The 64,765-nt window shown below is 38.7% G+C and overlaps 1 protein-coding gene across 5 annotated transcripts; it reads right to left on the bottom strand.

Moving 5' to 3' along the window:
- Positions 1 to 4,913: 4,913 nt before the first annotated feature.
- On the bottom strand, positions 4,914 to 61,004 carry FBXL4 (F-box and leucine rich repeat protein 4). Of its 5 annotated transcripts, none has more exons than XM_031610727.2 (9): positions 60,929 to 61,004; positions 55,051 to 55,299; positions 53,678 to 54,267; positions 44,984 to 45,329; positions 37,972 to 38,216; positions 31,516 to 31,729; positions 19,909 to 19,980; positions 18,456 to 18,768; positions 4,914 to 9,804 (listed from the first exon to the last, which is right to left on the bottom strand). In XM_031610727.2, exons 3-9 carry the CDS (start codon positions 54,184 to 54,186, stop codon positions 9,641 to 9,643), a joined length of 1,863 nt encoding a protein of 620 aa, XP_031466587.1. In that variant the 5' UTR covers positions 54,187 to 54,267; positions 55,051 to 55,299; positions 60,929 to 61,004; the 3' UTR covers positions 4,914 to 9,640. The 5 variants fall into 5 exon arrangements, with proteins under 5 accessions (XP_031466587.1, XP_089992099.1, XP_089992097.1 ...); XM_090135973.1 differs by having other exon boundaries at positions 55,051 to 55,222; positions 60,929 to 60,954; XM_090135971.1 differs by lacking the exon at positions 60,929 to 61,004 and adding an exon at positions 60,810 to 60,872.
- Positions 61,005 to 64,765: the final 3,761 nt, after the last annotated feature.

The raw sequence follows: 64,765 nt of genomic DNA, 5'->3' as shown, positions 1-64,765 counted from the left end.
ACCTAGATCACAAACTGCCTCAGGCAGTGAAACATTAACTTTGTGCAGTGCGCCAAGTCCTATATGCTTTAATAGAGCTACAGTAATCTAAATATTAAGCAGTAATACGCTTTAGAAAGAAAAACTCACAGATTTGTCTCCTAAAACATTCGGGATTAACATTTCAAAATGAACAGTGAAAAATATGTTCAAACTGTTCTTATGTCATATCTTATGATTTATTTCAGTTTTTTTTTTTAAATGAGTGCACAGAAGACCAATGAGTGTATATATAGTTTTGTTTTATTTATTAATTTTTTATGTACACTTGGTATTCTGCAACACAGTCAAAGGGATACAAATTAAGTTTTCAGAGCAAGATAAACATTGTACACATTTTAACACGGTTGTCATCTCCGAATTAGCAGACACTGACAACTCGGTAAGGACATTAATTCCAACTTCTTTATACTGGCAGTAACAGAAGAAAACTACAACACACTTAATAGTGTTGATAATAAGCTCCGGGGTATCCACAGCTTCTCTGGGCAGCCTGTGCCAGTGCCTCACTGTCATGTTAGTAAAGAATTTCTTCCTAATGTTTAACCTAATTCTCTCTCCTTTTAATTTAAAATCATTCCCCCTTGTCCTATCACTGTGTAAAAAGTCAGCCCCCTCCTGCTTATAAGCTCACTTCAACTACTGGAAGGATGCAGTGAGCTCTCCCTGGAGCTCTCTCTTCTCCAAGCTAAAAAGCCCAGCTCCCTTGGCCTTTCTTCATACAAAAGGTGCTCCAGCCCTCTGATCATCCTCGTGCCCTTCTCTGGACCCACTCCAACAGCTCCACATTTTTCTTGTGCTGAGGGTCCTGGGCCTGGATGCAGCACTCTAGATGGGGCCTCACGAGGCAGAGTAGAGGTCTAACTTCCCTATTCTGTGCACACACATGTAAAACCCTTTTGTCGTGTGAAACTTCACACCACAAACAAACACCAAGTGGTATCTGCCACAGGTATCCAACCAAGGAGGAGGCAACGCAGACCTGAGCTGTGCCTGCACATGCACAGAGATCTCTGGGTTTATGTGGAGAAGGTGTAGCAGTCAAATCTGAGCAATACACTGGTAACATACCTTCAGTTTACTACTGGTCAAGAAGATTACTCAGGGGGAAAAAAAGATCATTTTGAAATGTAGTCAATGTAGTCAAGTAAAAAAAAAAAAAAAAACCTCAGAGGGAAATATTCGATACAAATATATAGAACACCAAGGTAAACACTGCTAGAGTGCTAAGAGGAGCTCAAAGCGAAAGATGGGTGAGTGCTGAATGCATATGACTTCTGAAATGACAGCACAGAGAGTAAACGTGATATCTAAGATTGCACATACAGACACAGCTCTCAGAATATCCTAGGACTGCAACTGCAAAACACATAGATATTAGCTTTGTGGACTTTTGTGCAGCTCAACATCAGGAAACAGCCATGAAAAGCACATCCATGAACTGCTGCCACCATTTTCTGCTTCTGGTTTTGCTAAACAGTCTTCAGCATGCCTTAAATATATACTTCCAGCTTTTCTAGACTGAACTTCCTAAGGTCTGTTGAGAAGCAGACACTAACTAGGAAAGTTATTGAAGCCAAGTAGGACTCATCTATGTCCTCATATGTTCACAGCAGTTATGAGGGCTTGAACTACCGCTATGAGGTGAAAATAAACAGCCTTGGTTTGGATAGCTTTTGGACAAATTAGTGAGAGGATGCATCTAAAAATTACAGAGTTCTAAAACAAAATCAGAAGTAGCTGTCCTCATGTATGCTAATTCAAATCAAGACATTTGCCCAATCAACACACTCCTGTCTGATCCTTGTTTGTTATTTTCTCACCGTGGTTTATTGCCTGCTTCCTTCTGGTTTTAGCACTCAATTTGAGAGGCTAAAAAGTTTTAAACATTCAAATAGCAGAAAATAAAAGGCTTTCCTGTTTTAGCCAAGTTGTTTTGTAGGAAGCCATCAGCTGCAACAGAACACAGAAAGCCATGTATTTTGGTGGAAGCAAGAGAAGCTATGGGACTGATAGGGAACATCGCAGGATGAACAGCCTCTTCCTCCAAGTCCACCCACACCAGGAAGGCTGTGCAGTTCAGGAATCTAGTTTCCAACAGAAGTCAAATGTGGCTTACAGACTGCAGCTTCTCCAGATGCCATTTCAAGACTGATCTCCTGATTTGAGCTGCCCTGTGCAGAGGCATAGCCATGACGAGCAAAGAGATCCTGTGATACCAATCTCTTAACTTCAGCCCCTATTCTAAACATTTAAGAGTAGATGACACAAACATCCCCCACCTACAGAAAACATGCTCAAAGATCATTACCCTTTTTCTCCTTCTTGATTTATTAAAAAAAAAGGGCATAACTTGCTTGTGGTGCTGCATGCAGAGCAGAATCACTTACAGTTACTGTCCAGAACTGTTTCCTCGGTTGCTGGTCCTCTGTATAAATTAGTCCCTTTAAAATGTAACACAGGTTGCTGGTCCTCTGTATAAATTAGTCCCTTTAAAATGTAACACAGTAGCCGTTTGTTGTTAAACTCCCATTGTTACAGCAGAAAATTAAGAAAAATATTAAGTTTTGCTCCTATGTTCTCCACATGACCAGAAGGGGTGGATCCAGGGTGAAGCCAGGCTGGCTCATAAAAGGGCCAGCCACTGAAGGGAGAGCATCTTATAGATGTAGGCTGCTTCCTGCAAAGGAGAGCTGTATAGCCTGAGCGCCCCCTCACTTTTCGGGTGAGTTTAACTCTTCTTTCTGTATATGACTATTGGCCTGCCTGTGAATACTTTGCCTGGTATCACCAAGAATGTGTCAGAAGCAATTTCACTTTTTTATGAGCAGATCATTGGTTGTGACAAGGTAGGAGAGAGAGAAATCCTTTTAAAATGAATTCAGGCTTTATGTTTGCAGGTCTGAAAATGGCTCTCCTTCTGACAGTGCACACACACACACATACAGTGTGAGCAGAAAAACATCCCAGGCCATCGATGCACCTCACTTGTGCATCTGGTCAGCTTTAACACACCCTACATCCTTTGCAAGCCCAGTGAGAAGATGAATGCCAAAAGCCACAAGATGCTGAAGAGCTGTAATGGTTTTATGTTCACTAGGAAGAACTAGAATGAGATCATCAAATCAATTCTATTAAGATGGCTCAAGGGACAGCTGGTAATTAGGACTTGTCTATAAGTGAAAGTTAAATCAGAAAGTGCAAGTGTGTTCCCTTATGAACACACTAACTCCTGATGATTTTATGGTAGCTATTCCAAAATAGCTGCAAGCATGGTCCAGCCATTGGTTTCCAAATCACAAATAGCCTCTTCTTGCAAAGTGAGAGTGCAGAAGTCTATGGCATTGCCATGAGCAAAGTAAATTTAAGCAGAGCAATGTTCAGTCAAGAACCCATCTCTCAACGGTTAGCAGAAGACAATACTGACAGTAAAACTAGCCAAGAGCTGTTCACAATCGTATAATGGTAAATAAATGCACAAAGGATGGTGAATTTACCACATTAGATTCATTATCTCCCTAGAGCTTCCTCCCTTCCATTTGCTTATTTTCTCAACTTACTTGATATGACACTGTTCCGCACAACATCCTGGTTGCCAAATTGGAGAAAAATGGGTTTGAGGGATGGATCACTTGCTGGATAAGGATCACTGGCTGGATGGTTGCACTCAGAGAGTTGTGGTCAATGGCTCAGTGTCCAAGTGGAGACCAGTGACAAGTGGTGTTCCTTGGGAATCAGTGCTAGGACTAGTGCTATTAAACTAAGGAGAAGGATTTGGGAGTGTCAGTTGACAAAAGACTCAACATGAGCCACCAATGCACTCCTGCAGCTCAGAAGGCCAACTGTATCCTGGGCTGCATCAAAAGAACTGTAACCAGCTGGTGGAGGGAGGTGATTCTGCCCCTCTGCTCTCATGAGGCTCCACCTGGAGTACTGTGCCCAGTTCTGGGGCTGCCAGAAGGACACTGAGCTGCTGGAGTAGGTCCAGAGGAGGGCCATGAAAATGATCAGAGGGTTGGAGCATCTCCCCTACGGGGACAGGCTGAGAGAGCTGGGGCTCTTCAGCCTGGAGAAGGCTCCGGGGAGACCTACAGGAAAACTGGGGAGGGACTTCTCATACGGACATGTAGCGACAGGGAAGGAGAAATGGCTTTAAACTGAAAGAGGACAGATTTAGACTAGATATTAGGAAGAAGATCTTTATTGTGAAGGTGGTGAGAGACTGGAACACATGGCCCAGAAAGGTTGTGGATGCCCCCTCCTTGGAGGTGTTCAAAGCCAGGCTGGATGGGGCTTTGAGCAACCTGGTCTAGAGGGAGGTGTCCCTGCCTTAGCAGGGGGTTGGAACTACATGATCTTAAAAGTCCCTTCCAACCCAAACCATTCTATGATTTGGTATTTCTTCAGTAGCCAAGAAAAGAAACTTCAAACAGTTGTGTTTTGGTGTTTGTTGGGTTTGCTGGCTTAATAGATCCGTTTGTTTCTAGAGAAGGGGAACAAAACATGGAAGAGAAAAAACTTCATTCCTCACAAAGGATCCTCTACAATTTAAGGTGTCTGTCATAACAGATATTCTTAAATCAAAACAACATAGAGTCCCACAATTCAAACTAAAATAACAGTACTTTATCCATTAACTAAACAGACAAATGCCACTACTGTCTGTTATTACTGAATCTTCCTAAGAAGAGCCACCTTTTGTCAAAGTCCTTCTTTAAAGATCATGAGGCCCTTAACAAACAAGACTCATGCCTTGATGCTTCCTGATGTCAACTATCACATCTTGTCTTACGCACAGTAAGATTTAATTAAAGAGTCCTTTCATTATCAAGTCAGAAACTATTATCAAGTCTGGAGTCACAGAAATCACCATCTCAGTGAAAGACAAACACTTTTATTTTGGAAAAATGTTGACTGTGGCTAACACAGCATGTACAGATGCATTAAACCAGGAATCTTTAGCCTAGCAATATCAAAAGCTACAACATATGGAATCATTGCAAAAGAGTAATAATGAACATGGAAATCAATGCATAAAGCCACTCTCAAGCTCCATAGAAGAAAATGCTACATTTTATCTAGTTTTTGTAAATTAGCAGTCCTGCAGATTTCACGTGTGAAACATATCCCATAAGATGCAATAAGCACACACAGTATAAATTAGGACTAAACACACAATTTTGCAAGTGCACAGTGGGTAACATTTCTGATGACAGGAGAGCACTTAAAGTAGTCATAGTCTTAATTACAGCAATATGAAAGATTATAAAAATAACTGCAATATATTAATTATGTTTTCCAGTTAATCTCATGCATTTACAGAACTATACATGTAGCCAGATAGGTAGGTAGATGATGTTTTAAAATAGAGAAAGGGGATGCATTTCAATTTAAGAAACAGACACCCTGGACACTGGCAAGGGACTCAAGAATAGAAGCAGTTCCTAGCATTATAAAGACAAGACTTTTCAAGTCAGCTTTTCTCCTTAATTTGCTTCCTTCTGGATAGATTTTCGAAAGTTGTGACATTTGGGGATGGATGTTGTTCTAGTTTTGATTTTTTATTTTTATTTATTTATTTTTTTTGCTATTCCAAGGCTGGTAGTACAATGCTGAAAGGAATTAACCTCAAGTTAGTATTCTAAAGCAAAGTATCTAACCTGAGCTAAATCACAGCTTCCAGAGCCTCCTCAGGGAGGCCCCAGGAAACGATTCATTTGACTTTCCTCAAACTTCTGAGGAGGAGATTAATAGCTCTCTAGAGGTGCCCAGATTCCTCACTTAAACCAGACGTCTAACTTTCAGAGAAAAAGCACTCACTGTGTTCCACTCACTATGTACCATGATTACTGGACAGCTTATATCTGGAAAGGATGACATAAGAGCTCTAACAATTGGGCAAGAAATACAAGAGCTTCCCCTGTTTTGTTGGGGTTCTTTCGGTCTCAAAATTTGGATCTCTAAGTACATAGGGATTAAAAGTTCCAAGTTGCTGTGAAAAGTTGCTCTTCTACACAAGTCCTGCACACTAATGTACTCAATCAAGTGCATCATTTAAACATAAGCAACTTCATCCATGTCCAGAAAGCTATTTAGTCTACCAAAACAATTCATGATTATGAATACAAGTACACCACTGAATTAGGAACATCAAAATTTGGGAAGATGTTTTAAATGGTAAAATTCCCATAGACATTAAACATGACCAGAATGAATGACTTATCTCCCTGTATGACAGCTCATGCCAACTTCATTCATACACTACAGCAAATCCCCCTTTAATTTAAGAACAGGAGAACTTCACAGCCTGTCACTTTTTTTTTTTTTAAAGGCATTTTAGCAATGCATTTTTTAACATTCATTGCCAAAACACCTTTTACAGTGATTAGGAAAGATAGACAACATCAAAAGACAAAGATAAAAAAAGTGGAGTACTCTTAAAAGCAGAATTTAGATAATGTGACCGAGGGATGGTTGACCGTTGGAAAAGACCAGTCAGTTCCAGAACAATTGGCATCATTCACTTTGGATTAAATGAAACTAAAACAAATTTCCCTCTATATGACCACTTCACATGGAGAGAGACCACAGTAGTTATCGGACTTTGCATTCACACTCTACCATACTTTGTAATATCTCTCACCTGTAGACAAACAAAAGGCACTTTGGCAAAGCAACACAGGAAATCCAGCACACCTGTACTGCCCAGGCCCCAGGCTTTTCCTGTTGCACAGATGGAGAGAAACACAGTCCTCTCCATCAGCTGTAGAACAACATTTTAAAACACAGCTGCTAGAAAACACCTTCTGCTGTTATGTGTACTTCGCTACAGTAATTCTTGCATGAAAAATGTTGAGATTTATACGTAAGTGTATATATAAATGTACATATGTGTGTACATATATACACACCAAAGTATAAAACAGCTACAAAATACAGCAACTTACGTTTGCTTTATTGTGACATAAGGAAGGTCTAAAAGTATCTCATTTTCTTATCTTGGAAATATCAGAAATATGAAGTCCAGTCTTTCCTCGCTTTGCTGGAAGACATCTTGGAGGTATAAAGCCATAGCTAAAAGATTTTTACCCACTGACTGAAGGTTAAAGTGTACAATTATAGATGAAAGTCTTTCCCAATTATTTCTCAGCTATTTGCATTAATTACATTAGCAACAGCCAAGTTTTAAATAACCCAAATAAAGACTAGATTTCAATTTATCTTTCAAGTTAAATTAGAGAACTTCTGATAAAACCAGCTTCAAACAGAAGGCACAACAGAAAAAAAAAATCCCTTAGTATGAACAACTAAATGTCAATTTAAACCTCCTTTATACCACCTAAAAAGCAATAGAGAATGAAATCCTTCACACATACATGATTACAAAAACACTTATTTGATTCACTGATGCTACAGCAATGACTCCATACTATTTAGTTTACCAGTTTAAAGGCACAATGGATATCACTTCATCCGTATCCCATCCTATTTACAGTGGAAAACAAGATCTCTTAAGAAAAAAAAAACAAAAAAGATAAACACAGATGCACCCTGAGAAGTGAAATTTTTCAACAAAAACATTTAAAAAAAAATACTGTTCTTTCTAAAGTCCCATTATCCAAGCCTGTATTCTTCTACAGATAGGACAATAACCTTCAGTATTAAATTACAATGAAAAATATTACTTAGAGATAAAAAATATATATATTAAAAGTTCCCAGAAAAGTAAATCAACCTAAACCTGATTGAAAGAAATGAGGTTTCACATAGAATCATGTGAAAGTTGACGTCTGTCAGTGGGGAAAACAAAACCTGAATTTAAAGTTCTCTGACAATGTCCAGGTTACTAAAAACAAACAAACAAACAAAAAAGTGGAATGGATATGGCTGGAAATCCCATAGTGCCATCTGTGCAGAGGAAAAAAAAATAAAACAAGAAGCCAACTGTGCACTGCCCTTCTTTGGATCTGGAATTCCCAAAAGATTCTGTAACACTAGAAAAATCAAAAGAATGAGGTCTTTTTATAAAAATCAGATACGGGTTTCTAGTTGTTTTGTGACACAGTTTGAAAAGTATTGGCACCTGCACAAGAGTTCAGAGTGTTCATTCAGGAGTTGCAGAGATTGTCAAATCTTTAACAATTCGTAGCAGTCCTCTACCACTGGATGGTTTTTTACTGCGTGAAATGAAGTATTCTTTGCCAGTGGTCTTCAGTGCAATAATGTATTTCTGCCAGATGAGTATTTTCCCTCTTCTTCCAGTAGGTAGTAAGTGCCATCGCAGCAGTAACAGTGGAGCCAATATCAAATGACAAGCTGCATTTCATGATCCGTATTCATCAGTAATAGCTAAGTAGGTAAAAAACCCCCTCAATTCTTGATGTACACAGCAACATATTCTAGCAGAGGTATTAAAGAAAAAAAGAGAAAAGCTTCATCCAAAGAAGTGCAAAAGGAAGAAACCCTGTAAATAGTTCATCAACAGTTTTCCTTCTTCAACATTTCAACAGTGCTGAAGAGAGAGAGTACAACACTACTTAGAGCTCTCACCTCTGGGAAAGAAGAAAACAAAAAAAAACCAATCCAATACCTTAGACTACAAAATCACCAAAACACATTGCTCTCCTTCCAAAACGACTGTATTTTCATTGCTGTTTTACTACTTTACTACTTGTTCTTACTACTTGACAGATTTTATTCCTGTGCAAGGGACATTTGCTAATGCATTAACTTAAGTACTAGATTTTACATACTGTGCAAGATAATTAGATGTATACAAACCAGCCATCTTGACTGTGTAAAGAAAATTGGTCTGGAATTTTCTATACATTAGTTATGGACACTGTGTACAGCTCAAACTTTATATCCAACACCAAGAAGCAGCTGGCAATTTTCTCTTTCATTTCTGCTACGAGTTCAGGTGGAAGGTTCTTGAATTTATCTGTTGTGTCATTTAGGCTGGACTGTAAAACATCACTACATCTATTTCAGATGGAGGAAGGGATCAAAATCTATCAGATGCAGTTCATTGCCACAAAAAAAAAAAAAAAAAGAAAACCTATCTTTCCAATCTATTCTTAATGAAGCTCGAACAGTTTTTAAAACAACTAATTGTAGACCTGATCATAAGATGTTATGCTGCAGACCAAATTAAAATGCTACCATAAGTGTGCATGTAGATCTGTACACATTTATATACACATACACACATATACACATAAATAAAAAAGGAAGCACCCTTTTTTTTTTCTTACTGGTAAATACTCAACATTTTCATTTATCTAGATATTAACATGTTTGCTGGGTATAACACCCTATAAAGGGACACGTAAGATGTTTTTCATTTTCTTGCCATTAAAGCCATACATATGGCTAGTATTTAAAAACATGCAGTGCCACCAATTAACAGAGTAAAACAATTATTAGGTACAATATCAGCTCTAGGAAATGCATAATATATTTAAATTTAAAATGTATTTTACCCATTTGTGCAAATAATTAATATAATCCACTATTTCATAGGAACTCTTCATAAAAAAAATCAGCACAAATTCACAGGAAATAACTGTCAAAGGAATTCCATAGCAGCATATGTAGTGAGTCACTGGGTGAAACTCTTCTTTATGAACACATTAGGAAAGTTGGCATTCAGTTCTAGGACAACTCTGTTATCAATCTGTGAACAGAAGGACACATCGAGTAAAGAAAGATCTTTACAAGACTCCAACAGTTTTCTTAAAGATGCTGGGCTTACCATCCTCGTTCCTGTTTGAAAACAAAAAAGAAAGAAAAAATGCAAAGTTAAAAAAGAATAGTTGTTTGTTTTAGAGCTGCTAATATTGCGTGAAAAGAATGCTAATAATGCAATGTTTATTTACATTATTTCGATTAGATTTCAAATGAAAAACTTCTCAGTGGCAGTCTTTGTATAATTTTTGCCTTTAAAAAGCCTGTTGCATTTTCCTAACTCAGCTATTCAACTAGATCGTTTGCTTCTTAGAAGAAACTTTACAACTTCAAGAGAAATTTCTAAATACAGAGGCTGACCAAAGTATCCAAAGCCACAAGACCCAGTGACTAGATCCTGTGCTTTGGCTAGAAGGAAAATACTACGCTACACTCATGTTCTTACGACTTTTCTGCTGGCTGCAATGCCTGGCACGACACACACTGCTACAAGCTCTTCCAATTCCAAATACATCAGCAAGGCTTCTAGGACTCTAGAGTGGCTATAGGTATTACACCCATATCAGTTCTCTAAAGACTACTACAGACCTGGCAGACAGGTCACAGGACAGAGAGGAGACCCACACCTTACTGCAGGCATGTCCAACCCAAGGCCTGTGGGCTGTATGTTGCCTGGCACAGCTCAAACTGCAGCCCAGATGCATACCCAGATTGTTTAGCAACAACAAAACACTGCTGTCTGACCAACACTATCTGAGCTGACCAGGGCACAGGAAGGGCGCAGTGCAGTGCTGGCTCAAATTATGGCAAATAATTTTATGCATTTTGACACATTGGCTATGCACAGTCCTGTGAACAGCAAAAAAAAGGCAGCAGTGCTTTCTGTATTGATAAAGGAATTTGAGAACAAGCTTCAAGATTGCCAAAAAAAAAAATCATCAATTTTTTGGTATATTTGCAACTCCACCTTTAGTCTACATAAGTACAGTACTCAAGAATTTTAAATTTGAACACACAGAGTTGCAATCAGATATTTGACTCAAAGGAAAATTGATCATGTCTCTACTAGACTTTTATAAGACCTATCTTATCTGAGAAAGATACCCCTTGCTTCACAATCACGTCTTATTCACATCATCACTTTTTGGCAGTACATGTATTTGTGAACAACTGCTGTCAAGGATGAAGCACGAGAAGTGTAAAATTTCACCAAAAATCTCTGATGAACACCTTGAAAACTCACTGAGGATTGCAGCACTTTCATCAAACCAGAATGATGCATTTGCGTCACAAAAACAAACTCAAATAACCCATTAGTTGTGTCCTTGTTGCTTTTTTACATTTTAATAAAATATATTAAAAATAAAAAAAACTTTGTTGCCTATTACATTAACCACACCAAGCATTTTATTGGAGCCAGTGGTGCAATGGATAACACAGCTGGCTATGGATAAGAAGACTGTAGGTTCAACTCCTGCCTAGTTTGTTCAATTTTCCCCAGCACAAGAAGGATGCAGAGCTGTTGGAGCAGGCTAAGAAGATGATCAGAAGGCTGGAGCATCTTTCTTATGAAGAGGGAGTTGGGCTTGTTTAGCTCAGAAAGGAGAAGGCTCTGGAGAGACTTAATAGTAGCCTTCCAGTACTTAAAGGGAGGTTATAAGCAGGACTTTTTAAACTAATAGTGATAGGACAAAGGGGATCTAAACTAAAAGAGGAGAAATTTAGGTTTGATGCTGGGAAGTAATTCTTTACTCAGAGGATAGTGAGGTGATGGAACAGGTTTCTCAGAGAAGTTGAGGATGCCCCACCACTGAAAGGATCGTTCAAGGTCAGGTTGAACGGAACTCCAGGCAGTCTTATCTGGTGGTTGACAACCCTGCCCATGGCTGGGAGTTGGAACTAGATGATGTTTAATGTCCCTTCCAACCTAAGCCATTCTATTATTGTATGACATGCAGCCCAAGACAATTCTTCTTCATTTAATGCAGCTCAGGCAAGCCTACAGGTTGGACACACACTCCTTACTGGAGCAGCTGGTAGCCAGGCAAGTTATTCCAGAAAGTAAACCAAGCATGGATGTCTACAGTGTGACACACTGCTCAGTTTCTACTGACTCTAAAGAGCTTATGCATCCAGCAGGCCTGTAAATATCTGCTGGCAGACATCTATTGGTAAAGCACTGACATTCCACTTTTTCTAAATCATTCATAACTTGATGGAATTCTTTCTTCCTCTTGCTTTATCATCTGGTTACTAAGTATCACAGGATCATTTTGCAAATCTTCAGTCTTAAGTTCCTCAGCTTTAGATTTTTCTTTCTTAGCTGCTTATGCATTATCAGCAAGTTCTGGTATGGCATTATTCACTCCTTTGCCTGTATTACTCATTAACAGATGAGACAGCACCTATCACATTATGGCTCCTTGGTGACCACAGCAATGACTTAATTTCATCGTGCAAAGGGACAGTGTATTCTTATCCTCTACTTTCTTTCTCTTAAACCCCTTCTCCTAGGCAGAAAACAGCTTGTTACAGAAACACAACAGCCTTGGTAAAAACTTCTGAAAATCCAATACTACTCAGATTGTATCAGTGTTTATCTTCACCACAAACTCCAAGAAGTTCTAGGTTTGAAAGACCTAGCAGATGAAAGATCTCACAGAGATGGAGCTCTCCTTCACAATATCTTAACACTCTTCATGTCCAGTTGCACGTTTTAGCCCTTCATTTCTGTAGCACTGAGGCCAATTCAAGCGACAAATCATACCAACAGCTTTGCACGTGAGCTCGTTTAGAACTGCTGCATAAGTATTAGTGCTAACAATTTATTACTGCTCAACATATTAATTTGTTCAAAAGCTTCCTGTATCAGCATTCCAGTTTAAGACAGCTTTGCAGGCTATTCTGGAGAGATTGGGTCTAAAGTTGCAGCCTACTTGAACCCCCTTGCAGCAAGCACTAACGAGATGTTTTCCTGCAACAGCCTTCTCACTTCTGAGTGGCCAGACCACACATTGTTTTTCTACCAGTCTCAGTAATTCTCCTGTAAACTTCTTCCAACATACCTGAAATACCATTTTAGCACTGCCTTTAGCCAGTACCTCATTAATGGCCCATTTCTGCCATACTGTGATGCTGTTTCACCTTCTTATTTTCCTCCTTTGAACAGGACTCATTTCAGAAAGATGACTGTTTCTAGTAGTCTCTTCTAGCTCTCTGTTTAAGCATGGGGGTCTCTAAATGTGGTTTCTACTTATTCTGTGGTAGAATCTTGAATTAGTTACTTAGGAACATTACTCTGTCTCTGTTATCGTGTCATCAAATTTTACCTCACCTACAGGTAGGTAATTAAGGTGTATCATTATTGTGACTTTTAACTCTCTTACCATCATATAATCACTGTCACCACAGTGGTCAGGTGATTGACATAGCAGTCCTATTGGCACACACATAAATTCTGTGATATTCTTGAGTTATTTACTTCCCTTAATCATAATTGTACCAGAGTACCATTTGTCCTATCAGAAGGATCTGCTCTAATGTTTCAGCTGAAACTCCAGGAAAAAAATTACACTATCATTCTTCCACCAAGCCTAAAATTGCTACTGCATTAGCATCTTCATTTAAAACTAGTTTTGTTTGACCATCTCAGCTTTTAAGATAAAAACCCAAACCTTTCTACAAAGTACTATATATAGATGCCTAGCCATTTTGTGTGTAGGAGGGTCCTCTTCATTTCTTCCTATCTGAACTTTGACAGCTGACCTATGGCTTAATTTAAGACTTTTAATGGATTTAGAACCAAATAGGTCATCCAAGCACAAGCTTTACTCCACCTCTTACTTTCTTCATCCCCAGACTTAAAATTTTACATTAGGAAAAACCTTCTCCAAAGCTAAAAAGGCTGGCCAGTGTTTGGTCATTCACACCAGGGAATAAGCAAACATCCACAGACTTACTCTATGTTATACAAGGCCGAATTAATGAGACGCATTTCTCAAAAGCACATTCAAGAGCATTTCAGAAGTATAATATAGCATATTTTTTCTTGCCTTTCAAAAACTGACAACATATGCTAGTTAGCTACATTGCACGTATTCCTACAGTTTGGAGGCTTCTGGACCTTTGCTATTTTACTACAATTTTTCCTACATTGCCCATTTCTTTGAGTAAATTCATAACCAGTGTACTAACATCTGCCTTTTTTTTCCTCAGTTTATAGTCCTGAAAAAAAAAAACTGATATCCTTTTCATAAAAGGCACTTTGAGTAATGATTTATATGCAAGAACAGTTATGTTTATTAGCTGTAAATGATTTCACTTACATGCATGATACATCCAAATCCTCAAATTCTAGAGCAGTTGAGCGTATGATGACTACAGAAGTACCACATCTGGAAAACTGCCAGTCACAACTTTTGGGGCAAAAGGTACTGATACACAAATGACAATTAATAATATTTTTTTTTTTTTTTTTTTTTTAAAGTGCCTTCAGTAATTTCATTTAAAAATACACTTAAATGAAACTTTCAAAAGGGTGCACAAGAACTATTCTCCCAATCACTCTCACTTTTCCTTTTCTTCCCTAATCAACCGGATTAGCCTTTTATTCTTTACATTTTACTCGACTTACAGCACTCTAATTGTAAGTTTAAATGTGGTGCACATTTATATGTTTGAATTGACTAGCTATGTGTTGATGCCCTCAAGAGAAAGCTGAAGATTTTGACAGCTGGCAAGGGGGCTGTTGGTTTTGCTGTTACTCAGAAATGTGTAGGACATGCTGGTATGCAGATAGTAGTATACAAATTCTGCAGTAACAAGGGTGCCTACTTTTTATTACTCTTTGTGCAAGACAGTGAAAGTTAAGACTTTTGGGAAATGAGGTTAATATGACTTATTGTTCATCCTTGATAGCAACTGGCACTCACAGCAACACAACTAAGCAGCTGATATGGCATACATTTGAAGCTATAGGCACTACCAATTCAGGTGGTCACCTGTCTTGACATGAGGTTTACGTTACAAGTTTTGTAACACTGGACATTGTACTGCAACACTATAAAAACATCAGATAATCATAGCTGGATCACTCTACATTCCTTAGGTGAACAAAAAGTAGGGGAAATAATTCTTGTATATTCCACCCTGTATATTAGTGGAAAAGATGCAGGCAGAGAACTAGAAGATACTTGTAAATAGGCAGCTCAGTACGTAATGGGTAGAAGAAATATCAGAACTAGAAAAACTCAAGAATTTTCTTATGTACTTAGTGACACACTTACATCATACTTCTTCCAAATTGTATTATAAATACAGCAGATATGAAACCAAACCAAACCAGAACTTTACTCTCTTAAGTTTGCTTTATACACAATTTAAACAAAGCTACCCATCAAACAATGCTTTATGTGGGCCAATAATTTTACGCAGCCCTTGGAAACTGGCAATTTTCATCTTCTTTCATGGCACTGAATCAAGAAGAAGGGAATTACCAAACAATAACAGGGACACCAAGAAAAGGATAGATGGGCAGCAAGCTGGAGAACCACCGTGGCATCCAGGGTACATATAACTTCTTTTTTTTTTTAATACTTAAATGAAGAACAGTTCAACAAAATTTCTTTCAGAGGCTTAGATTTTCTTCAGTTCTGAAAAGAGTGGGAGTATAAATATTCTGTAACCGAACCAAGAATTTTTCCCTGCCACGTTTGTATGTTCTACCAGTTGAACAGAGAAACAAGCAAAGTATTGTCCACACTGGTGATTATGCTGCAAGGCAAGACATTTTGGTCTCTACTTAGGTAAGTTCCTGTATACAGCAAAACAGAATCAAGCTTTTATGCAGTATAGTTGAGACAAAGTAAGTTCCCTTGCTGCATGCACTGCTAACCCAGCAGCAATACTTGTATGCCCTTAACATATGCATGTATAAGCCAGCCATTTCTTTACTTCGAAAATGACAAAGGATGCAGTAAGAGAATCTCCCTTTCATTCATATCATAGAGAAGACCCAGTGTTCAAAGTTAATCTTGCAAAGCCAAGAACTGACCTCAAGCCTCTAATAGCTTCAGACCTGTTGTCATTCTTCTTTAAAAGGAAAAAATCATATTAAGAATTTACACAGTTTATAGTGATAGGATGGTCCTACATCAGCAGCCAGAAGTCAGAGCACGTAATGAGATTTATAATTTTCTCAGTATTCTTGTGATGTAAGAGACAAGGGCTTGGGTTCATAAAACAGATTTCTGAATTTATATTTGAACATCTGGCAATTCTACCTCTGGATGACCTCAGCAAGGTTGTGATTCTGCTGGACAACTCCTTCTCAGAACCACAGACTGTAATGTAATGGCTCCCATATTCAAAAGACAACACGAAGAGTTTTCTTACTAGTACCAAAAATAGCTGGGTCACTTCTTCACATACATTGTGAAGAATGTACTGACTGTTTATAGTAGAGAAAAAAAAAGTTGCATTCTGCTAAGTATTCCTCTGAAGAAAGCAAGCAAATTATGGAAGTAAACACCGACATTTTTGGTAACAACTTGTGGATAATTCAACTGAATATCCTCTAGAGAGCACCCTGCTGAACACAATATGCAGTTTTATCAGGAAAGGTTGACTACAAACCCACTTGACTCAGTAATACTGGTAGGCACCTAGGGAATGGAAGAGAATTCCTCTCCACGTTCACACATTTTTCAACAAAAACATCAATGAGATGTTAAACTGAATTCAAATATGGCTTCAATTGTTAAAGGAGAAGTGTGGCAAAAACCCTTCAGTGCTGGCAGAGAGGCAGCAGAACTAGCAGACTTATCTGCAGGCTTAACACAACCGAGCTATTCATTCTGCAGCCTTTGGTACAGTGAAAAGGTCAGACTGATTTGTGGGCAGACACAATGCCATTGTAATAGCATGTATGTGGGTGGTCAGAAGAACATACATGTTTATGAAAGACTGCATTCACTATGCCTTTTGGAAACTTTTCATGTCTGAACTGTGAAATGTATATCCCTGCTAGTCTAGCTACAAAACATATTCCCTTAATCACAGGCAAAAGCATATATTACCACCTGAAAACTTATGCATTAATCCAGATTAATATGTACTAAGTGGACTTAAGTTTTCATCTGTTCATTCTCCTTCCATGTTGGAGAGAAGGTAGCTTTCTCATTTATAGATAAGTAAAACTATTTCATGATTAAAGAGCATTTACTATCTAAATTGTGGTGACAACTTGCAGCCACGTGGCAAATTTTTGTAATGAGAAATACTGATAAGCCTTAAGTTTGCTTGTAACATTCTTAGAATAAAAGGCACTCTGGAGCACCACTCTCAACCTAAACGTATTACTTTCTCAAAAAATTATTAAATACTGAAAATAAGCAATGCAGCTACTTTCTTCTCTTTAATAATTTAAATCTTCATTTTTCAATCAACCCTGTGAAAATAAGTTAAGATGAGGATGAAGAAAGTTTCCCTACATCAATGTCACAGATGTCCCTACCATCATTGTCACAGATTGTTCCTTTTAAAGATAATCCCACATTCTGCCACAGAAAGAATAAAACTACAATTCCTAAAGTCCTTACTCAAGAGTTCAACATGTTGTCATGGTTTTATGTTTTTTGGTTTTCAGTATTCCACATCAAAACATCATGTACTGGAATTAAAGTGTTAATGCTCCAATTCCAGTACCTATCCCTATACATTACAGAAGTCATGGGATCTGACCCTTCCGGGTGGGGCAGTCTCTTACTGCTTGCCAGTGGGTGCTGGAGGCTGCTTTCCTAGCTTTTCCAAGCTTTTCAGGTTTGACTCGGTCTCAGGAGCTCTCTCTCCTATCTTATTTGATTTATTAGTCTCAATTTCAATTAGATTGTATTATATTGTGTTATCTTGCATTCCAATATCATAGTTAGTAAAATAAGTTTTCCTCCATACATTGCTGCCGCTGTTTTTTTTCCTCCCTTCCTTCCCATTTTGTGAGGCCGGAGGAGTGGGGGGACAGGGGCCTACTGCCCTGTCATGGGCATAGATTGATCTAGTTAACTCCGTGACACATGTATTTAATTTGGATTTCCCAAACTATTTTTAGCTATAGACACCACAGAGAATTAGAAATCTAAGGTTTGATGCATTCTTTGCACCTCATCATTTCTTTCCCACCTCAGTGGTAATTCATTTAAAGTTTTTTTCTTAATAACATTTTTCTCTTTAAAGAGACAAATTCAATTCCTGTTAAAAGTGACAAAGATTGTTAATACTGCTCGGTGTACCTATACTGTGCAAAAGCAGAAACCCATTTATTAATCAGGAATTCCCACTATCAATATACTTTGTCACACTTCATAGAAACTAAAAAACAAAAGCAGAAACAAGAAGAAGAGACTGGATCTTCTGAGAGCAAAATCAAAAGACGTCCATTAAATATACTGATTATCATGAAACTAAAAGTTACTGGAACAAATCCACACAATTCTTAGCTTAACATATGCAAGTAAACAATCAAATTACACAATTAGTAGAATCCAAAGGATTTAGGTGTCAGAAAACCACTGCAGTTACTACTTCTCTCATTTTTTTCACAAGCTAAGCCATATTTTTTATATAAATATATATAAATACGTTTAAGGCAGCAGTTTGACCACATGGATTCCTTTTATAACTTGTGGGCTTCTGAGAACGGTAAAACATATACCACTATTCCAACATTTTCTTACCCAATATATCTAGCTGCCGTAAATGAGTACAGTTAGCTGCGAGCTCTTCAATGTCTGTGTCACACACAGACCTGTTGGCCGTAAGAAAGAGCTTTTGCAGGTTCGGGAGTTTACGTGCAAGGTTTGTGAAACATCCCGTACTGCTCTGTAACGTGGGGCACCAGCCGAGATCAAGTTCTTCCAAAAGCTGGCAGCCTGAAGCCAACTCTGCTATTCCATTTTCAGTTATGTTTTTACATCTCCACAGATCCAGACTGCGAAGCTTTTTGCATTTTGCTCCCATCATGCTTGCTATAAGATCATAGTCTTCAATCTGCAAGGAAAATAAACACTTTGTCATGTACACCGCCCTTCTAGACGCACATAGGTGTTTCAAGATTTACTTGCTAACATATCCACAAATCCATCCTAAGCATCTGTCACTTCTAAAGAGCTCTGAAAATTACTCACTGTACACTGAGGTCTACTCCTACATGAGACAAAAATAAAGTTCCTATTTACTCCCAGACATACCGTGCTTTTATATTCACTTGACACTGAGGATCAGTGAAAATGCAGTTAGAAGTTCATTTTCTTTGAAAACTCCCTCCTTCAAGAGATTATTAAAATTGTATTTATGACAATAGCAACTGTAAGTGTATGTGCATTAAAGAGGGCACCTATTTCCATTCTAGGTTGATCATCTGCTATACTTCCTTATGGAAGCAGACAAGCCAAAGGGACTCAAAGTACCCCAACTCCACAGGTAGAAGGAATGAAATCCACTATCAAAAAATCATAGGAAGACTAGAGTTGTTGGAAAAACACCACAGTGCCTTCCTCCTCTGTCCATGAGTCAAAGTGGGAAAGGCTGAGTCAATTCTGCTTTGTTACTTGCTTCTGAAATTGCAGGGAAGTTTACCTGATGTGTTACCAGATGTGTTTATCACCAGAGACAGCAAGTTAAGTCCCAGTGCATGCAACCCTGATATGCATATTCAATAAAGTTTAGATGAGCTCTGTGCAGGGATTCCAAGCTCCGTACTTTCTTTAATTCAATGTGTGTGCCCAGGAAGTCTACATGACTCAAACAGCTTCTGTTGAAAACATTCTCGTGTTTATGACTGTAGTGTCACACACAAGTGTTGGCTTGCTATGAATTATGACTTGGTCTGAATTTCCAAAAAAAAAGTCTTAATTATTTGCTTTGTTGACTATGCACATAGGAAATGTCCCAAAATTTAGGAAGAGGATGAAGAACAATGGGAAAAAAAAAAGTGCAAGCTAGATTTAAGCCTATGAAACTGGTATACAATCTTTAAAAAGATGACTAAGTTACATCTAGCTTGAATCTTTCGGAAGTTTGATCTCATCTAACATCAACCCAGCATTTAACGCGCCTTTGTGAAACACGGATCCAGGTCAAGTTTAGAAGTACAGGTGTGCACACCTACACAGCACTTCAGCTACTCACCATGACACAGCTGCCCAGGCTGAGGTGTTGAAGCTCTGAGCAGAAGTTCAGGATACTGAGCAGGGCTGTTTGCTGCCACCAGGGAATGCATCAGAAGGAAATATGGAACGTGAAACAAAGAGAAGAGGTCAATTAAGCATTAAAGGCTGTCACTGCATTTCCTGAAACACAGCTCAAAACTCTGTTACAGACACAACAAATGCCACTTAATGAGTCCCCAGGTAATCTGCCGATTGATTGGCTTAAAGAAACAGTAATCATTACAAACCTTTACACAAGTCACTTCGGATGTGGTTTTGAATTGCCCTGAAGATACCTATCCACTCATGACCTATCAGCTCATTTCCCCCAGGAAAGCTGCTGAAGAATAAGTGTGGCAAGTTCAAACAACAGGCAAGGCCAGACCAAAATCACAGAGGGCTGGTGACACACCAGCAGAACAGCAGAGCTCTGACATTCTCTCATCGGCCACAGCCTGATGGAACTGCCAATAGAGCAGCGCAGCATTGGGACCGAGCTGGTGACTTTAATGTCAAAGGAGTCTCCGTGCTGACAGGGATGCTGACAACCATTGAGCACCTGTCACTACCAGCATGCGGGCTGAAACAGATATAATGTGTACTTTACAGTCATGTTTCTGCCATTTATCACAGCCATTCTTTTCAGAAAGTACCGCACATTACTAAGCCTGAAATTATACTGGAACACAGATGTATCTTACAAAATGCTAAGTACATAGCTATTCTTTCTACGACAAGAGAAACTTCACGGTTTTTTATCTGCATTTCTAAGATAGAGGAAAGACTCCTCTGCATTGTTTGTAGCCATATTCTGTTTTGTGGTTTGAAATATACACAAGTGCAGAGAAGGACACAGCCTGGGATTCAAAACAAATATCTGTGCACCATACTTGAAACATTTACCACTTAGTTTTTTGTAAGCTTGAAAACTACAGTAAGTTCCATAAGATATCAATAACTAAAGTCAGTGTATGTATATAGGATACATAACAGTGTCTCCCAAACACACACTCAAAAAAAAGCAGTAAACAAAGGACAAAATCAACTGCTAACATGCACAATTCCTACAGGAATACCAGTAAACAATTTGTAGACATGTGAACTATAAAAGATATCTATCTATATATGCTAATTTAAAGTAGCTTGTTTTCACAAACTTTATGGTAAAATGCTTTACTGAGTTTTTCAGTCATTATATTCCAATGAAACTCAGCAGGAACATTATCTTTTTTCATGGCACTGTGAAGAACTACGTGATCTCTTGCACTGAAACACTGGCAGATGCAGAACAGAGAAAGTGGGTAGAGTATTCATGGAGACCATTCCAGACATCTAATTTAGGCATCTCAAGGGAGCAATTAGAAACACCCAACAGTTAACATGGATAGAACTTCAGCTGCCAGCTTGGCCTTCTGAGATTTGATTTCCCAAAAGCAGCCTGAAGGCTGAGGATACAAACAAGCCTTCCTCACAAACATCTTTGCAAAGGTCTTACAAAGCCACAGTCTGCTTGCTCAACTGACTTTCATTTATGTTTTTAAAGAGAAGGGTAAACTAGGGAATTAAACATAAAAGCATTAAAAAGTCATTATAAAAGAGGTAACACTTAGGAGCACTTTAAAGCTAGTAAATGTGTAAATATCCAATATGTTTAAACTAAAGTACTTATTAAGTAAGCGCTTTATTTGTAGCATTAAAACTGAATAAACGAGCAACTCTAATAGAGTGAGACATCCTTTATTCTTTACCTCCCTGAAAGCTCTGTGCTTTAGAACCTACTCAGACTTCCAAAATAAATAAATAAATCCTCACATCTCTCTATAAATCTTAAATATCAAAGCTAAATGCATCAGTCTCTTAACAGCCAATGCTAAGCAGGTTTCCTTCAGGTGACTCTACAGTAAAACTGAATAACTCAATGTATTTGACCACGGTTTTTTCTGCAATAGTTTCTAAAGTGAAATTTAAACAATGGCCTGAAAGGACAGAAAGCAGCAATACTTTTCCTTAATTGACATAATTCAGAAGCGTATAGATACTCTGAGCAGACTGTAGGATGTAAGATCTATTCCATAATGACACTCCTTCAGGGAAGAGTGAAATAGGTAAGGAGATCAATATTCATAGTGATCTTGATCACAAAAGTAAGCTAATGTGAACAGGAATTTGGTGACTCTCTCAGAATACTTTAGTCCAAGGGAGTCCTTCCTGTACTATATGCACTGAGTCCATATTTTCAGAGGTCTTTTCACAACTTGTAATAGCTAAAGTATTACTTTAAAGAACAATTTAAAACAAAACAAAAAAAAAAAAGAGAGAGAAAAAAAACAACAGGAAGAAGATAAGCACCAGAAACGTGAGTAATAAAAAAGCATCAGGGTAGAACACCACAGCATACCATCACACAGCCTACCAAATCTAGCCCAAGAGTAAACAATAAGTTACTCAACAGTAGCTATACTCAGCGTAGGTTAATTCCTCTTCTGGAGTGCACACATGCCTCAACACAAGAAAGCAGGCTTTCTTCAGAAGTTGCGCCTGTTCTTCAGTAACTGGAGGCTGTTTCTGCATATGTCAAGAGGAAAAAAAGAAAGAAAAGAAAAACAAAAAACAACCACCTTTCTTTGAATATGCCTACTTGAGCCTCAGTCAATTGCAAATACAGGTGGTAAAGGACATCAAAATAGCAGGGAAGAATGGCAGCTCACAGAATCCATATGCACTGCACATAAAGAACTACCATTGTAATAACCTGACTCTGTTTCAAGCCATCTGTCTGTACAATTCATCTCTCTGACTTGTCTTGAACACAAGATGAGTGATAACATTCCTATGTAAGCAGAGAAGAGTGAGGCAATCACCTGACCTTGAAGCCGTAAGGCAGGCCAAACCTCAGATGTCAGAGCTCATTATAAGAGGAACACAGGCCACCTAAATTCTGGACTAGCAAGCTTCAACTGGAGAGAATCCAATTGAACTTTCTCAGCCAAGCAGAAGCTGTCAAATCAAAGACTCCCCACATAACACTTCATTTGTGAGCTTAGTAGCCAAGATATGCATAGTTTGGAGACTTTCTAAGGTTGCCCTGTAGCAAAGGTAAGGACTGGTTTTGTACCTGCTCCCCTTTGTGCACGCTCAAACTGCAGAAGGAAAACAGTAGACACCTCAGTAGTCCAAATTTCTTCTGCCAGCCAATCAAAGCAGTAACTGGTGAACAGTCAATTTTTATAAGACAGAAAAAACAGCAGGAAGAGGAGTTCTAAGCAGCCAAATAAGATCCTATTATCCATTTCCAGGAATGGTTTTCAGATGATGAAAATGCATACAGCTGAAGCCATGCACAAATTGCTTGAAGAGAGAAGACTGGCATCAAGCTGCACAGAAGGATGACACGATACTGCTGTTAAGCACAGCCTTACAGAACAGATTATAGAAATATTTTAGGGCACAACAGTTAGTCCCAAACCTCAGAAATGGAAAGGAGACACCCTGAAGAGTCTCTGAAGTCTTTAAGAACAGGCTAGACTAACATGTCAGAAACGACAAGAGTTGATCCTGTCTTGGACAAGAAGAGAGAGATTACCTTTTGAAATCCTAACTCATTCCACACGAGACAAGAGTGTTCTGCCCAAACATGAATAAGTCTTTCATTTGGTAACACAGCTGGCCTGGAACACGTTTCTGTGCTGTGTATACCACAATTAAATAGCTGACACTGGACTAACTTCCATCCTATCTGCCTTTGTAAAGACCTTAAACATCACATGTACGTTCTGACTTGCAAGTTGCAAGAGTGCAGCTGGCTTGAATGAACAGTGGAGAAATTGAATACTGGAGACAGAGTAATACACATAGTAAGACTGAATCCTGCTGCAATTTTTTCAGGACTTTTTGCATTCATGTTCCAACCAGAAGTGCAAATTATTTCTGATGTTGGTATGATAAGGAAAGCATCCAAGAGATATCCTGAGATTAATATCCTTTCAAACAGAAAAGCCCCTTCTGTCCATAGTACACTTGGCTCACTCATGAAAGATGCTCTTTCAGTCTTGGACCATCTACTTGCTGCAGTTTCACCATCAAATCGTCCAGAATATAAAAGAAATGCTTTAGCTTTTTACAAATACAGAAGGTGGTTATGATATACTGGCTCTACCATAATAAGAAAACAACTGCAGTGCATTCTGCCTATGGAATACTAATGGAAGAACTACAGAAAAAATAACGTAGTTTTACTCCTAAGGTTGGGATAGGTCTACATGTTTTTATAAAAGCTTTATAGAAAGATCTTAAAAACAACTTCTACTTTTAATGTTGGGAACAAAAAAACAGACTGCTTTTTCTCCCCTACAGTGCAATCAGAAGAAGCATGTCTGACACAGACTGGAAATTCTTGCAGCCCCCTCAATAAAACAAGACAGCCTAAATCCTTTACAAGACTCTGCTCTCCTGTAATTTTATTTATTTATTTTTTGATTGAAGTGAATACTGACAAAATCTCAAACTCTGATAAAGACTGCTTTCTCTATTCTTTAAACTAGACTTCCCTTGCTTCCTATATTTTTTAATCACTGAATTACTAAATCTCTGGCAATCACACATGAAAAATTCTGAGTTTTGCATGAATACATATTTCACCATAAAAATTTCAAGTTGGAGTACAAAAAAAACTTAAATTTCTTCCCTCCATAATTGCCTTATATGAAAGGACAAAGTTGTTATTATTTTTCCTTATCAGTTCCCAATGACAACCTCATCTCCAATGTTCCCTGCCCCATGCCCCCAACCCTGTTGTTTCCGCTTACGTTCAAATAGTTATATAACATTAGTCTCAGGCAAATATCAGATAACATGCCTATATTTGCAGGCACAATGAGAATATTGCATTTTTCCATAATATTAAGGAATTAATTTAAGAGAGTTCCTAAAGACCACAATTTCTTTTCTCATATTTCAGTTACTTATCTCTCCTTTAAAAACACATCTTGAAGAGCCCTTGCAGCGAGTTGCTCTTGCATATGAATTTATGCAGCTGTTATATTTAATACCAAGTGCTATCACAGTATTTACTGATGTTTCTAGGTGTCATTTTCATCTTATTTTACTGATCTATGTTAAAATATTGTTTAAAATATTTGCTTTCAGGTTAGAATCAGGCTCTCCAGAACTATATTAACCAATTGTACCAGCTAACATTTATACAACTTGATTCCACGAGCAATCACCTTTTCATAAAGCAAAAAGAAAATCATCAAAAGATTTGATCAGGCAAAAAAAGTAAAGATTTACAGAACCCTAAATACTCAGTAGTCAAGCAGAAGCTGTCACATACTGTTTGTGTACAAATCAAATTCACATTTCTCAATGCACTCAACTAAAAAAAGTTAATATAGCAATCAGACATTTACTATAGGACATCAAAAAACAGTATACATGTGATGCAACACAGTTATATTTTGGGATGCTATTAATCTGACAGAACACCTGACAACAGTATTCCTTTCAGTAAGAACTAATAACCTGAGTGAAAACCCAAAACGCAAGTGTATTAACTGGGCAAGCAGGAGATAACTGCTCTTAGTACTCTATCTTCCTAACAGAAGTCACAGTCAGTGTCCTGTCCCTTAAAATTTTGCAACAAGAAACAGACAGAAAGGAGAACTGGAGATCTACAGACTAAGGTGAGGCCAATGAAACATACCATATCTCTCAACGCTTCAACTGAACCCATACTGTCCTATGTTGAGCCTTCAAAATATTCTCAGAAATTCATTCACAAAAACCTTTCTCTACTCATGATCTGGACGGAAGCTTTCCTTTTGTCCTCAAAAGGTTTAAATTTACAACAAAGGAGATCAGAACCAGCTGGTTCAGGCCAACAAACTTACAATTATGGGAACAGATTTGATCAAAACAACTCAGACTTCAGCATACACATAGTAAGTGCTGCCTTTATTGCTGCAAATACTAAACTGCTTCATAGACAACTGCTTTCTCCTGCACAGAAGTAATATGGCACAGCAATTACTGTCATGCAGTCAAAAAGTAAAGATGATAAAGAAAGTAACAAATGAACATACCATACATGCCCCATTTTGAACTCCTATAAGAAATACTGTTTTATTATCAACCAAATTCAGCTGCCTCATTTACCAGAACAAACACCTGACATATCTTTTAATGCGAACACTCTTGCTGCATCATTCTGGACAGCTACAGTACCAACACTGCCATTATCATTAGACGCACTCAAATTCAAATAAACTGTTCAAAGGTGAAGAATGGAAAAACAGAATGATGATGATGGCTGGCAGCAGAACTCAAGTCACAGTTAGAGATGCAATGGCACTGTGGCATGGCTGTGGGCATGGCCTGCTTCCCCAAAAGCCACGCACACCTCCTGCAGATCAGGCACTCTCTACTCAACAGGCAGTTGAAGTTTTCCTGCACTGCTCTCAGAAAGCCAACCATTTCAGGTTTTGGTTTGTAATGTTTTAAAGTTCCAAAGTTTATGAGTGTAGAAACCTCAAAGTGGCTAAGGAAACAAAGAAAATCTTTTGTATGCTCTGTTGGTAAGGGAGTCCTGCAGAGCACCCTCTGCACAGCCCGAAGGAAGAGAAGGAGAGCGTGCTACCTGGGGCTGCCCGAAGGCCACACTGGCAGCACACACCTCCTGCATCCTGCTTCCAGGGAAACAAGAAACTCCTGCCACTGGGAAAACGACCTCTCTGAAAGGTCTGATGACTCTTCCCCTAAAAGAAACATCCTGCACTGTAGTTTCCCCTCTCACTACTACAAACTCTGCCATATGTAGCTCTTGTCAAAATATTTCATGAAATGAAGATAATTACTTCTAACTACAGTAACAACTAATCAAGACACTTAACTAGATGTGAACTCAGCTTTGGGGCTTCCAGAAATTTCTTAGTGAACAGCAACCACTATGTGCTCCTGCGTAATGTGGAGACAAATAATCTCAATGGCAGCACATCACTGGATTCCTCTTTTGAACTACAGCTATTACTTACTATACGTGACTACAGTATACCTTTGGAATGGCAACTTATTTCTGTATGTAAAACCAGATGAAAGGAAGTTCTAATACAACTCCTTGCAAGAAAAAAAAAGAAAACCTCATAATTTGAACCCATTGTCAGCAATGGAGAAAATTCGATCCAATTTTGGCTTACAGAAGTAAAAATACAGAAAAATTGGTATGAGTATTTTCCATCAATCCTTTATAAAACAATACATTGTAACCAATTTCTTACTTATCACAGTTCTAATCTTTCGTCAATGAAGTCCTATTTCATAGTTACAACAAAGAATGCTTTATCACACTAGAACTTCCTGTATTAAAAAAGCACACAAATAAGAAAACTCCCTGATAATCATTAAGGTCCTGTATTGCCTATTTGTCACTGGCTCAATTCTCTTCTAAGAACATACCTTCTAGCTAGAGGCTTTCACTGTTTTTCATTTTTAGCAACTCTTAATCCTAAGGATTTGTGCCCAAGCCAATGAAATTTTATCTAGGCTGAAAAGTCTCAGACAATAGTTCTCAGAAATACAGCAACACCCATAAGAGGTTACTTCTAAGAAGTCTGATTTTATGTCAGTATTAACTTTTTCATTGCTCATGACATAAAAAAAAGAGCTATTACATTTACCACTAAGATTCTTATGTGTCTTCTAGGTATCTAAAATCCTCCAGTATTTTTTCTAACAGCGGCCCAAGTTCCAAATTTGCTCTTGTTCAGACATATCTTGTTATAACTTGCAAACACAATATTTTAAAATGTGTGCAAAGCAAAGTCATTTGTCCAGTGCAATTTGATTTTAATTCAGTTCATTTTGTATTTCAATTTGTATCTGTAATACAAGCTTTAAATTTTTTCTTCACGCGTTATAAAGAACTCATCATACCATGCAACATGAAATATACAATCACACATTAAAAATCACAGCCAGCAATAATGAGACTGAAGTTTTTCTACTGTAATTGTGGCTTTGGTTTCTTTAAAACAGAATTTTGACAGTGCTGCATGTATGGGTGAAATACTTCATAATAAGCATTAAATCAAGATAACGTACTCAAGCCATAAAGACACGCATTGCCCATTACTGCACACAATAATGCCGTCTTTGTTCATTGTGGTTTTTAAATACATCAATGCCAACAAGTGCTTAAATTATGCTGTGAATACGCTCTCAATGAATAAACTCTAAGGAGTCGTGTATCAGCAAATACCAGAACTTCCAGCACAAAAACTCACAAATATAATAGGGGACTTGAGCTAGAGGAACTTAACATTTACAGAAAATTGGGATTTGTTTCTCAAAGCATGTTACAAATTATTTCAAGCAGATGTAGAATCAAAACCTTCATTAATGAATTTAAAGCTCGGAAAACAGCTGCATTCAGTGCAGAGGATCATAGTGATCTAAGAATTTTTGTTGTTGCTGTTGTTTGGCTTCAAACAAGTTAGCAGAAGTCACTGGGTACTCCTTGAAAAACTGTGGAATACTTCAATGGTGCTGGGAGCTTCACTTTAGAAGCTGGAAACCAACTCTGTAAACAGAAACTTCCACTCAGTACGTCAAGGAAATAACACTATGTATTGCCTTAAGATTCAGGAGGGTTAGGACCAAAGGTCATAAACTCTTCCAAAATAGAAATGAGGTGTTTATCATGCTGAAAGACAGTAAGTAGAAGAACATCAGAACTGTGCATTTCACTGAAAGCACGCACTTAAAATTTGGAGCTTTGCTTACAGAGACAATATGTTTTTTAAAGAAAAATCTGTTCAAAGGTAACAGCTAAAAGAAGAAACTGCCAAAAGGACTGCTCAGGTGATTACATAATGTGTTGCAAATTTTGTTTTCCTATGCCTCACATGTAAAAATTAATTTTCTGCAGAGTATTTTCCCAGAACTTATCTTTTAACGTCATAGTCACATAAGCAGAAAAGTATGAGTAATTTAAATGTCAATGTGTCCCTTTTTTCCATTAAAAAAGGAAAGAGAAAGCAAGATGTACCTGTCCTATTACTCAGACTACATGGTAATTTGTTTTTATTTGAACACTTCTTTAATGTTAATGCTGTACCTTATAAAGCATCATGCAGGAACATAAACAGCTTTATGATCATACAGACAAGACGGACAGAGAAGGTTAATTCCATAATCTATGCTATTTAATGACACACCTAAATTAACAACTAGAAGAACAAGCTGTACTGTTCATACAGATGTGCTCTAGCATAGTACTGCATTTTCAACAGGGACTGATACTTGCAGAGAAAGAATATAACCCCTTTTGCATAGGCATCAAAAATAACAGAGGAGTATTTCTTTAAATGTCAGTTAAAGCTTTAATTCCTATTTTTTTCTTTTATTTTTCTCTTTAGTGTTGCCATTTGGGGCACACAGAAATATGATCACTTCCATTAAATAATTCAACTTGCGTTTACTTTGATCAGCTGTGACAATAAATTCGTCTGACTGTTTACAAGCATAAAAGGTATCTCCTTCCCTATTTGATCTAGTTTCACTACATTTCAATTTCAGTGACTGTGTCTAATTTTGCAGCAAGATGCACAAAAAGAAAATTGTGATACCCTACAGGACATCCCATTTCAAGTCAACCTTTTACTTGTTTCTCTCCATATTGATTCCCTCTGCACATTTTCACAACTGCTTCAATTTCTCCAGAAGCATATCATACCAATCCTACATCAAGGAGATTACTAAACAGGGATGCCATCTTTGCATCACAAAAAAAAAAAAAAATTACATGTTAATATTTATGATAGGACCTGAACCTTTGCCATTCTAGAATATGATGCGAGAAGAAAATTAAGATAAAAAAATTTGCTTTGTTCTTCAGAAAAAAAAAAGCAAGCTACTGATTTAAGGAAATGGTGTACCAAATGGAATGAAAGGATTTTTTATTTGCCTTTTTCTTTTGGATTGTGAGAAAGAATTTCTGCACAGAACCATAGCACACACAGCTTAGCTCATCTCACCTTCTTACTTTCTCTTAACAAACACATACTTGTTAGCAGTTTTCTGTAGTTGATTCAGAGCCTCAGATTCTTCTCTCTGAGCAGCTCCAGCCAATAAGAATATAATGCCAAGTTACTGATTAAACATTAGAATTGCTCCATTGTTTGAAGCTCCAACAAGGAAGCAGCAGCAGATATTTAACAAAAAAAAAATTTAATGCTAAATTACAGTTCTCTGATATGTTTTAGAAAGTCTAGGTTGCTCTAGAGCATACTGGATCAAACTATCTATCCTGTCTTGTTTGCATGTAGTTACTACCTAACCAGTATCAGATGAAGAGCACAGCAGGTAAAGCAGCCTAATTTTTACAGAAAAAAACATTTATATGAAAAGAAAGTAATGGGGAGAAAAGTAAAGTTATTTTTATTAAACTGTCACTTCTGTAACTCTAATCCTCTGATTCAAATACTATGTTACATTTTCCTTCCTTTACTTTTTGCACAGTGTATGTTGGTAAAAGGCTTCATAATAACAAGCCACATAAAAGCATGCTGTCCAACTTGCCTGCTTACATCTCTAAAAATTTCTTTTACATGTTTTGTAAGGAGCAGTGCCTTTTGTTTAAACTTATTTAAAAAAAAAAGTAAATCCCCAAGTTTGATTGTGAACAAATTTTCTTGTCAGTTACAAGCAGGCACTTGCCCATACACATAAAAGTCAATTTAAAGCTTTAAAAAAAAATAAAAAACCCAGAATCTTTACTATCTACAGCCAATCCAATTTCAAGTTCTGCTCAGCAAAATGATAGCTGAGAAGTGACAGTCACCAGTGATGTTCAGAAGGTACTTTAGCTGCTGCTCTATTACAAATGTGAAATCTCAAACTAAGTTACTTGACTAAAATCAAGACTGTTCAATCATCAGTAGAAACAAAAATAATACAATCATAGAATGGCCTGGGTTGAAAAGGACCACAATGATCATCCGATACAATCATTTCAGATCCTTGAAGATGATTTCTTCCAGAGCACAGAGATCACCAGTACTCTTCAGACTTTCTCCTCAGATCTGAAAAACCTGCACTAATTATCTCTACTACAAAGCCCACACAAAATGAGGTAAGGAGATTCACCTGAGATTTACAGAAAAACTATAGAGCTAGAAACACAACAGATACACCCGGAGTAGAGTGAATCAGACCAGGTCTATCCAAAAGCACTTCAAAGCAGGGCTGACCAATTCTTTAGTTTGGAAAAAAAAAAAAAAGATAATTGTTAAAAGTATGTAAGATTTCAAAACATAGAATAAGTACCACAAAATAATAAGTTATTAAAGGATACTGTTTTTGATGTAATTGCGCACAAACCCTATAGCAAATGCCTACAATTCAAGGTGGTTGATCTTCTAACTACCTCACATTAATTCTATCACCATTACAGACAACTAGCTAAACCTTGGATGCAGAAGCACACATAGTTTACAAAAAAAAAAAAAAACATAACAAAACACAACTAACCTTGAAGCTTGTGCTGGGCATTAACTGCTTATAAATAAAAGAAGTAAAAAACACTTGTTCCTACCTCCACTTTGGTTCGGTAAAGAATGAGACGCTTTAGGCTGCCCACTTTGGCTATGTGGTTGAAAGCTTGAGGTGGTATCTTATCACATGATGAGAGATTTAATTCCTGAAGATTAGGACACATTTCAGTAATGACCTCCAAACATGTTTCATTGAGGAAATGGCCACAAGACAACTCAAGACGTACAAGTTCAGAGCCACAAACTTTCAAGAACCTGCAAAAATATTCACATTTCTGGTGAAAAATAAATCTTTGAATAATGTTAAAACCATAAGCATGTAAAACAGGAAGTACTTTCTTCCAGCAATGAAAAACTTACAGACCACAGCACTTATGTCAACTGAATTAATTAACGGAAAACATGATTAGGTTAAAGTAAATTAATCATAACCACTCTGAAGAAATTACTTGTGAACCAAATCTGTACAGACCCTGAAGAGCAAACTAATGAGTTGCTGAGTTAGATATCAATATTCAAAAACTGAAGGTGGTCTGACAGTTAAGGCTGTTTCATCAGCATTAGATACCATATGTAACCTAGATATTATACTTTTTGTACAAAACAATATTTGACACATACATTTTAAGAAACACAAAAGACTATATTATGCTGTACATGATATGAGGACACTGATGTCATTAAAGCAGCTGTAAAAAACAATTCTACCTTGAAAGCAAATTGCAAAAGCATCACTGCAAGGGATAAGGAAAAACAAAGGTTTTGCTAGCCTTGAATATTCAGTTTAGAAAGTTGGAAGATGCTTCCTTCTTGCAATTTGCTCCAAGTCAACGAAGGCATTACAGAATGACACTAAAGAATATGGAGAACTTGATGTCCCTCTTTCAAGATGCATGTTATTAAATCTTTCCTTATTTTTCATTATACACTTAAGTCTACCTGTTATTCATGATCATCAACTTTCCTGATTCACCTTGCATGCAATCCAGCTCCCTTTGCCTTACTTTCCATTACACAGATCCTATGCAACAGGGAGAGTGCAACCTCTACTCCAGGAAGTTTCCAAGAGTCATCTGAAACTTCAATTGACCTGATCAAGAGCTGGGGTCAGCAGTACTTCAAGTGGGAGCTTGGAGTAGGTGTCCTTCAGAGGTCCCTAACGTTCATGAGTTTATGGAAAGCGACAAAGAGAGGCTCTGAGAAAGAGAGACAGAGCACTTGTAGGTTTTGCTAAGTATGCTCTTAAGTGGCATACAAATCTCTTCCATTATTTCTGTGCAACTCCACAGTCTCTCTTCAGAATCCATTTTATCTTGTAAAAAGTAATCAAACATCAAGCACCTATTTGTTGTTTTCATACCAGATACCATGAATTCCCCTGTAAGCTAGACCTGTGAGCTTTCTTACAGAGGAGTGTCAGAAGCAAAATGACTTGACAGTTTAGCAAAATTAATACCAGATATCTAAACATTAGACTGCTATTTCAGACCAGCAGCAGAGTTTAACGCTGTCATGGAGAAACAAAAAGTAGATTCCTTGGAACTTTGAGTAGAGACATACTGATTCACTGCTGATTGCCAATTAGCCAATTCCTCTCTTCAATGAGTGCTTTAACAACACATTCACATGGCTTCTTTCATCAACAAATCACTGGGTTTGATTCAATGGTGATAGTTTCCATAAAACCCTGTCAATTGCCATTTATTATGCCTCTAGCTTCCAATTTGCTAATGGATAAATATTTTATTAACTATTCCATTACAATAATGGATGTTAGGTTAACTGCCATATAATTTAACAGGGTTCAGCCATTATAAATATTGCTACAGATCAACACTTTTCTTCTCCTGTCAGTATTAGAAGTTAACATTACTAGGTCAGAGAAGCATTCATTTGATCCCTTAGACTTGCATAAAAACAAGCACACCAGCTTAGAGTTATCCTGATAACATTTTAACTTCATTATACTTAGAACACAAAGATTGAGCAAAAACAGCAAGAGCAATGAGCACTGCACTTATTTGTGAATTTACTTCCTTTTTGGAATAAGTTATTTAGGAGACATTAAGAAGAAAGTAAGTTGAGGGCAGTAAGGGAGACACAGCAGGGTATAAGAACAAACTGACAGGCATGAAGTGAAGCAGTGAACAGAAACAGAAAGGGAAAATTGAGGGAGTCAGCAAACAGAACATTGCAGAGTACATTAGTCAGTACTGCTGAGTTCTCCCCATCCTCTGTTTACACTGCACAGACTGCTTGGGGCAGAAGGTTTTCCTAATTTATTTCCACGCAGGTCTCCAAAGGCTTATAGCAAGGTAGAACATAGGTTCTCAGGCTTTGAGAACAGAAGTGGCATTTCCTTCGCATTCCTGAGACTCAGCAAATACTTGTAGGCTGCCTGGCAATGACTTACTTCAAAACAGCATCTCCAACAAAAGCACTTGCTATCCAAAGGAACACTTCCTCACATACCTCTCCTTTACTCACTGAAGACTGACTGCATCCCACTTATAGGATCTCTTCCTTTCTGCACAGTCACTCATCTTATTTTTAATAAAAAAGTCTTTTTTCTTCATTACCAGTGCTTCAGACAATTTCTGAAGTGATTTTCTTTCTTATCTGTTATGATAAGATCAGTCAAACAACCTAAAAGAATCTAAACGTGTACATTTAGTTTGCTAGGCACTAGAACAGAGTTTTAAATTCAACTTCGTTCTAAACTACAGTATTTCAGCCTTTTTGTTTATTTTCATAGAATGGCTTATAAGTTGGGAGGGACCTTAGAAATTATCTAGTTGCAATCACCCTACCACCCTTCTTACTTTCCAGAACTGCTTTGATGTTAATTTTCCCCCCAGCTCTATTCCATCTCAGACTTGGAGAGCGAGTTAGTCCTACTGAAATCAAAGTCTGTATGTAATATTTCCTATGATCCAAAATTAAAATAAAATACCAAGGTACAAGAAACAAGCACTGCTCATGCCAGGGTTGACTGCTTAAGACCTCCCAAATAAAATCCCCCAAACACTTTTAGACATGTCCCAAAGAAGGTTTTGAACACATCACATTTGCTCCAGTGGTTGTTCTACAGATTTTGTACTACCAATGACACACAGAAATCTGCATGCAGAAGTCTGTTTCTAAGCTGTCATCATCATTCACCTGTTAAAAACTCAGAGCAATTATTCAACATCTTGGTGTTTACTATACCTCCAATCAACCTGCTTCACTTTTCCTATACAGCTCTTATTCTCCCATGCTGACATTCCCATGGCACGAACAAATTCACTGCACACCTCTAATGCCAAGAGAATGCATTGATTATGTGAAGTTTTCTGTGAAATCTTTGTTTACTCCCTGTCATTTTACATTCCAGACATTTATGATTGCTCAAATACTCATGTCTTTCACTTTTCTGTATACTTATATCGCAATCTAAAAGACAAAGTTCAGTTAATTTATATTATATGCTGAAATGAAAATTTTATGATAGTCACTTTTAGCCCTAAGGAGTAGATGCTATCAATAAGTTAAAATACCTTCAGCTTTGCCTCAGGATGTTCATATGCCTGAAGCATTCTATCTGCTCATCATAACACAAAATTTGCTTCAGTCATTTCTTAAACTAGTCTTTAAAAAAAGTTTCTACTTCAATACACTTTTGCAGGAAAATACATTTGGATTTTTTTTTTTTTTTAGCAGCACACAAATTAATACAATTTACCTCTTCTAAGATTCATAAGAAAATATGGATAAAAATATTTTAAAGATGTTTTCCAAAATAAAACTCAAGCAAGAGTACCACATCAATAGGCACCGACTTGCAGAAATCAGAATCTAAACAGGACAGCTGGAAGAATCAAACTAATTCTACTGGCTTTCAACTCAACAGTGCAAATTTTAACACCAAATACTGAGAAAAGTGCAAAAAATAAAAACAAAAGGAGGCTCTGCAAAAGTTAAACATCTGTTATCTACTGAGGATAAGGTAATTTGGTTTTAGCATTTTGTTGACTTTATACTGCAGTAATTTGTAGTGTTTATGAGGTTACTTAGGAATTTCATTTAGAAAATAACTTTTCCAAATATATTACATTATATTTGTAATGGACAAATATAACTTGGCCTTTATAAGTAAGGTAATGGTGTCCTTCAGACTGCTACAGCTTCCAGGCAGAATACTCTACATTTCCACTGCAGTGGCTTGACAGCTGTTCATGGTTGCTTATACAGCAGCTTACCATAAAATGGATCAAAGAAACATAAAATGGCCTGGGTTGAAGAGGACAATGATCATCCAGTTTCAACACCCCTGCTATGTGCAGGGTCACCAACCACTAGACCAGGCTGCCCAGAGCCACATCCAACCTGGTCTTGAATGCCTCCAGGGATGGGGCCTCAAACCTGAAGTACTGGAACTAGCAATTTAGGCTAGTTTGAACCTCAAGTTACAGGAAGACTTTTTTTTTTTTTTTTTACCAACTAAATCCAAAATGAAAAACAAACAAACAAAACACAGCACATTATTCTGCAGGACACCTCACTGCCATACCTAAAATTTTGTTTGCAGAAAGAAAGAATACCAAGAACAGGAAAAGTCAGAGAAGCATAAAGAGAAGCCAGCAATTGTTTTCAGAAACACTCATGCAGCGAGCAGATTTTACACTAATAAATATTTTACATTAATAGTACAGTGGTAATGTCCTCTGCTTTCATATGTAGAGTCATAAGTATTTCATTCTTGCAATGGACAATTGTAATTTGAAAGCATGAATAAGTTTTTAGGAAGGTATCACCTGGTAACTGAGAAAACAAGCAATGCATCCTCCCTGGACAATTGTTAAACCTCCTCTATTGAAGGTAAACTGAAAAGTAAACTAAAAAGAATTAGAATTCCTAAAAAAGTCAAAGTACTTTCATTCTCTGGAAATTCTGGTTTGGCTAATAAGTCCCGGAAGTCAGGCCAGGTGAGAAACGTCTAGAGATCCAAAAGGAAAAGGAGTTGATGACTAGCATGTACTGGATCATGCAATTAACACATAATGGTGATACAATAATTTTAGAAATGCTGACTATAAATGTAAAGCATGTAGCATGTGAATGCTATTATTTTAGCAGTAAAAAAAACCACAAGAAAGTAAAAACAATAATTAGTTAAAAGACGCTTTCAACTAACTGGAAGCCAAATATGACAGGATTGCAAGTTTACAATTCGCTGAGCTTAGACATTCATTTCTTTCAATGCTACACAAAATTTTTTAACAGCACTGCATATTTAAAAGAAACACAGAAATGAAAAAAGTCACATGAAGATGCACATCTTTAAGTTTTCATAAAGACCGACTTAATAAGCTAAACATCAGAAAGCAAACACTTCACTGTTTCAGAGTAGAATTAAAGCTTATACATTTATTTTCAGCATAATCTATCTAACATGAAATCCAAATTTAGGATATATCTTGTATCCAATTCAACTAGGTGATGCCCATCTCCTTTTTCTCCCAACAAGAACAAAAGAGCACAGCATAGGGTTCTTGGATTATACCTTAAGGTCAGCAAAAGGGAAGTGACATTCTCATCTTGATAAAGTATTTCTTCAAATTATTGTACTCTAGTGCCTCAAGGAAGGCACTCAGACACCAAAGGAAAGAAAACGTTCCAATATCTTTTAACCTTTTAATTCAGGAAACAAATGAAAGCCAAAACATTTTTAAATATATTAAGCATTTCTGTTTCTTATCGGTCAAGTTCACCCACCATTGCTGATTATCTCTTAGTTGAAGCAGCAATTTTTGTTTAAGTGAAATGTGTTGATAAATGCTGTTTAACTAATGCAAATGAGTGAAGAAGCAAAAAAATGATATATTAAGGAAGCAGAGAACACTGATGTTATACAAAGAAGAATCCCTGCGTATTTGCTGCTTTAATAACCTATAGCATAGACATATTTTCAACTCAGTGTGAAGATGCACACGCAAACCCCCTGCTTTCCAAAAGGACTAATGTTTTAAATCATTTTTATGAAAATATTTGCATTTACATTGCACTCCAGTGATTACTTAGGGCCCATACCTTGTAACCACGCACTGCAATCAGTTTACTACTGCAGCCATTCTAATACAGTCCTACTGATGACTCCTTTGTGCACAGAACAACTGCAAATGCTTTCTTCATAGGATGAATTTCCTATTGCTTAGTTCTCATGGAGTCTTTCAGAATCTCAGAAGAAAGCAAAACACTGCTCTCACTGGAAGACAACACTCAATCACAGGCAGTTTGGATCTTGCAGACTACAGATTGAAAAGACTCCTACTTCCCTATTTAGCACCTCTTACTGTTTTAACGTCCCCTCCCACATCATAACAATCACACTCTTTTTGGTAAATCAAAGACATTTCCTGTCTTTTAGCAAGGTTTCAGTTACTCAGTGACAAAGTACTGTGCAGCAGCTCTGCAAACAGAGCTTGTCAAAATACTGCTAAACATTTAGCACTGACCTGCTAAATCCAGAAACAGAGATGGCCCCCCTGTTTCCAGTCCAAGATAAATTCAGCCACTGGATGAGAGTGCAGCGAGACTGTAGGTGCTCCAGAGATGTGTCATTAATTCTTGCCCAATAAGGTTGTAAACTGAGATGAATGTACTGCAGAGGATCACAGCAATGTTGATACAGCAGCTTACAGGTTTGTGCTAGTCTACACAGGTCTGGTACTGTAAGGTGACTCAAAATCAACTGGATGAGCTATATTAAAAACAGGGGAAAAAAAGGCACAGATGGTCATACAGCACCTGAAATGCTAAGGAAAATCTGCAAAGGAATAAGAAAAGATGTTCTAACTTCAAAGAAAAGTTCTTCTACTTAAAAGTAACTTCTCAAATAAAACATTGATTAACTATTAAGTAGGACTGCACTTCCTTCTCAATTTGACAACATATTAAACAAGAAAGGGAAAAGCAGATCAGCAAATGAAAGTGACAGGAAGCTTTCAAATCAGAAGTTTCTTTACCCATGCTACTTTAAACAGTAATATATATGTAAACACTATGTTTACATATTTCCCTTCACAATGTCTGTACTTTCATTGATCATAACACTGCTGGGATCCTCTTTCTTCTCTGGATTTCATTATAAGGTGGTAGCATAGCTGAAGACTACATGATAATCATATCACGCCCCAGTTTCCCCACAACCTGAACTGATTTCAGAGTTATTCCTCTGCTCTTTTCTCTAAAATAAATAAATGAATCAGTGTTTTGTTTTCTACCTGCTATCCTCTCCCACTCTGCTGGACTATACAACAAGATAAAAATTCAAATAGATTCAGCTCGTCTTTTATGAAGTAATTTCTTATCTGGTTGTACGCCAGAGTCAAAACTGAGAAGTACCACCCCTTTTTACCTTTATCAAATTGAATCATCTCAGCTTCAGAATAATCACCAGCCCTTCTCACTAGCACCACTATACACTTTTTAAAAAAGACTTATTTCACACTCAGATGAAGAAATATCCCATCTCCTATCACGTTCCAGTTTTCTTTCTAAAGAAAGATTAACAAGAAATACATATAAGTAATCACTTCAGGGAATAACAAAAACCTTCAATAAAAATTTCTCCCTTAGCTTAGAAATCTGAGAGAAAGCGCGCTTGAAAAATTCTATCTAAAAATTACATTTAGTTTACTGTGGCTCTTTCACAGCTATCAGCACCTGCACTCTGGTTATGTAATTAAGTGAGTAAATCGCTTCCAAGCAGAGGAGGAAAACTAACTGTCTACAATGAATCAGAGAGACAGTGTAAATTAAAACAACAGCTTAAACTGAAGAAAGCCCTATTACTTCTGACTCAGCCCCAGATTTACTGTTTGGACATCAAACATTCCACATATCTATGAACTCTACAGCAACTTAACATTAAATCCAATGCCAAAGAAGTGCTTGCATATACTGAGGTTTCTCTAAACCTTGATCTCAAGCCTTCTTCCCTGTCCTAAAAACACCTCTGGCTTTTTACCTCAGCTGGAAGCTGAGGATCAGGGCAGTCATTACAACATAACAAAGGACTGCACATACACACTGCAGTTAATAAACAACACTTAACAAAAATCACTTCCTAGACTGACACTTCGGCATTTTGATACAACACACAGCAAGCTGACTAGGAGCTAACATAGATGTGATCCCAAGCTAACATCTGGGGGTTATTTAGCTTTGTTCAGACCCACTGTTCAAGCTTAGAAGTTGCTGTTATGTCCCTTTAGCAGTAGGCATCTAAACACATACACATTTTAAAGATCATCTATTAACTTTAAACAATTTTTCAATATTCTGAAAACAATTTCAAGTTGTCTTGCAACCTTTCAGCTACTTTGTATTCTGTAATCCAACTAAATATCTATTTTGTCTTCTCCCTCAGACTTTTCCAATGTTTATTTATTAAGTTTTCTATAGCAAAGAGCTCAGCCATTATAGCTGCAGTTAGCTAAATTTATGCCTACAATTAATTTAATATAATTGATGTCTGATACAAAGAAACACTAGTTCTGTTCATTTCTTTGTGATTTCTGAGCAGTAAAAGTAATGGTGAACGAAACCACAGATGCCTCACCAATATACTTTACACTCACTGACGACTTTAAAGAGTATTTCATAACACAGTGATACTGCAATCCTTCCCCACCCAAGATGAAATAAATATAATGCAATACTTTATATTGTTGTAGTGTACATATATCCCAGCACAGAATACCATTTGATACCACTGTGTGTGACAAAATGCGCTCCCATTGTGCTACGTTGTGCTTACAGTAATTCCATGAACGCCACAGAATGGAATATCTACTTTGAAAATCTATTTACAACATTGTTTCCTGCAACCGAATTTTAGCTTTAACTTTGGATTTATGAAAAATTATTACAACCGTAATTGTTTCACACTCTTAGAAGTTGTTCAGTAAAAACACAGATAATTGGAAAAATAAAAATAAAATATAGCTAAAAGAAACGCTGCTTGCCTTCTGATGGATCAAAAATGAAAACAGAAGTATTTTCTGTTCCATTTCCAGGCAAAACACACTGCATATGTCCAGATTCAGAGATGTGATGAGATCAATAAAATGCTTGAGAGAACATCCAAAAATTGGAGGTTTCCAGATAGTAACTCTCAACAACCCAGCAAACATCAACGTATGAATTCGCTGTGCTATCTGCACAACAAAAAGATCCTGAGTCATATCTGATTTGCCTGCTGTTTTTGTTTAAATCATTGCAGTCCCTGACTGTAGCATCTTAAACATTTACCTTCATTCTGAATTATAAACTCAAAACATACATCTTCAAAAAACAGAAATCTCATACATTGCATCAAAGTTTACTTATAAGCTCAGACAGGATCTCCATCACACACTTCAATACACAGGGTAAAACCCCAGGCACACAGTTTCTAATAGCGCTTATCAATAAAGTCTCTCCAGCTTTTTTATTTATTTTTTTTTAAATATGAATCACAGCAAGAAATAATCATTTATATCTAACAATACAATTTCTTTGGCTATAGTACAATAATGCAGAAATTGATCAGGTCAGAAGACAATGCTCAATTGCTTGTCAATCCTAAGATTTCTGCACTATGAATTTCCTCTTCAATTCTTCTATTTGAGCCCTTCCAATATGAAAATACATTGCCCTATACAAACTGTAATTCGGGAATACTTGCAACTTTTTGTTCTGTAGCTAGAGCTGCCACAACTTACTCTAAAGAACTAGAGTTGACATCAAGAAATGCTCAGATAAAGGATGTGTGCACAAAAAGGAAAAGAAGGATGAAAGGAAGCAGATGATGACATCCTGTGACTACTGGTATTCCTCAGCATAGTTTAAGAAAACACAGTTCTTTGTTCCATGATCCTATATAGCTTGCACACTACCATTTAAATCTCTCCTTTTCCTTATTCTACTCGTGTAAAGTCAGCTGCACCAAAGCATTTTATAACACAAGAGTACAAGCACTGATCCCTTCGGCAATAAAAAGCTGAAGGTTTTAACCCCCACCTTGATGTGAAGAACAGAAAGCATCTTACTGATAGACTGCACAAATTATCAAGGTTCCAGAAAGACTAATGCTGTAAAGATCTTCATGAGCCATCACTCAGAGCCTAGTCTGCTACAGCAACTGGCAGTATATTTAGCCATTACCTGAAGGGATCTCGTGCCATATGGTGATTAAAAAGCTTAAAACAGCCTTTAAGACCCCTGTGAGATTCTCAATCCAAAGAGAGGCACAAAATCTTACCAATTATCCGAAAGCCTGCAAATATTTATTCTTGAAGCATTTGTTCTGGAACGATGAAAGAAGTTTACTGGGGGGAGAGGAGAAAGGGGGGGGGAAAGCATATGACTGGGAAATGTTCCTGTTTATTATTTCAGTTCTTTTAAGCATCAGTTAAGGGTCTTACATTTAAGGGCTTGCGTTTAATGCATCTCTTACACTTAAAGCCCTTTTCCCATGAAATGCAGGTGTCAAATCCACATTTAGAAGAAAAACTCACCTTCCCAACAGACACAAATTGCTCATAAACCTTGTGTTATTCTTTTTTTCTGAAGCTGCTTACAACAACAGCTTCAAGGGATGACAAAGATCCGATTCTTTTATTTTTTTAATATAGATTTTCAAAACAGAAAGATACTTTGGATACTGCAGCATGCAGTATTTCTCCTGCTTTGCAGAGGAGAACAGGAGTTAAGTTCTCAGGACTTGGCGCACCATAGTGAATCTCACAGTGCACACACAACACACCGTGGCAGGCATTTCTCCCCTTTATTGAAGGCTTTCAACTTGTTCAGGCCTCCAGGTCTCAAGCACTCTGCAAATCTGAATATGACAAAGGCCTTATTCCTTCCACTTTACAAGCAGCACAAGCTAATCAAATGAGAAAGGCAAGGATGTGAAGATGCTCCTACAAAATCCTCTCTCAACGTTAAGGTAATTTTGAGAACAAGTACTCTACAGATATTAAGGCCATTAAAGATATTAAGCAATGCACGAGCAGGGAAGGAAAATTCTCTCATCAAGTTCTTTGTTTCTAAGGAACTCCCTGCCCCAGGATGTGAGCATCCTTTTATTTTGTGCAAATTAGACCATAACAACATTTTTAGAGCTCACACTCAGTAAGCCATTCTGAAAGCAACATAATCTAAGAAAGCATGGTGTGCAGAAGTTTCAGAAAGACATGGAAAGCAAAAGAACTGTTGTCTATTTTAAGATTAGCATAGAAGACCATTCAGGCTGAACATTTTGTGTATTATGTAGGGTTGTATGAAGAGCCTGAAACAGCTGAAGCAAGAAACAGGCAAGTATGAAGACTTAGGACAGCTACACATTCATAATGTGCCGCAGGAACCTATAAAAAGATACATCTTTTTCATGTAACATATCAAAGTCAAAACTGGAAGGAGTTGGTGCTTTCTTTACTTTACCAGTACTTTCTCTGAACGCTTCCAGAAAAATCTGACACTTGTCATTCTCAAAAACAGCATGTAGATACTGTTCCCATTTCAGATGGGATAAAACGTTGCCATACTACAAAGCACAACATTTTTTGTTGTTTCTGTAACCAAGTCTTCCAGATGGACAGAGAAATCAGAGACTGGTATTGCTGCTGTCACAAACCCTGTCCGGGAATACCCTTTTGTAGTTTTCTGGTAAGTATTCTAGCCATATTTTCAGGTTCTTTAAATCAAAGTAGAAGAAGAAAAAAAAGTGCTTGGTATTGATAGACCATATAAATGCATTCATGAAAGCAAACATGTTAAAAAATGGATAAAAAAGGAAGCCAGTAAAAAAAAAGTAAGCAGAAAAGCACAATAAGGTACATAGAGACAGAAGATCATAGGAATAACAAAACCACATATAATTATACACATTAGAATCTGGGTGATTTGTATAATTATGCAGAACAAAAACGAGATTAATTAATAGCTGCCTCTCTGATTGGCAACTATACTACAAATCAACTTATCAAGCCTTTTCAAACAAGACTTCCCAGATTTAAATCACATTTTCTCTATAATTAATTGTAGACACTAAAACAACAATAACAAAAAAATCAAAGACATTTACATGTTCTGGACTCAACCACACCCCTGCATAAGCACTAAACCACCTTACAGATACACAAGAACCAACAGTGAAATACACTGACCACAATATGGACCCTAGGGAATTAAAAAAAAAAACACTACAGTGCTGCTACTAACTCAGGGTGAAACCAGCATCCTCATTCATTGTTCCATTGCAACACTGGCAACAACTCATGAATGGAAATAAACATTTAAAAGAGGAGATAACGACTCTCTCTCCTGTGGATGTATTTTCTTTTTCTCTTTCTTCAATACAGAAGAAAGTCCCACAGATTAAAAAAAAAAAGACAAAAAACTATTTGATTAAATCACATATTTCTGAATGTGCCCTGCAATCAGTGGCAGCATATCTCACCATCCTCCTCTGCTTTCACAAATGAACCTACGTGACTAGTCAAAAGCACTCTGAGCATTTGATGCATTACTGCAGTAAACAAGAACTGTCAGTTGGAACAATTCTGACTGCCAAGTCCAGAGTTCTGAGCACCAAATAGAAGCTCCTCTCCACTGCGTGCTAATCCAGCTTGTTTCAGAAGAGGCAAAGGTGATTATTTGGACTCTCCTTCCTTACTCTGACTGGTGTTATCAGCCTCCCATGAACACTCCAGTAGAAATTTACAGGTCAGCATGCAGTATTCAGCAATACCACACAGGAGACTACAGGACAGCAGATATTTACCTGCATAGACTCTGAGCCTACTTGCAACTGCTCCACTGGTAGGGGATCTGAAAAGAATACTTTACAACTATTTTCTGTGCCAATGATAGACTAAAAAGTAGCAAATGCATCAAAATAAGAATGTGCAGAAGTTCAGCTACAGCTTTTTTTTTTTTTTGTAACTTGCATCATGATTCAAAACACCTGCACAGAAGAACCTTATCTCATAATAATATGAACATTTTATGGCAGCTGCAAGAACCCAGTTTTGGGCATTCTATAAAGAGATCAGGGAAAGGAACTTTTAACCAACTACAAACTACCCCTACTTCCAGGTCACATTCATTCTTTTTCTCTCTTTTGTGTCTTCTCTGTCAAGGACTAAAACTACTTGTGTCATGAACTTAGGATCTTTCAGTTGTACAGAACCAGAGATGTAAGGCAAGAATAACAGGCATAAGAAACCGTGCATGAGCAAAGAGACTCCTGAGAAATAAAAGTGCCATAACTATGCATATACTGGCAAACTGGCTTGTTAATATCCACCCACTGAACCAGACAGACTACTGCAATTCAGGCATATCTATACAATAGAGGAGACTCACAAAAGAATGCAAGGAACTGGGAAAAACAGCAGTCTTGATCACTACTCCATACAGCACCTTTCTACTCAATTATTAAGACAACTGTATTAAGTATAAACATAATTTTCTTACCTCATAAGGCAGCTTATCAAAGTATCCATTGCTTGGCCATTCTCTGAGGGCAACAATGCTGAACTGTTTATTAAGGGTGTCCATTCCACAGCCATACTTCTCTTCATCCTCATCTTCATCAATATCATTCATATCAATCATTGAAGCCTTAAGTGAGAGCACAGGTCTCTCTTTCACACCATGCAGTACTACTGCATCTAATTCAGTGTAATAGTCCAGAAGAGAACTGTTCACTTCCAGCCGAATTAGGTTTGTGGGAAAGTTGATTTGTTTGATACTAGGTGTGAACTGCCGAGCCTGGGGACCATTCACTTTTGTAGGTGCCTCAGACCAGAGGACTTCCCACCTGTAAAAATAAGTGCACGCAAATACAGAGATTAAGATTAAAGTTACAAATCCAATTTCTGAACATAGAGTGCTTTTTCCAGAATTACTTAAGAAGTGAGAAAAACGGTTGAAAGGCCAATAAAAATAGTTATGTTTGTCACTAGATTTGGTAAATTTCCAAAGGATGAATTTAACAGGGCACACTATAATCATAGCACATTTTCTCTGCCTTGCTAACAAAGCAAACTGTATACTCATTGTCATGCACTTGTGTTAGATTACCATTATATACACACAAATTGTTCCAACACTTCACAGGTAAGGTTATTGTAACCAATTGATAAAAGATGTCTTGACAATAATTGCCTGTTAGTATAAATAAGCAGGGAATGGTCTTGTCAAGCAACTCAAATACATACTCAGCACTCAGTTGACTTCACTTCCCACACAAGGTTTTCACAAAATATACAAAAAGGGGAAAAAAAAACAAAATCCACAGCTCTCACTCACTAACATCAAAGTAGTTCAAACTGCAACATCAACAAATTCCTTTATAAAAAACAGCCGTACTTGATTTATCTATCTAAAGTAAGCAAAATATTACTTTTAAGAGTGTTTATTTGTCAAATTATCTTATTAATATAATAGTTAAATATTACCAGAGAAATATAATCTTCACATCATTCTTTAAAACAGTCTGCTGAAAAAAACCCTGGAATTGTCTAACTGCTAAACTATAATATTTTTATCTTTGATTTGGTGACAGAAAGTTGTTCAGGGCATAGACAGAGCTTTCATACATACCTGCACACAAACTTCAAATCTCTTCCATTAGATGACCATCTTCTCCTCCCTTCTCCCTCATCCTCAAGTCTAGCTTCTAGTCAAGAAAGAAACCTCCAGTAGTCACTACTTCTACTCCCTTTGATTCTGTGATTTTTTGGTTTACACCTACAGCCATCTGAGTGCAAAATCCCCATCTCTTCCACCTTTCTCATATCAGCCCAATCCCAGCTTCAAAGATGTCTCTCAGCCTGCTTGTCTTGTCCTTCAGGCCTCAGAGATGCTGGGCCTCATAGAAAGCTAGGTACTATGAAGTATCTCAGCACCTCTGCTCCTCATAATAAATGTCACTAACGTGAGCTTTAAAGTATTGTTCAGGACTGACAGGTGCTGTAGAGCACAGAGAAATATTACACATGGTTTATTTTCCAGAACAGATTAAATTCTGTCCATTGTAACAGAAAGCAAAACATATGAAAGGACTTCCACTAAAACATAATACAATATTAACAAGGCAGAGAAACTTGATATTTGCTCCTATTTCAAGGATGTGAGAATCCATATTGGCTGAAACTTCCATTTCATAACAGACAATTTTAGGAAAACACAGATAAATTTTCCTATCCTGCATCATGCCACTGACCACAAATACCTTACAGCACAATAGGAGGCTTGCAGATGCCTTCTGTCAAAAGGAAACAAAAAGCAATGAACTAAAACCAAGCATACAGGATTGGTGAACACACGGTATGTCGGCAAGTACAAACACACTACAGTGTACACTCTGCTATAAGATTAACAGGTTTGTTTTTCCGATATTTTATATTTTTATGAGACTGTCTATTAAGAGAATTGTAGAAAGTTTTAGGTTGGAAGGGATCTTTAAGATCATCTAGTTCTAACCCTCCTGCTACAGGCAGGGACACCTCCCTCTAGACCAGACTGTTCAAAACCCCATCCAGCCTGGCCTTGAATACCTCTAGAGAGAGGGAATCCACAACCTCACTGGGCAACCTGTTCCAGTGTCTCATCACCTTCACAGTAAAGAATTTCTTCTTAATATCTAGGCTAAATCTATCTTCTTCCAGTTTAAAACCATTTCTCCTTGTCCTGTCTCTACATCTCTTCTAAAAAGTCCCTCCCCAGCTTTCCTGTAGGTACCCCAGGTACTGGAAGCTACAAAACATTTCATTAATTTAGGAGAGGAACTTCTCAGAAAAAGTAATGGATTTAGTTTCACTGTCACACTTTCTTGCACAGGTCAATTCCCTATGCAAATACTTAACGTTGGCACCACACATGACCTTTCTTGAACATACTCAGATCACCATGTGCTATTTTGCTTAGACACTTTCATATACCCACCCAGATTATCCTGAGGGAAACTCAAGGCTATTTTTTTCCTCACTAAATAACATGTACAATATCATCTGCTTTTAACAGAACGTGCCTTAGTTACTGACTTCTCCTTTGAGGCCCAAGAGAGAAGATTAACTAGCAGTAGCTCTAGAAAAAAATGCATCTGGAAGTCTAGATTCATCAAACTGCAAAGCAAGAATCTCCTTCAGTGCCTCCAGCTAGCAGTCTTTGTAATAAACTAGAGAACAGTAAATCAAAGACACAGCAGGACTTTTACAGTGTTGTAAAACTCCGCATTACAAACCAAGTGCCTATGAAAAAGATCAGTAACTATTTTCCACTTTCCTCATCATACTGCTCTCTCTTTTTCATCAACAGCCCACTCACTAATCCATCTTCAATGGAGTTAGCTGTTGGTTTAACTACAAAACCTCCAGTCTACAAGGTTGCATTTGTTGTTCTCTCCCTTGGTGACACCACACACAAAACCAGGCCACTGTAATTGCTCTGAGCTGGGGTTGGTAGATATGTTCTTCCCTACTGTACTCATTCTCTTAATACACCCACTGAAGCAATTGGAAGCAGTCTCTTCGTCTAGGATCAGTGCTTTGACTCTCACTGTGCTACAATCTGAACAGGAACAAAGGCTGTATACTTGGAAATGGATGAAAGAAGCCTAAGTTTCCAAGAAGCCACAGAAAGAACTGCATTTCTTATGTTCTGGAATATTTTTCATTACAGTTATCTAAAATGCCTCTCTTCTAAAGAGTTTTGAGTCAGTTCTGGTTTGAGGATGGATGCCTGATTAGCTTCACTACTGAGTTTGGAACAAACAGAGGCAACCTTAAAATTCTCCAGAATCTATTTAAACCAAGAAGAAGAAATTGTGTCTGAACAAATACCTGGAAAATGCAAAGAAAAATTCCTGTTTTCCCCTCTCTTTAACTAGGCTCTCTGAGCTCTCAAAATTAAATCAAATGACTTATGGTAGGACACTGTCCTCAAGTATAGCAGACATACAGAAAAGGCTCATGAAAACACTCCAAAGCACCAATGCTGTTTCAATAAGAAGCTTCTACCAGCAATATGCCAGGAAGCCACAGCCTTTACAGTGGCAGAGGCAGTCACATCTGCATTGTGTTTAAGAGATTAGACAAAATTAGGACCTCAGTGAAGTTTTTCCATTCAGCTTTAATGGAGTTTGCGATAAGGCAATAAGCAAAGTTCACAGCACCTAAACAGTCTAATTACCATAAAGGAATATGTACATTTTCATTTCTACTTCAAGTTCCATTCTGAAATAATAGAGATGGTAGAACAGAAAACAGGACTACAAGAATGCTCAAAGGGTATATAAAACAGCCAAAGTTATTTGAAATAATTGCCTTCTCCAAATGAACTTTGAGTGTTTCTCAAAAGTGACTATCCCAAAAACCCAAAACTCATTCCTCTGCAACAGTCAACTTGACAAGATTAAAATTTGTTCCCCTGAGGATGTCAAGAAGAAAGAATGCAAATGGTTAGAACTTAGCTAGACAGATATGATACAGCCCTGAAGACCCCTCACCACACCGTAACGTGTTGATAGTAACAGCAGTGTTCAGGGTGCCTTCAACTGAAATTTACAGGAAACAAAAGGTAGAATCACCATTGGAACGCCACTGTCTTCAAACAAGAGATCCATGACATTTTAAATTCAGTACACTATCTTTCTAGTTTCATCCCATTTACCAGAATGGAAGGTTTTAATTTTCTTACTTTTTAAATCAAACATCTCTGCTAGCAAAAGAAATTAATGACATTCACACCTGGTTTAAATTTCTAGAGAGTCTATTACCTATATAAAATGAGTTCCCTTAACTAAGGACACTGGGTCTTCTATACTATCCAACCTCCTTAGCCTACTGTTCTCGTTGCAGCAGTTTATTGGCTTCAAGATCTTAAGAAAGAGAATGAGACTTGACTGCTAAGCCTGAAAATACTGAGCTAGGCTGTTCCTCTACAAAAACAAGATCAAATCTTGAACTTCAACTTCATAAGAACATCAAGCAAAATTCTAAACATGAAAAAAATTGAACAGTCTAAATGTGTAGAGGGCCGCAAAAATGATAAAGGGCCTGGAGCATCTCCCTTGTGAGGAAAGGCTGAGTGACCTCGGTCTGCTCAGCCTTGAGAAAAGAAGACTGAGAGGGGATCTTATTAATCTTTGTCTTAAGTGTGGAAGTCAAGGAGACATGGCCAACCTCTTTTCAGCAGTCTGTGGGGACAGGACAAGGGGAAACAGCCATAAAACAGAGCATAGGAACCACACCAATATACAAAAGAACATCTTCACAGTAAGGGTGACAGAACACTAGAACAGACTGCCCAGGGAGGTTGTGAATTTACCTTCTCTGGAGGTATCCAAGACCCTCCTGGACACCTACCTGTGCAGCCTGCTGTAGGGGGCCTGCTTTGCTGGGGGATTGGACTTGATCTCTGAAGGTCCCTTTGAACCCCTACGATTCTGTGATTCTGATTCTGTGAAATGGTATGACTACAAGAAGCAGAATGTTGCCAATGGTAGTTCTGGAACTGCTCCCAGCCAGTAAAACACTTAGCATCTCACCTTTGAAAAACAACCTTATTAGTACTATATGTCACCTGTGGAAAACAAGCCAGGGGAAGAGGAAGTAAAAATTTTAAAGACACCAAAGCAAACAAACAAAAAAACAAACACATAAAACATCCCAATCGACAAAAGAAGCAATCATTGCATAACAGTGAGGACATACAGTATGAAACATCCCCAAGAACTGCCACATATCCCAGACTAGTTAGAAAACTGCTTTAGAGCTTTTATAAAAGTACACGAATATGTGGTGTCACTATAAGGTACATGAGATAAGAGAAAGTGTCAAATTAAGTTAAAAAAAGACCATGATTGAAGAAGAACAAGGACCATTTTTTCTTTTATATTCTAAATTTAAAAATCAAAGTTATTTTTGTAAGGGGAAAAACTTGAAAACTTCAAGAAAAAAAAATTCTGACTTGAAAGCTCCCATTTAAACACACGCAAGCTCTTCCTATCTGACAGCAACTAACAAAGCACTGGGAGCATCAGAATGTTTCAAAAGGATTGATACCGAAGAAGCCATTAGGGAATTGTCAGGAGTAAACATTCTGGATAGATGAGGAGGAAAACGAAGCACTGTCCTCATTACAGAATCTACCTATATCTTATTCATCAAATACAGTATGAGAAATAAAACAAAAGGTCTTCCTTTCCTGCCTAGGCTCAGCTGACACCACATCAGCTGCAATGGCCCCATTACTGCTGCGTAGAGCTGTGATTCTTCTGCTGGCTGAAGAGGGACTCATCTCCACCAGCAAGTCCAGAACAAACATTTTTGTGCATTATAATACAAATATGTCACATGTAACAAAATAAGCATAATATATCAAAACCAGGGGGAGATCTGTTCATCGCAAAAAAGATGATATGACAGTAGTGTGATTCCTGAAAGTTGTGGATAAAATACAATGAAAAAAATCAAATTAACTGTTGTGTGTAAGCACTAGAATTAGTTAGGCACAATTACATTCCAATCTGAAACATAAATTAATGCTTTCTCCCACTACATGAAGAGTTGATCCCACCTGTAAAAAGACTGAAAAAAAACCTGATCTGAGACAGTGCCATGCAAAGTAGTAACTGACAAAAATATACAATTCACTACCTCTAGAAGCTCATCACTGAGAACCCTTTTCTGAACACCTACACACATCATTCATACAATCATAGAATTGCTCAGTTTGAAGAAGACCTTCAAGATTATCAAGTCCAACCGCAACTTAACCATACTTTCCTGACTCTAACAACCCTCCACTAAATCACGTCTCTGAGCACCACATCCAAATGGTTTCTAAACACATCCAGAGATGGTGACTCAACCACCTCCCTGGGGAGCCCATTCCAGTGCTTAACAACCCCTTCTGTAAAGAAGTTTTTCCTGATATCCAACCTTGTAACTTGAGGCCATTTCCCTTCACCTTGTCCCCTGCCACCATTGAGAGGAGACCAACCCCGCTCTCACTGTAATCCCCTATCAGGTATTTGAAGAGAGCAATAAGGTCTCCCCTCAGCCTCCTCTTCCCCAGAAGATTCACTGACACAAGTATGGAGTGAACAACAGGGCAACCTGTGGGCCAGCTATGGGCTACAGATATTTTTCTACAAAAATACATGAAATCTTCTTATGTAAGGACTGTGGTACACCAAGTCCTTACAGAACCTCTTGCAGTTTATAAGCTTTTGCACACAGCAATTTCTTGGATGTGGCGACATTTTAAATATTGAGTTCAAGGAGGAAAAAAAAAAAGATCATTCAGCTGGCCTAGTACAATCCACTAAATACAACATTTAAACATCTCAACAGACCTTTTCCCTCTTACAACTGATTAGATTCCACAATTAATGTGGTCTCCTTTACCTCACAGCTGACCACACCTCAAGAGCTATAAAACAAATCCTAAAGCTTTTTAATGAGTATTTCTTTCTTATAATTTCTTTTAGCTATTCACACCTTTTTTTTTTTTCCAGTGCACTATGCTAATAGCTTCTTATAACATTTCTTGAACACTTCTGGATCTTTACATTACATTGAAAAAAAAAGATGAATTTTAGAAGAACGAACTTGTTAGGGACTTTTATAAGACAGCATAAGTTATTTCTCAGAAGTATATCCTTGCATTGCACTGAAGCAGCCTATCTTACTATGGCTCTAATGCAATATTGTCAATAGTTACAGAAATAATCTCTATATAAAATCTATCCTATATCATTAAAGAAATTAGTAAAATTAAAGTTCACAAAAAATTGGCCAGAAGTCATTTCATATTAGGTTCTAAATTTGAAAAGCTGTGTTTACATCACATGGTACTATAAATAAGTCCTATATTAGTGCCAAACACTCCTACTTCTTAAGTTAGACCTACCATTAATAGCTTGACCTATCACTGTTCCTTGAATTCAGAAGTTTAATTTAGACTCACACAGTATCTACTCATGAGAGAGCTGTATAATTCACTAACAGTAATGACAGAACCACACAAAACAGATTACCTGGGAATTCTGAAAGCATAACATGACAGCTATTTTCCAGGACATATGAATAAACATCAGCAGACTACTATCAGGAAGCATGGAATACTAAAACCTTCAGGTATGCTTTCTAGTTGTATCTTTAAAAAGTAGGTTAGAGAAAAAAACATCCAACACCTAAGCATCAGTGCTGCTTACACTGCCAAAGCATGCACTTTAGGTGAATATATCATTTGCTGCTATTCTGTTTTCCACAGTACACGTTTTGTTAAGTCCTTCATCCAATAGTTCTCCCTTCCTTTGGAAGTCTGGTATAATTTCATCCCTTTTTGATAATATTTCGCATGTATCTACAGCTTTTCTCCACTGTACTTTAACATGTTCTCTCTTCATTCTATTCCCTGACCTCCGCACTATGAGCTTCACACCTCATTAACTGCACTTTTTCTTTATCATCGTAATTACCATTCCCTGGTCTTACTCTTCCTCCTGCCCAGCTCCCAAACTGGAACTTCACGATCTTTGAGTTCTTTTCCAACCTGACTGATTCTATCATTCATCCCAAGTTCCAGCTATGAGGAAAAACAAATGGATTGCTTTTGGTCTATGAAACAAACCTAAAATCAAGTGCGACTCACACCTGCTGATCAGATCAAAAATAAACATCAGACAGATGACATCACCTTCTGTCTGACCATTCCGTACTTCTGGTTTTAGACTCATTTCCACATGAAATGGTTACAGTGCCTGATTCTACTGTACATACAACCTACAGCATGCAGAGATAAGAGTTAATGGTTACTTGCCAGCAGGGTGATACTGCAGCCACAAATTCCGAGTCCCTTTTGGGCAATTTTCCTTTATTATTGGAGAGTTACTGAGAAGTGCCAATTCACAAGGGACTTTTGAACATACGTAGTAATAACAGCTCAAAATTCCAACACAAACTGTCCTCATCCAAACTAAAGCTGATAGTAGGATCTGTGTTAACTGATTCAAGGAAATAAATCCACATCTCTGAAGTCGCTACAAAGACAGGTCACCATAGCTTTAAACACACACACAAATAAAATGTCAGTGGGTCAGACATTTAACATCTTATAGGATAAAGGAGTGTTCTAAAGCACAAAAAGAAAAATTACCTTACTTCAGCTGGTGGATTTTGTGAATAAGGATTGGCAGAACACGCCAAAATCCTAACTACAGCTCCAGGATGATACGTTTCCAGAATGTGCACTGCAGTGGGATACACCGGCTCCTCAAAAGCAAGTTCCACATAGTCCTGGCTACAGAAGGTGGTTGGAGTCCTCTTGAACGGCAGCCGAGCACTAGGGCAGTGATCCCACCAGGTCCCATAAGTTCGAAACACAGCAGTCTGAGTAAAGTCACCAGAGCTAGGGTACACGTTTGGAATACCTGCCAGATTCCACATGGTATAAGACATGCTGTTTTCACTACCATAATGAGAGCTGAAATCCAACACTTCTTTGGCATACTGAACTATCTCAACATTGATAGGTAAGGCTCGGGTGTTTGATTCAATAGCCCTCCGGCTGTTCATCTCCCCTCTTGTAGCTGTCCTAGCTCGGCGCCGAAGGCACATATAGTAAAACATGCTCAGAACTGTTAACATGGGAAACACTGGTGGCATCTAGATATGACTCATGAAGATGCAAAAGGTCAGGAGTCCTTTATAAGGTGCAATAACAGCTTGTGGTGTTTTGAAATAGAGCTGACAAAACAGAATGAAGAAACACAGTAAGCAGATAAAATACGTCCTAGAAAACATACTTCAGTCTTTCAAATATCCTCTTAAACAACATATTGTTATTAAAATATTAACAAGCTGTTACATTTTATGACAATTATTTATTTGCAGGTTACTAAGTATGGCTTACGACTTACTGCATTTAAAAAAGATTATGAAGAAACATTAGCTAAAACTAATCCTCAAGTAACAAAAACATTAATACTGAAATTAAGTATTATTTTCAAGGATCTACCAAGAGCAATAAAAGAAAAAATCTTTCACTGACTCATGAAGCCAAGTACGAAATTAAATCTTCTACAATAAACAACTGCAGAAGTTGTTTACAAGTAGTTTTATTTGTAAATTTGGAGTGTACTTTTAAAATAATTTAAAGAAAAACCAACCTTTGAAATAAGTAGCTGGATACCTAGACCAGCTGCAGCAACATACAGTGCAACAAAACCTAAGTTACTTCACTGCTTGCAATTCCCACCAAAACTGTTCCCAGAACCCAAATCACTTCATTTAAAGAGAGCTCAAATATATCTAGACTACAATTAAGTCCTGAGAATAAACACACTCCTCAAAGACAGCTCGTATAGGAAGCTGGATAGCTACGCCAGCAAACCTATTACTCTAGTTTGTGATTTTTATTCAGAGTAAAACAAAATTGCTAGGGGCAGTTAATCTAAACTAAAAACTTAAGCCAATCCTTCCCAGATCAGAGAACTAGACCAAACAGTTTCACAAAAATACTGCCATTACCCTTTGAAGTTGTCCATGACAGCATTAACCAACCACTCAAGGGTCGCCAGCCTCTTGAAGGATGTTCACAATTCATTAACAGTATCATCTTCTTTTAAGCCACGCAACAAAGTAAGTCTTCAGAAGAGTCAAGGCATCAGAAGCAGAAGTCCCCATTGAAAGCATTTCAATTCTGATAAGGGAAATATTTTAATTTATGTAACAATTCAACTGTACTTAAGATGCAGTATATTTGCGTAGACAGCCATCCTGAAAAAAAAAAAAAATCAGCACAATTAAGGATACTGGTGTGTTTTACACAGCCTAAACTGAGCCACAAGTAAGACAAACAAGCAGGCTTAACTACTAGAAAAAGCCAAAATCAAGATGGGTCTCCGTAGTAAAACTTTACAAGAGTGAAGAAATATTTATAGCTGAATGTTTTCTCTTCAGGACACAGAAGGGCTGTATCATACTCCCTACTAATAAAGATCATCTTACACATGCTTGTCCCATATTTAGCAGCCACTCCATACCTGCATGACGTAAACTGTTAGATTTACCACCACACAACAGAACCTGGACTGTATTCGCTGATTTCTGTTAGTGATATGCCACACTCTAGGGCAATAATATAGCACTGCATAATCACCCCCTGCACTACCGCAGACTGCTTTTCTGCTGGCTTTCAGATTAGCTTATTTGTCTGCTTTACTAGGAAAAACAAGGTGCAGTGCCCGCAACCTGCTAGGGGCTGGCACAGAGATGACTAAGCCTATCTCAGCATAAATGTCTTCAACAGCCTGTGCTGGGGTTGCCAGTTAACGTATCTCAGGGTATGTCGTAACCGCTGAACCAACAGTGACGACTCTTCAACTGCAGAAAATGTATCAAACAGTAATTAACATGATGCCTCTTCATTGCCTGGGAGACAAAAAGCACTTTTACCATTTGGAATGGGTACATGTGGGGCCATATTCTGCCATACAGAATGGGTAGATAAGGGGCCAGACTTGAGAGTTCTTTTCAAAGCAGAAATTTAAACTACAGTACATGAATAAGCAAAATAGATACGAAAGAGTAGGTTTTGTATGCAGTTCAGCGTGCATGTTACTTGGGTAACTTCTCATACTCACAAAAAGCACATATGAACAGCTCTCTTCCGTTAGAACACTGTCAACAAGGCACATGTAGGAATGGGTAAGGCTGGCTGCACTGTTTGGTCCTCTTACTCATGACAGTGAGAAAGTTTACTAACGAAGTGTTCAGTTCTCACTTCTTTGCCTCTTCTATTATTAGCTTGTTGTTTAGCTCCTGTCCTTCATTCAGCTGCACATGTTGACATAGCTGTCAACAACATGAATTGCTCCTGACATTCAGAGCAGAAGGAAATGCATAAGATGGCATTCTGGATCCACTTTAAGCTCTGCTGGAATGCCGAAGCCAAATAATGTCACATTTTCCCCAAACATCCCATCGAATCATCTTTTAGAATAGACACTGGGGAATGAAAAGCGCTAACCCTCCTGATCTCTTCTAAAATAAAAATAATAATAATGTTATAATTTCGGCATGGGGCTGCCATAAGACACAAGTGAAGTTTAAAAATACATTCCTCTTCTGCAGTTCTCCCCCTCTTCAATAAAGTCTCCTTACAGTTATGCCAACAGACATTAAACGTCAACAAACTCACTGGTGCCAAGCCCTAGCATCATGTGTCAATCAGCACAGACACAAGCTTCTAACAAAGTTTCACTGACGAGCACAGTTTGAAGCCTGCTCCACATAACTTACAACTTTACAGAGCTCAATTCTGAGTCAACCAGTTGGGGTATGTCAAGAGCAGTTGCAAATCATTGATCTCACATAGGTACCCTGCATGACTTCACGTCTGCAATGTGAACTCTGAGATTCCTCCAGTCACAGCCCAGCACACTACTGACCTGCTCGTGATGAGTAGTACAAACTCAGGCACGCTTCCTAGTAGCTCACAACAAGGAGGGTAACCAGCTGGCTGATGGCCATTCCCTCTGTCAACTTCAATGATTTTCATAAAATCAGTAAGAATCTGATAGCCTTGAGATTGACATTGTTTCTTCTATTTTGGCTGATATGGGTCAACAGGCTCAAGTTGGGAAGCAGGAAGAAAAAGAGCACAGAGCACAGCTTTCATATAAGCACTCTAGTCTGAGCAATGCAAGTGAAGGGATATTAAAGAGTTAAAAGTAATATAGAACATAATAGCTTACATAAAGTTAGAGGAAAGAGAAAAATATCACAAAAGGAGGATAAATAAGGACTAGGACTATCGTAAAAGTATAAACTCTTCTTCTTCTGACATTTTAAAAGCATTAAGAATGATGTAGAGTTAAAAGACCAATGAAAAATTGCTGAGAAAGTTGAAAGATAATAAGCTAGTGAAGAATTACATTAAACATAGATCAGTAGGGCCAGGTGATGTAGGAGATGTTCAGAAACTACCACTTGGTTAGACTTCTGATTAAAGGGATCTAACCCAGCAAGTATAGAAAAGCAGGCCAGGGCTAGGCAAAGCATCAGGATAAACACCTCTGGAGCTTACGTGGAGAATTTTTTTTCCTTTTTTTCCTTTTCCTAAAGTGCTTGATAATTTTTAAGAAATCCACTTGGACACATGCAGCTCTATCTTCCAATCTCTGACAGTACCTATGTCTTGTTGTACATTCATAGAATTACAGAACAGTTTAGGCTGGAAGAGACCTTAAGGCCCACCCAGCCCCAACCTGCTGCTTTGGGCAGGGCTGCCTCCCCCCTCCCCCAGCTCAGCTGCCCAGGGCCCATCCAACGTGGCACTGAACACCTCCACGGATGGGGTGCCACAGCTCCTCTGGGCAGCTGTGCCAGTGCCTCACTGTCCTCTGAGTGAAGAATTTCTACCAACAGCTAATACATTACACATACAAGTTTAATAAAGATTTATAAGAAACCTATCTCATACTTCTCCCAAACAACAGGCCTCTTTCCTTTTATTTGCTCTCTTTTGTAAGTGTTTTTTCTGTCAAGATACTGCTAAACAGGCAGAAATTGTGCTACAGAAAGCCAGAACAGAATCCCCAGCAGTCCCCACGGAGTGCACGAGGGCAATTATTTATTGATGCAACAGCACACCACAACCAGCAGGGACAAAGCAAGGTGCTACACCCTGCCTACACTCCTGCTTCTCAGCCACAGAAGCAGCCCCATTCCTGCAGAAGCTTCAGCTCTGGGGCCTACTCAGATCCACTCTGCCTCTCTCCTGCCAGGGCCAACTTCAACCAGCTCAGCTCCTGAACCAACATGCAGCTGCCACACAGAAATCAGTGCTGGCACAAAGGGGCAGCCAGACTACAAGACCCCAAGTCACCAAGCTCAAAGCACCATGAAAGAATGCCTTCAATTTTACACAAGAGATGGGACTCAGAGAATCAAATTAAGCTAGATCTAGAGTAAAACTTCCTTTGGAAAGAAATGCTACTTTCTTTCAAAACACATTAGTTACTTAATTGACAACTGTTTCAATTATGTGAGGAAATTCCCTTCTTCTATATAATTAACTCTATACACGTGAAAAGCCTTCTGAGACTAATTCACCTCTTCCTTCTTTCAACACATCTTGCTAAAGAAAAATGTTGTTTGTCTACATATTTAATTTGAACAGTCACTAACTAAACAAAAGCATTCAGGAGTGCTAGATTTCTTTGGGCGACTTTTCGGTCAAGAACTGGAATGGGCTGCCCAGGGAGGTGCTTGAGCCACCAGCCCTGGAGATGTTCAAGGAATGTTTAGACATTGCATAAGGGACATGATTTAGTGGGGGAATATTGGTTGTAGGTGGACAGTAGGACTAGATCATCTTGGAGGTCTTTTCCAACCCTGTTGATTCTATGCTACTTCATTCTCTTTTACAGGGCACATCAATTCCACTCGCTAGCATTCAATCTTCTCCCACAAGTACAGAAGCAGGGCGTGTGGGCAATACGTAGGTATTTACCAGTCAGAAAGCTGGAAAAATGTGGGAAATACATACCAAAAATAATGGAGGGCATCCAAGCAAAGGATACGTGTAAAAAGCATACATTATACCTAGAAAAATAGAAGCTGGCTTATTTCATCCCTGAGCAATACACTGTGTTAGAGCAGAGTTCATGCTGTTTCAAGAGAAGTAAATGCTGTATATATGAGCCATAGGTACACCAAGTTTGATTTTTAAAAGACAGAGAGGCAGTAACTTCTCTTTACAGCAGCTTTGCCAATCTCAAACTGGGGTGTCTGTGTAGTTTTCCTTTCACTTGAATATAAAAGAAATTGCAACAATGGCAAATTATAAGGAACACATAAATGACAGAAACAATAGATTAATGTGATTTAGGGTATGTGTATCAGCTAAAAGATGGTCAGGGAGAAATCTCTTCACACATCAATGCACGGAGCGAATACTGGAGCCTTACGCTGTAGGCTAAAACAGAGCATTTTTACCATAGGTGAGCATTTGTCACTATTGATTATGAAGATTATATCAGTGTCTGCACTCAAACTATTGAGATTTGGAGCTGAAATTAATTAGAAATTAGTAAGCTTCTACAACATAGTTTATACTTGGGCCCTGCTTCCTGTTTCTTCATGTGATGTGTTCTGGCAGTAAAAACTCTGCCATTGTACATATGTGAAACTTCTAAACTTACAGCCTGCAACAACAACAGAATGTGAAGACAATTCTGTCCATTTAAAATCTTGACTGTGTTGTTGTCATGAGCAACAAAACACTCACAATCTGAGCATCTCAAATTATTTCACTAGTTGCTCCTCCTCCCTGCAAGGACCAGAGCTCACTGAATGGCTTAGCACGCAAGTACTGCTGAGACAAACGTTACTTGAGCACCTGTTATGTAGCCAAGGTGACCAAGCTGCCTGCTGGAGCTTGTCTTGACATCGCAGAAACCACTTCCCACTACGTGCAAACCACCAGGTAAACCTTTTTAAAAATAGCTCCTAAACAAAGCATAAAGCCAACAGCATTGTACCACTTCACTCTGAACATCTGGCCTACTACCTGCATTGGAAACTCCCACTTTCAGGAAAAAGGCAAGCCACATGTTGCTCACGCTGCTCCAGCCAGCTCTCTCTTGTCACCGGGTAAAAGCCCAACACCTTGCAGCCCCAGGCTTCAGGAAGCCCAGGTACGAGCACTACACAAGCCTGTGCGCCACCTCACTCAGCACAGCTCCGAGGCAAGCAGGCCAAGGCCACTCTCTCGCTGTTAGTTCACACATCCCACACGTTCACACTCTGCACACCGCCGACCGGCCGGCCAGCTGCAGGCGGCCATCAGGCCACACCGTGACCGCCCATTCTCAGACCTCACGGATGACAAACAGCTCACACAGCACACATCACCGCCACTCAGCAGTACCCCGCCGGCCCTGCTTCGCCCTGCCAGCTGCAGCACCACACGTGCCCCCGCGGGCAGCAGCCGGTACCAGCGGTCAGCCCGCCGCTCCGAGCAGATCAACGCCACGCGTTCTAACACCACCGGCGCCGCCCCGCCACGCACGCCGCAGGCACCGCTTCCCTCGCACACCTTCGAGCTCCCCAGACACGTGCGCTCCCCCACTGCCAGCCCAACGCGCAGCTCTCGCCAGCACCGTGCCGAGGCCCAGCGCTGGGACCGCACAGTGGAGCGCGGCACGCAGCCGAGCTCCCGCGCCCCGCCGGCATCCGCCCGCGCCCCGTCCGCCCACGCGGCCCGGCGCGCACACACACACCTGCGCCCGCCCGGCCTAGCGCCGGCCGCCCCCTCCCCGCTCTGCCCCGAGAGGAGGGGCCCAGACGGGCCGCCCGGCCCCGCCCCATCCCGCCGCCCCGCGCCGAGCCGCCGCCGTACCCGTCCGCAGGGCGGAGCCCCCCGCGCCGCCGCGCCTAACGCCGCCGGAAGCCCCGCACGGCGAGGGAGGGCGGGGCGTCGCCGCACGGGGCGGGGCTGCAGGCTGCGCGTGCCCGCGGCGAGGCGGGGGCGGGCGCTACGGCCGTGACGGGCGGGGCGCTGGGGAGGGGCGGCGGATGGGCTTCGGGCCGCGCGCTTTGCCCGGCACGGCGTTCGGTGCGGTTGCCGCGTGCACTCAAAGCGGTGGGAGGGGGTTGAGCCACGTCATGTCTTGCTTATGTCTTTCTTGTTTTCTCTCCTTTGCCTGACGCTTGCCGGCTGGCACGGCTGTCCGGAAGCCCGTCTGCCCTTGTCAGGCCTGTGTCCGTGGTACTTAGTCCTCAAGATTTGGAAAAAAGCGGCTTGTAACTCCAGCCCCAGTCTGACCAGGCTCTTAACGTGGTGCTGAGGTGCCGGCATGCCATCAGGGAGCCCTGATTTTAGCTGAGCCTAATAGTACTTGCTCCAGCGCATCGCAGTGCCTCTGGGGGCCCTAGCTGGCGCGTTGCAAAATAAGTGTCATCTTTTGCTTCCGTACTCCTTAATTTGATACACATGCCCAAGCACTCGTGCCTTTTGAAGCGCAGGTCCTGCGGTGCTCACAGAGATGACTGTCAGGCCATGCAGTCCTCCCAGCAGGAGATGGGGCTGCAGAAGGCATTGGCAGTCTGTGGTGTGCCGTGCCACTAGGAATCTCTTGGGCAGTCCTTGTGCTGCCTGGCATTTGCCTGTAGCGTAGGAGATCTTTAATCATCTTTAACGTTTTCGGAAAATACCACCAAGCTCATCGATATCTGTTTTTTTGTATGCATGCAGCAGTTTCATGTGCAGGCAATTAGAGCACGTGGAAAACAAAGTTCATTTAATGAGGCAGTCTGCAGCACGGGCACTAGAAATAAGTTGTGAGGCATAACGCAAAAGAGATCTATTATTTAATCTTTTCCAAGAGGTGACTAAAGGAAAGCTGCAAAACATAAGGAGTACCTTTTCTTTACTTACTGCCAATCCTTAAGCAGTACTACATTAAAATACATGCACATTAATAGAATGAAATAAAGCTGAAATAGATGCAAATATTACCCAAAGTCATGGTAGCATACATGCTGCCCCAATACACTGCAGTTAGGGCAGGAAATACTGGTGCTGACTTTGACCACATGTTCAAAAGAATTAGAAACATCCAAGCTGACCTTTGAAAAAGTATATCATAGAATCATAGAATCATAGAATCATAGAATGGCCTGGGTTGAAAAGGACCACAATGATCATCCAGTTTCCACCCCCCTGCTATGTGCAGGGTCGCCAGCCACCAGCCCAGGCTGCCCAGAGCCACATCCAGCCTGGCCTTGAATGCCTCCAGGGATGGGGCATCCACAACCTCCTTGGGCAACTTGTTCAGTGTGTCACCACCCTCTGTGTGAAAAACTTCCTCCTAATATCTAATCTAAACTTCCCCTGTCACAGTTTAAGACCATTCCCCCTTGTCCTATCACTATCCACTCTCATAAACAGCTATTCCATTTCCTGTTAATAAGCTCCCTTCAAGTACTGGAAGACCACAATGAGGTCTTCCCGGAACTTTCTCTTTTCCAAATTAAACAATTCCAGATCCCTCAACCTTAACTCATAGGAGAGGTGCAAATATATGACAAAAGGGTTTGTAGTGAGAAGGAAGAATTTGCTTATTCAGCAAGGAAGCTTTACCTGAGCTTGCGGTAAAGAGTCATAAAACTGCTCCTCCTGAAACAGGGTATCACTTCACTGAGATTTGCCAAAAAAGAGGGAGGCCTGAGTTCATTTTCAGAAAACATTCTGTAAATAAAGCATGGAAAAAACTACCTGACTGTAAAAGTCACCAGTTTCTGCTCCCAGTAGGAAACTGGATATTGTTATCCCTTAGCAAAGCTTTGTATTTTAAGTATTCAGTGAAACCTATAAAAACGATGAGATCATTTTAATCAGTGGATTATTTTTAATACAACAGACTCAGCCAAGTGTTAACCACAAAGCAGCACTGTGTACACAGGGCACTGTTGCTACTGGAGTGAGTTGTTCTCTCTGCTTTCCTCCACATCCCAGGCTATTAACCCACCACAGAAAACAACTCACTGCCTCTTGGGCCAGCATTCCTGCTTTTTGATTTGTGAAATTACATATATTCTTTGAAGTGGAAGAGATAGTATGTGAAGTCAATGAGACACTCAGTACATTTAAATGTTTGTACGTGTTTTCATGAACCAGGGCTAACAATTCCTTGCTTTCTGTGCCAGCCTGAATGAAGTGAGAAAAGAATTCCCTTCTATTCCTCTGGCTGTTTTTGCAGAGATTTTCTATTTCCTCTTTTATGTTTGTTCTTTTCCCACATCAAACTGTTTTGCGTAGTGTTCTCGGCTATGCTCTATGAAAGCACCAAATTTTGTAGTTAATCACATTTGCTGCATTTTATCTTCTTTTTTTTTTTCTCCTGTGTTTTTATTAAAAGATAAAGAGAAGGATATGCCACAGTACAAGTATGTGCTTAAACATTATATACAATTAAACCTCTGCAGTACTTCATCTAACAGTCTCTCTGCTGCTTGGCACTGGTTCTCAGCAGATCACATACAATTTAGACTCTGCAGCCACTGGGGCAGGAGCAATATCTTGCTCTGTCTTCTGCAAAGCACCTAGTATGTATTATCAAATTAGACAACAAAATATGTTGTAGCATTTGAGTGCCTAAAGACTGCAGCTAATGCAGGAGCACTCTGCCTGAGATGTAATTAAACTTTTTTTTTTAAAAAAAAGCAGAAAGAATCAGAAAAAAATAATTTAACAAAATACAGCATTACCTGTCTTATCATAGTTAAAAATCATACCTTTTTATCTTTCTGCAGAAATATTCCTATGAGCAGTAATCCTGAAGCCTGGAAAGGATGTGTTAACTGAAGATTTCGTAAGGTTTTTAATGAGGATTAGGAAATGTGAGATAATAAAAAGCACTGTATCCAAGGAGGTTGTTGTGCAAGAATCTTCAGACAAGTTTTAAATCAGAATCCTTTGTCAGCAACAGCAGGATCCAGTAAGGATAATATGCTAATTTGAACCAGCAATAGTCTTCATATAGGGATCTGAAGAGACAGGGAGAGATATGGTCTTATTAAGCTTTTGTGTTGACACTGCACAGCTTGTTACTGTACTCAATTGAAATTTAAGAGCGGGAATGTAAAGCTTGTATAACATTTTAGTAAGATATACAGTAACATTGAAACCTGAATAACAATTGAAAGAATAAGAAATTTCCTTAGCCCTTGGGCTACCACCCCTCCTCTATTCCAGCAGACAAGTAAATGCTGTAGGTGTCTATGTCGTAAAAACTTTCCCAGAGGCAATTCTGGCAAAACACCTACTTTCTTCACACCAGACCCATTGCTTTAACCTTCTGAATGTCAGATTTCTAAAGCTAAGTGCTTCTGCTGCACTACCAGCTGCTTCTAGTCTCTGGGCTTTCCTTGCAGGATGCTAGGAGTGCAGAACAGTATCACAGGAGTCTGTGCTCAAGGAACGGGGATAGTCAATTCTCTCTTCACATTACAACTAGAAAGAGCTGCAAGGTACATTTGAGCAAGGTCTTGTTTTTAATGATGAAAGGAATGTTCTAATAATTAGCAAGACTCTGTTTTTTTGAGTTTATGGTATCAATTGGTTGTAATTGTTGATCGCCTGAAGTTTCCTTTATCACTCCAGTGACTTTTTCTTCTTCGTCCTAAATATTTTCTTATATAAAGGCTGCATGAGCCTGACTGGCAGCAAGGGGCA

The sequence above is a fragment of the Phasianus colchicus genome, chromosome 2 (genome assembly GCF_987193195.1).
Source record: "Phasianus colchicus chromosome 2, bPhaCol1.hap1.1, whole genome shotgun sequence".
Classification (NCBI taxonomy): domain Eukaryota; kingdom Metazoa; phylum Chordata; class Aves; order Galliformes; family Phasianidae; genus Phasianus; species Phasianus colchicus.
The sequence above is the reverse complement of the archived record's forward strand: the minus strand, read 5'-3'. Positions and strand labels throughout refer to the sequence as shown.

Excerpts from the sequence above, each read along its gene's own strand:
- FBXL4 (XM_031610727.2), bottom strand. The coding sequence starts at position 54,186 with ATGCCACCAGTGTTTCCCATGTTAACAGTTCTGAGCATGTTTTACTAT. Across the intron at positions 19,981-31,515 it reads TTTACCGAACCAAAGTGGAG|CAAACAGCCCTGCTCAGTAT; the intron begins GTAGGAACAAGT and ends CCCTGGTGGCAG. Across the intron at positions 18,769-19,908 it reads GCCTGGGCAGCTGTGTCATG|ATTGAAGACTATGATCTTAT; the intron begins GTGAGTAGCTGA and ends TTTTCCTTGCAG.